Below are 70539 nucleotides of genomic sequence, written 5' to 3'. Positions count from 1 at the left end.
CTTTGATGAGAGCGGTTTTATTTAACAGTGTTTCCAGGACGAGCTCCATCTCAGTGAGCCTTGCCTCCAGTCCAGATAATAGTATACTTGTATTTGTCGCTTTAATTTGTGCCTCCATCAATGGCGGTGTCACGGCCGGAGCTGACGTGATAAATACCAGAAAAATGAAGTTAAGGCCTTTTCTTTTCATTTATCGGGCTGGCTCTATTTATACTGCCGCCGACAAAGTTTCATGTTAGCCTGAAAAGGCTCATTAAAGAGCTTAGCTCTTCTTCTTCAGTATGTCGAAATGAGCGAACCACACCAAGTATACACCATGTGGCGGGCTAAGCTCCAAACTTAACATCTAGTTTACATGAAATATTTGACAATTTAAAGACGGATCAATCTTTTGCATCCATGAATTACTTTTTCGTCAAAGTATCACGCATCTTGAGACCTTTTTGTGCTAAATTTCTGCAGGTCTCGAATCTCACTTTCTTGCTCTTACTCATAAGACCAATTCCCTGCTATTATTTCAAAAGCTTACCTAAACCAAGCATCCTAACTGAGCCTATGAAACAGTCCTTATGAGACTCACCTTGTTCTGTAACGTTCTGGAACTTAACGGCTGCATCCTGGATGGCGGGAAACTGTTCATAGATTTGATTCCATATATTTACAGAATTTATGAACGTTAAGTTTGCCTCGTGAATCGTCCTTTCCAAATCTAAGAAGGGGAATAAGATCCTGTTCAGTATGTTTCTGTTCAGATTCTATTCTGAATGTTCAGTTAATTGCCGCGCGTGACAGAAGTCAATAAGTATGATGTTTATACCTAATCGTACCTTTTTGGTAAGCTTCGGCGGCATATCAGGTGAGTTTAGTTGAGCCATGGTTCGTATTTTAGCGAGACGTAGTCGAGCCAAAATACCCATGATGGCGAGTCCAAACGAGCTTGATATGCCGCCGAAACGTCCCAAAAAGGTACGATTAGATATTTACCGTGCCCAACTTTGGCCAAGTGACCGTGATATCGTAGCCATATCAGGTCAGTCACTTGATATCGCAAGATATCAGGACAATAGACACGACTTCTGATTGGAAAATTGCGAATATGGGTACGGTATGTGTGCAATGAGCTTCTGGTTTTCTTTTCCAAAACGTTTGTTTTGAAGTGCCTTTTTATGGAGAACCGTGTTGTAATACTCACTCTGTGCAGTAATGTTTCTTTCTAGTGTGCCGTTGTAAAGGTCGTAGAATTCTTGCCACGTGATTTCTGCACTGATTTGTAAGTCATCTAAAGAAAATACGCTGAGCTGTGGAGGATGAGGTGGTAAATTAGTTCTGGAGACAGAACACTTTTTAAGAGCTCAACAACAGCATTTTACACGAAAATGATGTCAACATGGACCGGGATAAACAAGGAAACACAAAATCGTAACATTTTCATTAACACTTTTAGCGATGTATCTATGAGCACCAACTGAATGGCTTCATCACAATTACATGAAGGCACTAGCCGAAACATGCAGAAAGAGGCCTTGACTCACAACTTAATTCTAAAAGTTGACCAATAGAAAATTGTGAGGAAACAGTAAAGCGAATTTTAACATCAATCTTAAACTACATTGACACTCACTTGTTGGTAGATCATGTTAATCGTGTTGTTTGCCTGTTCCACAAGATCCAGAGATCTGTTCACAAGCTCACTTATCTCAGAATATCTCTCGATGGCTGACAGAGCTGGTGTACCGTGGGAACGACTGCTATTAAACGTTCTTCAAATAAACAACAAGAGGAACACATCAGTAGATGAATCAAAGATTACACCAAAAGAATCGAAAAACTTGTCAATGTACTAACAGTTCTTGTGAAACTGAACGTTAGCCTCAGCTGGTTTTGTTGGGACACATCCAGTCTGAATATGTGGTTAATAAACAAAAACTAGACATTCTTTGCCTGGCGAAATCGAATGATTGTATTGAGCAGGCTGAATCGACATCCAGTTGTTTTTAATCCTCTCCTCCAAAAAAAAAAAAAGAATCAAATACTTGTGTTTTACTCACTGTTCCATTTGGTGAGCGAGTGACTCCAAATAAGAGGCTTGATTCTGAGCCTGTTGTAATTTAACGTCAGCCATTGCAAGCTTTTGCTTGATTTTGTCGACTTCTGTTTCCAGTAGGTTCGATACATCTGTAAGTCCAAGTCCACTGGATGGAACAAAATTGCCGCTGGCTATATCGGAGGGGTCCTAACACATAACAAAATAATAATTGTTTATGTCATATCTCTCACTATTACTGAAAAATTCCATTCGCAGATATTCAAACTATGCACAAGGTCCTAGGTCAAATGCAGGTGGAATGAATTTCTTACTACGCTATAGAAATCCTGCGTTTTTCATCATACAAATATGGATCTCATGCGAACAATAATGTAACATTATGTCATATATATAGATTGAGATTTAGATTCATTTGTACAGAAGTGAAAACCGAGAAGTTGAAAGTCTTACAGGCAGTAGCAAAGGCATTGTACTGGCTTCTGTCGTCTTCTATAATGTTAACTATTGCTTCGTCGAAGCCATAAAAATTACTATTGTTTTGTAAAGCAAGAAAATGTAAATAGCTGATCAAGTCGTGTTCAGCTAAGTTTTTTTAAGCACGATGTATCGATTTTCTCAGTGGTGTTTATCTACCGCAAGTTATTTACCTGTGGTATAAGTGAATACCATTCAGTGATAATGTTATCGAAGAAGTTTCCCACTTTAGATAAATCAATAAATGCAACGCCCATGAAATCATCTTCGTCATCAGGGTCGTCATCATACACGGCCAGCCTCACTTGAGTGAAATTTAACTGCTCCATGGTAATTTTGAAGCGAAATACATCGCCAAACGGGAAATCTGGGTTGAGGTCACCTGGAAGTGATAACAGGAGTAAACTAAGATAAGAAATTTTCGCTGATGCGTTAAGCTTTGTCGAGAAAGACTTCACTTTAGATCCCTTGTTTCTGACGAGTCAGGAACTTCTCCAATAGAGGCTAACTGACTAGAACAATGGGTCCGAAAGTGCGTTGATTTAAAGGACAAATATCGCCCCAACCCGAATTTTGAGGCGATTACTAGATTTAGTAGGCAGCCACCACGAAGGATATGGAGGTGATCTTCTCAGTGTGGCCGCTTTAAAATTGTACAAGAGTTGACGTAGATTTTAAATAATTCTATTATCAATATGCTTGGACTTCACTTGAAATCTTTCAAGATGTTATCGTTACATGAATATGTAAACTATTACCATCAGAAAATTTACAATGTAAAATGACGTGAAGCTGTTCGATTCGTTGGGAAACCCGTTCGTCCGGGAAAACACAAATTTCAAAGCGGTTTATTCTTGAAACGAAGACAGGGAACAACTTTCAAATATTTTCACACCTTCACATTTTTTAAATGTCAAAGAGTCTAAAAGATTAAGTGTTTAGATTTTTGAGTTTTGATGACGTCAGATGAACATCACTTATTCAGCTAATTTGTCCAGACATGCAAGAGGCTATGATCTTAGAAACTTGAAATGACGAAATTCTTCTTTTGTCAAAGCGCAAAGAAATTTGCATTCACATATTGAGCCACAACAGAGTAAAACACGTGGTAGGTAAAACAGGTGGAGGTGAGATTAATTGTTGAGCAAGCGATAACTAGCGACAGGCACTCTCCAACAAGCCCAGCCCTAGGGCATTCCAGCAACGAAAGCAAAGAAAATTGACAATAAAGTCGACAGTTACTTGTGATAATACATTGTTCGTGGCTAGTCTAACGCAGCTCGTTTCGTCCCGGCCAAGGGACTCATCAGAGACCTTTCTGCTTGGCAAACTCGTTGGGCATCGCGCCCAAAGTCCCGTTCGCTAACAAAATGATGACAGCAATCTCGCCTTGTATCGCATAAGGATTCCCGACCGCACAAATTCACGAGTGAAAATTGACAATAAAATTGACAATAAAGTTGACAGAAAGAAAGAAAGAAAGAAAGAAAGCAAAGAACTCGTGAATTGAAAAAAAACTTAAAGAAGCGTCATAGAATTAACCCAGCCTTTCCACCGTCTCATAATAGAGTTTGATTGTTGCACTCATAATTGTAGATGAGCATTACCGTTGACTGTGGAGGACTTTTGAGTTCCCTCGTTATTCCAGTCAGGGATAGTTGATACCAAAACGTACGGGTCTGAGGTTTGACTGGAAAGATCTTTCGGTGGTAGATTACGGCCCCTTTCTATGCGTATAACAAATTGTGTTTGTTCTTGTTCGTATTGCAGCATGGATACCTCCAGTTCCCCATTGACAGGCGATAATGTGCTGCGGTATTGCTGTTGTAGAGAGAATATTTTGAAACAATCAATTAGATTTTCTTCTCCATTCGGTCTTGGAGACTTAGTGTTAGCTTCAGTTATATTTGGATGAAAACAATTGTACGAAGTTCACTGTTTCAGCAACTAGTTTTCCGATTTTGTCAAACTGTTAGGAGGTATTCTCTTTAAATTCCAGGTGAATTGTCGTAAGCATTCAAGCAACTGTTTCCGTGCTTTGTTCTGATGTTAAGCGGAATTGAGGTTAACTTGTGATCAAGAATTTGATTGCAACTTTGGCTCTGCCAAAGCTTCTTTGTACCATTGGGTTTTATGCTACGTTTATTTAGATTTGTTGAAAATTTGGGAATCTCTGAACACAGGTACACTGATTGGAGCCACAAGAACAATTACTCTTGGGGTTGAAACTGAATCCCAAATCAATTTAGATACAACACAGGTAATTAGGAGTTACGGGAGAATATTTTCTGAAAAAAGTTGTACATTACGTGAAGGTAAAAGGGGTATCATTACCTCAAATATGGAGGTCCCTGTCAACAAAACATTTCTTGTATCATTTAATGTCGCATTTGTGTTTGATAACGAAGCACTGGTATTATTCAAAGCTATCAATTCTTGTTCAAGTAGATTCTGCAAAGAAAAGTAAGCAGAGGATGAAATGACAGTGACGTCAACGGCAACGGTTAAGACAGGTACTACTTATTCATTCATTTATTTATTTTTGGTAAAGGTATATAAATTTTAGGGAGTTTAAATTTTTATTTAAGATATTTTTATATACTGCAGTTTATCAAGTTTCGATATTTGCCATGATGAACTTTTACTGTTTTCACTTACTGTGCCTTTCAATAACATGCGGAATCTAAAATTCAAAGCTTAACGAGCGCTCGGTAATCAAATCGTTGAGCACATAGTTCAGACAAAACAGTGCTCGGCGGTAGTTGGAAGCTGGGAGGAGCTGCCGGAGGCGCCGAACATTTGATTGACGGTAGCGAAAAGCGCATTTGTCGGTTGAGCTTTGAATTTTAGAGTCCGCATGTTATTGAATGGCGCAGTAAAAAGAAAAAAAAAGACTTAAGTTAACTAAAAACTCTAAAACGTTCCTACCTTTGTGTCCATCAAGATCGCTTGTATTTCCCTGGAATAGTTATAAACTTGCTCAACTGAATCCATGAAGAGTGCATGTGACTGATTCCAGCTCTCCTGAATCTGATTAAAATTGGCTGCTTTTTGCTGTATGGAGACATCAAGTTCTCTCGCACGAAATAGCTGAGAAACGACCTGTGAAATAACAAATGAATATCCAATAAGCAGACTCATTTGACACAAAATAAAATCAACAAGTTATCATTTATTTATTTATTGTTTATTTATTCATTTATTTATTTATACACTCATTACCAGTTTCTGCAAGAATCGAATTAAACAATAACAACAATACAGTTTTGTGGGGATTTCAAGGAAGCTTGTTGTTAGAATAGCTTCCCTTTTAATAGCTCATCATGCTAATTACGTGAATCTCTACACAGCTCAATATCGCTATTTTGGAAAACTTCACCAAAGAAAGAACTTTATATACTTTTTACAATGGCATTTTGGATAAGCCTGTCAAGGTTAGCTTAGCTAAGCTTTCCAGTTTCGATTCTATAAGTGGCACCAGAACATATTTACAGTTAAGTTATATACCCGCGTTAAAGTTTCCTCGACATGAGCAGACATGTTTTCAGCCATTCTTGTATGTTCAGTAATGTTCCAGGAATATTGAGTAAAGTTTCTTTCCATTGTATTGCGCCAGGCCTCGGTTGAGTGCGTCAAGGCCTGCGATGCAGTAGTACTGTATTCCTCAAGTGCCTGGCGTACATCTCCGATGATAACATCCACAGCTGATGAAGAATACATTGTTTATTTTGCATTGAATTAAAAGTGTGATGAGTCCAGTGAATGCAGCTCCTCAGCAGACTTTGCTATGAGCTTCTTAAGGACACAGTTCCTAAATCACTAAGTAACGCAAGGTCTGTTATCTTTTCCATTGGGATAATCTAAATTATTGCCAGAATTAGCTAGAACTTGATTACGATTTCGCATTTGTGCCCTTGTTGAGCTTTTAACTGAAGCAAACATAAACAGTCCACACCAGTCTTTAGAACAACGAGTTTCTTATGAAGAAGTTGTTCGATGAAAACGGTCAATGAAAAGAGTGAAATTCAATGCGGTAATCAACATACTTATTGTTCCATAAGAAGATGAAAGAGGCTTTTAAATTGTTCGAAGGACTTACAAGTAACATATTGCCTGGCAGATAATGTCGCCTCCTTTTCGTATGTGATATCCTGTAGAATCTTCGTGGTGTTAGTGGCAGCTTCGTTTGCAAAATTGCTGAGGTCCCTTGCCTAAAAATATAAAAATACAAACAGAAAAGAAATCAGCACACAAAACCATTGAAAAGGTATTTACGGTGAAGGACAGGGCCAACTCGAATCAGGGGTAGCGATTTTGGTCTCTCCCCGCGGAACAATTTCTGGTACTCGAAAATTCTTGTCTATAAGGACGTGTTTCTAGGGTGTCTAGAACCACCAAATTACTTGTCTGCATCTACTAGAATGTAGAAGATGGCTTAAATGTTTTGTTTGCCCAGCTAAATCTTATTTTTCATTTGTTAATTGTTATAAATTGGAAGACTTACACGTCTCATTTCTTACCCTGACGGAGAGTTCTTTTAGGCTGTTGTTGGTTTCAGGCACATGTGAGGTTATGAGGCCTTGGTAGAGCTGATTTCCTGCAGAAATCCTTGAATAGAACTGTTCTCTTTCAGCCTGAAATAGCAGAACAACAGTGCCACTAAAAACAGACATTTGAAATGAGGGAAGGTTGGTAACTGACGTAGAAATTTACAAACCTTGGCTTGCCTTAACGAACTCGACACTGCTACCATTGGTTCATTGAAGTCTGTCAACTCTTTCAGCGAGTGAACCTTTACATCTGTCTCATTTACATTATATGAATTGTTGACAATCATCCCCCTCAGATTCTGTACACACATGGAACATGCTGTGTAGAAAAGAATAAACGATAGGTAAATCTAGTTTTATCAAGTTCTTTTCCAACACTTTCCAGTAGAAGTGTATCCAAACATCTGAACAAATGTGTTCCTTAACATGATATTTCAAAATCGACCAATTAATGATGGGTTCTGCACGTCAAGGGTTTCCTTGATTGCGGTCAGCTCTTGTGAAATCTGCGTAGCTGGAGTATTGTGGAGGGAAAAAGGGGTGCGGGGAGACGAGACTAGCCCTAGCCGTGCCTTTTTCCCCATTTACTCCCATTACACAGGCTACCTCTGAGACTCTTGTACCGTTCTAACCCCGTATTTATGCTTAGTTTGTCAGGCGGACAATTGATTTCATTATGAAAGATACTGCTTATCCTAAGCGTCAGCAGAAATTTTCATTCTTACAAGAGTGACGTGAACCACTACCAATTTTTGTGGATCGAATGTTGCGCTGTTTTAAACCTTATGTAGTGATTATCTTATCTTGTCTTCACTACCACTGTTTATTGTATACCTCTCAAATTGGCAAGTGTTACTTTGTTTTGTTTTGCATGCAGCTAGGAATAAAGATTTTGCAAAGAACGCAGTTATGAACACAACTTAAGCAGCTGCGAAAATAAAGCTTGAAAGATTTTATTGGCAAGCTGTTCTATATGTATGACTAAAAATCACCTTCACATCCCGCATCCGATAGGTCGGTAAAGAATTTCATACATTGGTCACATGACCTTCCAGTGACTCCTGGCTTGCACTGACACTGTCCAATTGTATCATTTGTACATACACTGTCGGGAATTGTGCCTGTTGCGTTGCACTCACAGTCTAAAAGGTGAAATAAAATAGAGAAAGTTGGTTTATTGGAGTAATAGCTGTCATGCCATTATCAAGTAAGGCAGTCTGAACATGTATGAATGAATGACTGAATGAACATTTAGTTTATATAATATGAAATAAATATTTATGGTACGTATTCTCACTGAATGTACGGCTACCTGTTTAACCAGGTCTGTAGTAAATTTCAAAGTATGAACTATTGGTCCCTGATTTTAAGGAGCATTCGTTTATTTCCTTCTATAGTCCATTTTCAGTTGGGGAAAAACCATGATGGCTTTACAAAAGGCGAATGACAATAGAGGTTCCAAACACGCGGTGACTTACTGTTTCTTTTAGCTTTAAAGTCAATAAATTTGAACTTAATCATTTGATGATAATTGATGCTAGTTTTACCAAACTGCCTATGATATACGGCAGTTCGAGGTGAGATTATAAGATAGAAAATTCCTTTATTGATGCAAGTATGTGGACTCTTTTTAAAACGAACTCGAAAAACGCGTGGAGTGAATCAAAAGTCACATTTGTGAGCGATCATTCTTAAATCGAAAGTTGAAAACATAAATTTAATGTTATTCTTCACTTCTCGTTCACAGAACCACTCCTCAGTTTGTTCACTCTTCACCTCTGCAGGGCTCGACCGGAAGTCCGTAGAATCCGGAAGTACACTGTGCGCATTTTAATCCCGTTGCATTAGGCTTGCATGGGCATTGTCCGCTGACAGAACATTGCAGATTTGCCGAGCCAAACGTGTTGCATCCACAGTCCTCGCATCCCGCGGGACCAAAGTTAAAAGTGTTGGCCTATCAAGATATTAAAAAATATTCAATTGTAGTGTTAGAAACAAACCAGTGTTGCTACACAATTGTATCAACAAGAAACACGAGAGAAAATGATTACCTCGCACAAAGTGCAGTTCCTTCCAGTGACTTTTGTTTTACAGTTACATTGGCCGCTAACTCTGTCACATGCGTGATCCAACGAGCCAATTTCACTGCACGCACAAGCTGGGGGGACATTGGTAACACCAAGTAAAGGATAGTTGAGAATTAAATTATAGGTACTTTGACACAAAAATCAGGTGCATGGTTAAAGCTTAAGTCAGCGAGTGAAACTGGCATTTTCCTCGTGCCATTTCTCTTAAAGGAAAGAAAACGGTATTAAAAGCAGTTAATACAATTCGAAATACACCTGTTTGAACAGTCAAATATCTCACTTGAGAAATCTTATAGAGGGGGTTCAAAACGTTAATGTTGTCTGTTCGAATCACATTTGAACGTCTTATGATGATCCTGCAGAATTAATGAACTTGATTATTACTGTTTCCATCGGCATACATGGAGCGACTAGGGGAATTGTTACTCTTAATTAATTGCCCCGACAAATAGTTAAGAACTGTTAAGCGGACAGAAGTGCAATGGCAGTACCGAACAACACAACGTTAAAACATTGACAGGGTTGAACCTGAAGTGTAGCACATAGGTTACATGTACAAACCGTAACTTGAGATCACAGGTTCTTTGTTTTCCCTTCTGGCGCCAAAAAACGAACCCCTGATATCTCGTTACCTACAAACTCACTTTCCCTTGTCGAAATATCCCTTAACGTGTCTAAATCGCCCACAGGGTTTTTGCAGTTTTTGAATGTTTGTTACGCACAAATATTTGTATGCTCCTTTCGAAGTGACGTCATTAGACAATAATCTTCAAAGCGCTCGTCAACTTGGACGGGCGTGGCTCTACCCGGAATGTTATTGCTCGATTTTAGGGAGAAAGAGGGTCGGAAGTACCTTTACCTTGACACTGTTGATGAACTGCATCTCCGAATGTTCCTTTATCACAATGCTGACAGTAGAAGCCAGTCGTGTTAAACTGACATTCAAGACACTCCTCAGTTCTAAGACACTTGTCCGTGTTGTTATTACATTGACACGGCAGACATGTTCGTCCCACGGTGTTGTCAGGACATTCACACTCACCAGTTGTCACGTCACATACTTGGTTTGGTCCATTACAACCACAAGCTGAAAACAAGAAGAACTGAAGTAATTATCATCGAAATGGCAATTTATTCGCTAAAATTCACCCTAAAATTCTTAACTTGGTGGTTGGAAATCTGTCAAATTTTCCTCATTGTTAACAGTGATATGTTTATTTTCCTTTGATTTGAAGGTAACATGTTCACCGCAGAAATGACAATAAAAGAAATGATGAAAGAAGAAGCCAGAAGTTAGCCGCAAGTGCCTTATCCTATTTAAAAGCCGGTGAGAATAATGCCTGTTTTACAAACACCGCTACAATTAAACATCAATTCTGACGCCACACAACTTCATTTAGAGACATCCTGCCCATGCAGTTAATTTATTATCCAGTCTATTCGATTGGCACAAGAAGAAATTCTCTGCCTCCAGTAACTGAAGACACTCACCACGTCAAGATTTCTCCTAACATCGTCATATCTCGTTCTGACTTCGTCAATTCATCAACGTCAACTTACCGCATTTTAATCAACCAACTTCTGTAATTGAGCAAACGTTGACCTGCAGTCAATTTACTTAAGATACTCACGTGTACATCCGCTGACCGTGAGATTGTAGAAGCCTGGTTTGCATCTACCGCAATCACGTCCTTCAACACCAGGCTTACATGAACACTGGCCCCCATACTCCTCACATATCGCACTGTTAGATCCCTGGGCATCACACGCACAAGCTAGGATGTGAAAAATGGCACTTTATAATGACTGGTATTATAAGTTAAACAAAAGTGTTCTCTAGATAAAAAAAAGATAGATGTCTTTTCTTTATGAAGCTTAAGATTCCTCGCGGCCAGCCGAGGAGCTGTAGTGAGTTAGTGAAGCTGACGTTGTAGTGTTGGCCTTTCGTCAGGGCAAAGTGAGGACTGCGGGTTGTATGCTTGCAGTTAAACACATTTAACCCATCCTCCCCCAGGGCTTTGCTCTGACGAAAGGTTAACGCACTCAGGCAATACCGAGAACTCAATGAACACAGTCTTTATTCCTCAGTCGACCACGAGGGTTTTGTTACAACAACAACTGCTGCGAGATCCAGGTAGCCCGAATGTAGTTTCCCTAAGAGAGGGCCTAAGTACAAGTGACGGGCCAACACTCAGCTTCACTAACTCTCTGCAGCGGCTAATTTACCTTTATCAACTTCAAGATGATAAATAGCAGCGTGCTTCACTTGCCCGCCTTAGTAGATCAACAGTTTTCTTAAAAACAACTAAATATTCGGCAGAAATTTATCAAACACGATAGAGGTCAAAATGTAATCATCGGTTCCGGTTCTATAATTTGGTAACTTGTCGAGCTTGTTACACTCTCTCATGCAAGTATTTTTTCAGAAACCCTGGTAAAACGAAATTAACCTTTATCACACACTTAAATCCAGTAAATTAACTGAGGATACTAGACACTTAAGAACGATGGCTATGCAGATGATAATGGTAGAAATTGCCTTCTTGAGTCGATGAAAAATCAGATCGTTATTTATGTTTTGTTTTGTTGTTTTTTTTCTCAGAAAGCGTTAAGGTTAACTTACGCAATGCTCCGTCTAGAAAGTCCATAGTAATACTGAATAACCAGGACAAGCATCTGGAATCAGAACTGAAAGAAAGAAATAAACATGATCGATGAACGTTTTTAGCAGGGTTGACTAAGCAGTAACGTTTATGGAAAAGGTAACTTCTGATTACAAAATTTGACAGACATATGAGTTGGTTCATAAGTCTTTGTGCTGAATCCCTGTCTAAGCTGGCATTGTTTTTCTTTTGGGCGGGGGGGGGGGGGGGGTATGGGTGGGTGGCTCAGTTACCATGGCGATGTTACTTGAATCCTAAACTCATCAGCCAGTGAGAAAAAAAGTAATGACAAAAGTAAATCAAGTTTATACTCTAGGAAATATCGTTTCTTTTTTTTTTAAACTCGAGTTCCAGTAGAGTGTCCCGTCGGAGACAAGTCTTGGAACTCTGTGATTAGTTAGCTGAGAACCACGAGACTATGATGTATTGTTAAGAACTGCTTAAATGAAATGAAGATATCGAATAAAACGCAAAAAGTTAAGGAAACCCCCAGTGAGTGACAAAATTTGCTGAGATGTAGAAAATCCGTTTAAATGGTGTGTAACAAAGTGTTTACTATAATTACTATAATAAAAAATAAGATTGTCTTACCTCATATCATTTGCAACGACGCTGCAGTGGAACACGAATTGCGTGCTCAGTTCGGGGTCCAGTATTGCCGCTTCTATAAATTTCCTTGGTATTGCGATCACACCGTCCTTGAAAATAAAACAATGAAAACGACCATTTCACTATGGAAAGTACAATTGAAAATAATGTTTTGTAAGGCTGTACTTTTTAACAACTAAACACCCAGAGTATGGCCCTGGAGCGGGGTGTGAAGGAGTGTGACAACAGTCAGCCGGTCGGTCGGTCGGTCGGTCGGTCAGTCAGTCAATCAGGATAGCAGGCAGTAGGTACTTGTGGGACCCTGCACTCGCTAAGAGAAAAAAAAAAACATTCGGGGTAGTGGGGCTTCAAATTAAAGGGATTGGCATATTTTCCCTGAAATATTAATCAGTACAATAAAACAATGGCTAATTTTTTGTCTTGGCACGTGAAGGTGATTACATTCGAATAGCCAAAAACTGTGGATTATTAATGCAACATTGAAGCGTTCATATACAGTTGGAACAAACACAGTTCACGTAGTCTCCAGTGCAGCACTCGGGTACTAAGTATTACTTCAATTCATTTAATTATTGTTTTTGTCTGAAATCAACGTCGGTACATTTTTTAGTCATCACAGTTCGTGATAGGGGGGGGGGGGGGGGTGAAATTTGGTTTAGTTCATTCTCTACCGAGTTCAAGCGAGAGCGGATATTTAGATATTGAATGACTACGACCAAATCCAAGCGAAATGACTTTTTGTTAGAGACAAGAGATAGCAGGGTCCAACTGTATGTCTGACCTTAAAGTTTTTTCACGAAGAGCGCTTACATGGCACTCCCTATAAGACTTACTGTGGTAGTGTTATCAAGTCTAATTTTAGGAGAATTGTAAAAATCACCTAGAAACGCCTGTTTACCAGTTTTAGTTGATCACTTTGCTGTAGAGTTGTAATGTTGAGCATCCACAATCCTTTCTTCAGTCGCAAGTATTGACCGTTTACGGTAGCCGGGCTGTTACCTTCTTGTAGCGTAGCTGAAAAGTTGAATAACTCTCCGGCCTCGGAAGTGTTTTTGAATTGTACCGTGACTTGCGTATGAACAGCCTCAAGGTCTTCATAGATGTATTTAACCAGTAGACGATAGTCTCCAGTCTTAGGGATGTCCAATGAAACATAAAGCTTGTCCTGTTGGAAAATATATGGCAGAGAAAATTTTACTTAGTTCTAGTTACTTATTAATCTATGTACAACTCAATTTTAAAATTGAGTTGCACATTGAATTTGTTAATTAATTAAATTTTTTTAATAGTTCTATCTTTATTCCTAAAAGCCGTTTTGGGACGAATAAAGCATGTATGTATGTGAGTGTGTACATCATCAACTACAACAAAATGCATTTTTATCATAGCAGTTTACTGGGACAAGAAAATTATCTTAAAAGGGAAATTTTCTGATATACAGAGCCTATGCAAAACATTGGGTCAGGAGAATTTATAGGAAGTAACTGATTGTTATTCTCGACCGAACATAGAGTCTTTTGTGCCATTTTTGATTGTTTATTTTACTTTCAACTTATCGACTTTCATTTTTTCTTTGTCATGAATATAAATTAAATTATTGGTTGGTCGGTTGAGGGGTTTCCAGTTCTTGAGTTCAGTTTTGACCAATGAAAAATACGCAGGAGCAGTGGCAGGTACTCGACGGTGACCTGTCGTCACATCAGCTTGTCGTCATACATACTCGTCAACCTCTGTGTTAAAAGCTGCGTACTCTTTCGAGAAAAAAAAAAATCTTTCAAACTAAAATCTGCCCTAAGTACAGTGAAACAACTCCATGGCTTCATTGAAAGAAATGACTTTATGATATGATCTAAGCTTATTCAGTTTGTTGTACTAACCGTGGATGGTTTGTAGGGACTTCTCGTTGCTTGTATGAAGTGAGTATTCGGATAATAGTACCCTATTGCAGTACTTCAGGAGAAACAACAAATAATTAAAATAATAAGTTTATACATAGTTAGTATCGACAACTCGCTTTGATAGCTTAATTCATTTATTTTTTTATACTTTTAATTCTACTCAACATTTGATCGCTTACCAAACAAACTCCGCGAAACCTAATAATTTTATATCGAGATGGAATGGAACATAAAACCGATAAGCATTTTTGTATTCTTCTTTTGATTGGTTTGGGATACTTATCAAAAACGAAAATAAAAAGCCCCATTCGAAACTGTTGCAGAGCTGTTTTAAATGTTTAACACTCTGATATACATAGGATAATCTTACCTGTTGCAAGACTTTCCAGTAACGTTCGGTCTACAATGACAGAAACCTGTCATCTTATCACAGTTTTGGCCACTCGATGAACCACCGACATCACAATCACACGCTACAAGTAAAAACGTACTGTTACATCATTCAGGTGTATACGTAGACACCACACATTGTCAATTTGTTTAACCAAGGGACCGGTCAAAAAGCATTGGTGCGAGGAGGTGGACCGGAGGGGAGAGGGGCTGGGTCATCAGTTTTTGAGCTCTTGGTAATGGGTGGACCGTTCAATTTTCAGTTTTAGCTACCCATGGGGGGTGGGTCATCCTATTTTATAACAGGAATTGGCACACATTCAAAAAATAATTGTCTTTTATAATTTAAGTCTTGATACTACAGGAACAGTTGGTCACACATTTGAATTTTGTACGTATCGAGCCAAAATTATTATTGTTTATAATATAGATAGGACCCTGCACGCGTTCTGATTTGTCAAAAACCCATGTTTTATCGGAGTATAAAACATAGAAAAAGCGTGTTTTCTACGTTTCCCTCGTGTTCTCAAATGCCCGTCGTGTGTTATCACAGTGTAATACACGGCTTAGGCTTCTTTATTTGTTAAATAAAAACAAAAAATTTTCAGTCCTCTTTTGTGTCTTGGCATCAAACATAACTTATAATATGTGAATCTGTACGAAAGCTAAAATTGAGAAGTCTAACGGAATGAACAAGGAGTCCCAGATCTAGAGCAGAAATATTTCAACTAATTACGCTCTTTCGACATGTTGGTCTCCAAGAACACCAAATGGTCAACTTGTGTTCATGGGTCTTGGACTCACACCCTTGAACCTGGGTCTCCTAGTTTGCTGGTTGTGTGAGTGCCAGGACTCACTACAACCTTTTTCTAGATGGATAGCTGTTTCACGCGAGACCGAGTGTGCAAGGTTTATGGTCAAGTTTTTTTTGTAGAGTTTACGGATATGACATGAAAGTTGAAAGAGTAAAGTTAACAGTATTATTTTTTAGAAGCTTTTGGACCTCATGTTGATATACAACGTGATTTTGTTGGATTATGCAACCAAAAATGTCAGTTTTACAGGGGGTGGGTCATGTGATTTTCAAACTTCATTTAGGTGTGGGTCACTCAGTTTTGTGCCAAATGGAAGGGGTGGGTGATGTGTTTTCTAACCACCGCATTTTCAAATACTACGGCCCACCCCCCTTATACTTTTTTACTAGTCCCTAATTAATGTATTATTAAGAACTTATTAATAAATTTTTAATAAATTGCGCTAATTTTTGAAATGTTTGAAACTGAATAAGAATAATGAAGTGTGCGCTCGAGCCTACTGGCGGATATAAACGGCGCTTATCTCCGGTTTCCGCCGCATTAAGTTTTAAGTAATGTTTCTATTCCTCCGTGGCTAGGATGCTAGTCCATCGCAGGGTTACCCGCAAAGTCAAATTCGCCGGTACCCATTAATACACCTGGGTGGAGAAAGGGACTGTAAGAGTGAAGTGTCTTCCGCAAGAACACAACACAAGGACTCCAGCCAGGACTCGAACCAGGCCCGCTCTTCCCAAATCCAGCACACTGATCGTTAGGTCACCGCGCCTCAAGAATAGGAAAGCAAAATGTTCAACAATAGAAATCGTGAAATCCTTGTCAGGTCATCGCGTTTTAATTTTGAATATTCGAGAAGTTTTCGAACAGTGGAGAGGAGAAGGTTAAAGTAAGAGATGTTAAGTTTGATTTGTTATGGATCAATAACAGAGGGATAGTAGGAGCTAGAAAGCACAAAAAACTCTAAGCCATGAGACAAGGGCAATGAGATAGTCATCACCTGAGTGCAGATTACAAAGAAAATATGTTTCAGTCTTCTTGGGCTTATCAACAAAGCGTATCAAACAACAGAAGGTGAGATTTTCCAGCAATATTAAAGGTTAACTAAATTTTGGAATAACTTTACAAAACAGAATGTTCAAGGTTATTACAAAAAATTAGACGTGGTTAAAAAGTCAAAAACGTTGTTATTGCTGCCATAAATTCCACTATTGAAATAGTTTAAAAGATACCAAAAGGACAATAAACAATTATTGGATGAGGTTTTTGTGATATCCAGAATAATCAAGGTCGAGGTAGGGGTTATCAGCCGAAGCCGAAGGCAGAGGCTGATAACCCTTACCGAGACCTTGATTATTCTGAATATCGCAAAACCTCATCCAATAATTGTTTTATTATACATTGAACGGAAAAAAATGGAAGTCATGTTTATGCTTCTTCACAGACGGCAAGCAACACAAAACGCGCGAACTTGACATGATTACCCTTAGAAATCATGCACCGCGGTCATACATGACATGATTACCAGTGACCTTGAGTGCCCTTGACATGATTATTGTATAATCTGCAGTTATGACGTCACAGGTGCTGATTTCGAAAATTCACCGTACGCTTTCGGCCAATCAGAAAAGAGATAGTGAGTTCAATGTATAATAACAGTAATTATCAGTGTATAATTATCAATTATCAATGTATAATAACAGTAATTATTGTCAGTGTACTGTTATTCCGTTACTTGTGCTCCTTTTTTCTTAGATACTCACGAAAAGCCCTACTTACGTTTACAACCGTTGATATCAGAATCCTGTAAGTCGTAGTAACCATCTTTACACTGACTGCAGTCTCGAAAATCCACATTCGTCTTACAGTTACATTGGCCATGATAATCCTAAGGTGGAAAAACACACCAAGCTCTTTGTCATACCAGAAGCTCAGCTTATTAACCCTTCGGGCTGATAAGCGTCTGGTCAAACCGTCATAGCTACATGACAATCCTCGAGAGTCGTTCACACGAACGCAATAGCAAGATAAAATTTTAAAGATGTACTACTAAGTACTGAATGCCACTGAACCTTGAATCCTCATACAAAACGTGTTTTGCTATTTAAGAGTTACATCTTTGAAGCTCATATCTTTTCGCGGAATTTTATACCGCGTAAGGGTGAAAAGGCTTTGCGAGATAGATAGTGGAACAAAACGCCTTGAAGCCTATTGCCAGAACACATTGAACGGTTAATCAAGCCAATGTGCCATAAGGAAGAAGTGAATATTTGTCTTTGGAAATACTTACCCCTTGGCATACATCAGACCGTCTTATTGAACCATTCAGATGACAATTGCAGGCTAAAAGAAAAAAGTAGTGTCTTGCATATGTTATTTTACATTACCAGGTCAGACTATGAAAGGAAAGAATTTGATAACAGTGTAATGCATGCATGTTTGGTTAATCTTCTCCTGACTTTATAAATTAAATCACTCATCCATGCAAAAGGCCGTGTATGGGTTCAAAAGTTTGGAATAATCGCTGTAATTCCTTCTTCCTAAGAAATTAAAAAAAAAAAAACGCACGAAAAGTGCTGTTACTTCAGGAACTAAACAAATTTACAGTGAAAATCACCGATGCAAGTTAAAACGTTTTTGAAGAATTTTTGACCACCTGGTCAATTGAGACGTACGTTTTAAAGCCATCAGAAAGTTGTCAAAAAACATCAAAGAAATAAACTTACTAAATTTCAGTAAATTAGTAAATCTTAGTAAATTTTTTAGAAAACGTCGTCGTTACGCCACAAATAGTGTCACGCGCATACACGTGTCTGCATATTGCATCAAGACACATTAAACTATAGTGCCATACACGCTGATTACTGAGTTGTTTTCATTGGTCTCACCCAAACACCCGGCAGGGTTCCCCTTAGTAAGCCTGTAATAACCGGCCTGGCACGTGTCACATTGTCGGCCTTGTACAAACGCCTTACAGTAACAGTCCCCTGGTTGCTAGGAGATAAATAATAACGATACTTAATGTATTTTAGTGTCGAAATATCGAGTTAGAAGTCTCTGGGATCTCACTAGAACTAACACTATCTCGTAATACAAGTAAAAAGAGTAGAAGTGCAAAAAAAACAAAAAAACAAAAAACAAAAAAAAATCACCCCTGAGTTAGAAACTACATACTCGATGTAATAATGCGTATTTAGTTTTCCAAATCTTTGTGAGAGGTCAGGGGTCTGACACAGGACAGAATTCCACCTGTTCTGACAAGATTCCGGAAATTAAGAAATCATTTAAGCACCCAGAAAGTGAAAGATCGAGAAAAAAGAGCAATGTCAGTGATTTTTTAGAAGGGGAAGAAGTTTGATTGGGGCAAATATACCGTTGCCATTGGAAAACCACCACTGTCAAAAATTATTAGGTAGTTCAGTCTCTAAGAACAATCTTCCCAGACATTCAGCATGATCGAAAATAGTGTTTTGTTTTCTAGTGAAATGCAATGTTCCTGTAATAAGGGTTCCTTAACTCCGTTTAAGCCTTTTAGAAGGTGATACCTAGAATAGTCATTAAGCACTTAATGACTGGTTCCAAGGGAAACAGTGAGTTTTGTTTCGCCGAGACCCTCAATATAAAGGTCTCGGGGAAACAAAACTCACTGTTTCCCTTGGGGCCAGTCATTAAGTGTTTTGTTATACCTCCCAACTCAAAAATAGAAAAAAAAAAAACTGCGAAAAATCGTTTGCTTGACGCCGGCTGACACACAAATTTGCCGCGGTTTCAAAGAGCACGACCTGATCACGTGCGAGTCGAAAGTTCAAGTTGTTGCTTCCCTAGGGAGTTAGTGAGTTTTGTTCGCCCTAGGGAGTTAGTGAGTTTTGACCAACGGCACGTGACACGTTCTCCTCCAATCGGAAAACGTATTTGAGTTGGGAGGTATAACAAAAATCATTATATAATAATCCTGTATAGTTTGCTACGCTTAGTAACCTTACCTTCCCGGGATGAATAGACAATTCATTTTCATCTCTTACGCAGTCACCAAACGATATGTTCGAGACGTGTGCTGTTCCATTTGTGTTACAGTTGCAGGCTAACGGATGAAAAGGGTAAAGTAGTATAGCAGTTCGGTCTTGATAAGTGGGAAACAAATTACTGAGCAGTTAGAGTGGCAATAGAATGGAATTAAGTTCCCCCCTGTCACTATCCTGCCATCTTTGCGTTTTTGTATATGTGGCAAAGTATTATTAAACTATAAAAGTTACCACGTAACGTACTTGCGCGTTTTTTTCTTCGGAGTTAAAAATAAAGATTAAAAAAGTACACGAGTTTTTAAGGACAAATAGAGGAAATATGCTTCTAGAGATGGAGTTAGCGAGTTGACAGTATAAATGTAGAATAATGTCAAAAAAAAGTTGAATGATACAAACCGAATCATAATTTGTAAGGTTGTGTACATATGCACCAGTTAGGCATGTCAACCCTGATTCAAAGGCATTTGAAATTTCAGACCTTCCAGCTCTCACGATTTCGGGACTCATCTCACGGTCTCACGATTTAACCTCGAAATCTCACGGTTTTTCACGAATTACAACCTCAATTTTCATGAATTACAAACTCAATCAAATCCGGTCCAAAATCAACCCGATTTAAAGTAATAGTTGCGAATACAAATATACTCGATTAAAAAGGATTCAATATTGTAATGTTTACGTTTCTTCTCACTGGGGAATCTGGACCGAGCTATTTTTAAACCTCGTTCTAATGTCCAATCACAGCGCGAAGTCCCCTGGGAAAGGCTTTGTTTCATGTGTTCAAGATGGCGGAACGACTCTCCTGTTGGTGTTTCAAGTCTTACTTAAGGTGTTAATTAATGCTAAAAAGGCACTAATTATGGCATTTTGAACACTGCTAGGTATTGTTAGCGTTGAGCTTCCTTTGTTTGAAAGCAATTTTGTAATTCTCACTATTTGGAACCCAAATCTCACGACTTTTTGGGGTAAATTTTTGAGACCTCAAGATTTGGGAGTTTTAGATGTTAGAAGGTCTGTGAAATTGCGGGAGGACTGATGTTGATTGACATCCGTGTGGAGGCCATATTGTGATAGTAGTCGACGTTGTCAGAAGTTGGTGCAAACAAAAGACAAAATGCATGTCCGACATCTTTGGCTACTTTCAAAAGCTGTGTAAAGAGCATTTCATTACTCTCCTACCTTTGCAAGCGTCAGGATCTGATTGATTCTTGCCCACCGGTCGGTAGAAATGATCTTTACATTTCTCACAGTTTATTCCCTGCGTATTGTGCTGAAAAACGAAGAAAATCAAGTCAACACTTTAATTAAGAATACCTTTATTACACGTGAGTTTCTTAGCTTCACAGGCCTCTGTGCATCAATTATGAGTGAAGAAAATGCCAGTGACTCGTTAGTCAGTAACCATGTCAAAAAGACCCGGTGACAGGTGTGAGGGTGGGCCATGACGTATTTGTCTTTATGGAATCAAAATGCTGGCAGTGCTCCTAAATGAAGAGGAGTGAAATTCCGAATATACTCTTTACTCTTACCTTAATCTCATTTTCCTTTGAAGTTGCATTTTAGCTTATTTTCATTTTTTTGTGTGTGTGTACAGTTTTCATCCTGAATTAAACTGTTATATATGGCTTCTCCGAAGCCGGTAGGTAAAGGAAATTGGAAACGATGATAATTTGCAAAGAAAAAAAAAATGGCAAATTAATAGTTCTGATTTATTTGAGATGACCTCGCAGAATCTCTGGCGGGTGGACATAGCTGAACTTGAAATACTTATGAGAACTGTTACTTAGTTCAAGGTTTGGTTGTGTATGATAAACTCTGCGTCTTTCCCAGAGACTCACAACCGGAAACTGTTTCGCGTGAAAAGTTTTCACTCACAACGTGACCGTACAGCTCCCAGTTCAAGGCTTGATAGCTCAAAGCTCAGTTCAGTGGCAGGAGAAAGCTCGGCGCATCGCAAAGGCCATGGGATGGAATCCCGTTCAAGCGTGGATTGTTTTCAGGTTATCGCACCTGCATGAAATGCTTATGGAAGTGCCATAATCTCCATTGACTTTGAATTTTCACCCCGCAAGTTTTAATATATTATTCTTCATATACTCAGTTGCAAATGAAGAGCTAAATGAAAGGTTTTGTGGGACAGCGACATAACCTCAATATTGTGAAAAACCACTAGGTTGTGTAGGGTCGTGTAGCTGTCAAGATTTCGTTCGCGACGTCAGAAATTACAGTGTTTGTATGCAAATCCGATGGCAAACAATTCCCTTAAAAAATTCAATTCTGAACAATTTATGAATAGCAAAGTTAAGATACTTGACATAGGATTGCATCGACCAAACTTGAGGGATGTAGCTGTGGAAAAATAAAAACGCGACTGAATGCTCTCTAGCAGAGCTACACCCCTCAAATTTAGTCAAAGAAATCCTTGTTTTAGTATCTCACTTTTGCTAAGTCGAGCTAGTTGTAGGCAACACAATTCAGATAAAGTTCTCCAATTTGTATTGAACACAACAGGATGCAAGTTCACAACGCCGTTCACAAGACTGACTGCAATATAACCTAGCCTCCGAAGTGTATGGGCTTAACGCATAATTTATGCAAGCTCACAAGACCTATCGTTACGACTTTGCTATTCATAAATTATTCAGAATTCGACTCCAGAAAATTACTTCGAATTATTTCCCATCGGATTCGTATAGAAACACTGTAGTGCCTACCAGTCAAGGAACTTCAAGATCGCTTCCAAAACCGTGAAGTAATTAGTTACTTAGAAACCATTGTGCAATTAGTTACTTAGTTTCTCGTCGTCTTGGAGGCGGCGATTGGTGAATATCATAATCATACAGAATAAATATCAATTAAATTGCTCATATAATGCTAAAACGTCTTGGCTCGCATCTCATTTTCGGTTGTTCTGACTGACTTATACTCTTTTTGAATAAATAGCGGCAAGGTGGAAACTAGTATTGAAGGCTGGCCTTTCTTTTTCTACATCAGTGACATTTCTTGTTGGTGAGGTGTGGTATTTCCGTGCTGATTATATTCCAGTTTCCATGACAACACTGAGACATAATTCTTTCACGTCATTAAATTTGTTCTTTGAATTCCAGCTTGTCGAGACTTCAGTTGCCTCAAGCTAAACCACAATGACCAGGGTTAAAACTTCGATTATCGTTGGTCGATTTGTATTCTTCGCTTTGATGGTTACGCAGTGCTTTTTCTTGGCGTCATATCCAGCGTATTACGAAGACGAAGACGCGTGGTATGCAGTCAGTTTACTGTTCTTTCCTGCGGTGACGATGTGGTGGTGTCTCATTAGCATTGATGCAACGCTCTATCAAGTTTATATTTTCTGGATGTTGTATATTTGGCTTGGGATAGTTCCTATGATTGGCATCGTATTTGGCAAAACTGGCAACAAAGTGGAAAATCAAGGATTTTGGAATGCGAACACTTTGAAAATGACTCTCTGTATAACACCGCTTCTTCACTTCCTGATACGTCACACCGGTATAGCAACAACTGACAGTCACGTTCATGTCACAGAACTCAGCGAGTGGTCTGCGAAAGCCATAATGAATTTGTTCGATGGAATCGAACTAATAGCAGTCGTCTTAGATGAAAACGAGTGCAGCTATGGAATTTCCAGACATTTCATGAATACGCTCATTGCTTTTACTTGTATAAGCTTCCTGTGGTGGCCATTTGATATGCTAATATATGGGTCTTGTGATGACTCTGTGGTTCGTGTTCTTGATTTTGTTCAAGTATCTTTTGACACGATTTTCCTTGGTCTCCGGTTGGGATTATGCCTGGGCTATGGCAAAAATACATCTATTTTCATCAACAAAAATATCATTATCGTATTTGTCTATTCGCGTCGTACTTTCAACTTCTTCTTTGAGTCGCAAGACTCGAACAATGGTTCTACAGCAAATCAACAACAGGGCGAATCCCGTTCGTCTTCGGCATCCTCTACAGCACCTGTTGTTCCTGCAAATACCTCTAGGAGTGGTCATGCTCGTGTATCCAGGTCGTCTATAGCTCCCCTTCCCACTGCATCAGCACCCTCATATGAAGACACACCACTTCCTCCGTATGACGTTGATTCACCACCCCCGTACACTACTGCTCCACCACCCCCGTATAGTACAGTATAGTACTGCACCGTTACCCCCGTGAAATTCGGAAGGCATACATGATGATCATGTAAGTTGTCAATGTAAGTTGTCAAACAAGACATGTATCTGCCTTGCTGTGGGCATGTTTGCAAGATTCCACTGATGTCCCTCGGATTAAAATGTGAACACTTTTACATGTCATTAGCTAATGAGAAAAAAGATTTCCGTATAGTAATGTTATGTCAGTTTTCTTGAAAGCAACGATACGGCATTTATTATCTCATTCCATGATCGGTTTTATATAAAGAAAGATAGCTCAAAAGCGGATTCTAACAGCTTGCATGATCACAAGCGGTTTGATAGGTGACAAGTTCAGCTTTTAAATTAAGTATTTTGTTTTTACACAAGGGGAGTAGACTGAGTGTGTTATTGTTAATGTCATCCATTTGTAAATAACGAGACTTGCTACAACTGTAGATAAGAACCTTTTTGTAAACGGCTGCCAATATACTAAATTCCTTTGTAAGAATTAAAATTAGCCTTACTAACCTCGTTTTTAAGTTGATAATTCAAAAGGATTTTTAATCTCTACGAGCGAGGTTAGTGATGCTAATTTAAATGCCCACAAAAGAATTTTAAATTGGCAAGCATTCATGTCTTATTTCAGTGATAAGGTGTTTCTTATTTTGGCGGGCTTGTACCTAGAGAAATTTAGCTATATATTGCATACTGGTTTTTGTAACTTTTAATTTACTATGACTAGTAGAGCGACTAATTTTATTGGAACTTTGTAGAAGTGACTGTGTTCATGACTATCTATTGTAGCTAAGAGTTCTTACCCAGTTCAAAACTTCACTAACTAAAAAAACAACCCTTTCCCCAAATTGCCCAGTCCAGTGGGCAGACGTGAAATTTCCATTGGCCATGAATGTGTGCCTTTCTAACAACACAGACATTTCCGAAGTACAATGGTATTCCTGAGGTTTACAAACGGATTGTTTGTTATTCACTTACATGCAAGCATTTCGTCGACACGTAAACGACACAAGCGTATGTATTTTCCTAAACGTACAGCAAAAACGGATACATTAGTGAAGGCTGACATCACGTCAAGTAACATACACATGCTCAATATCGGTCTCGTACCCAGACATCTCGGATTTATGTGGACGAAAATAATTGTCTAGGTTTACAGGCGTAAACCGATACTGCTGGACACAGCCTGTGTTATCATTTTGATTGGACGTAATAGTAATCGGACCGAGCGGAGCACAGTTCAGGCAGTTGCGTGGGAGAAATTTCAAAATCGACCGAGCGCGCAGGGCAGGCCGCTGATTCAAAATTATGGACGCGACTATTCTGTAAATTGTGCGAAATGAGGTCAGTTTCTAATTTGTTGTATCGAATAGTACTGTAGTAATCAAAGATAAGAGCAATAAGTTCAGCAGGGCATAGGGTATTTTCTGGGAAGACTGTTTGTTGAAGGGAGAGTATAAAAACTAATGAGAGATGGATGGGAAGCTAGTGGAAATTTCCAGTCTCTAAGCAACATGAGCCTGTTAAAATCATTCATAACACAAGTTTTATTTTATGACAACGTAATAATTGTGAAAAACTGTAAAAGCAGAAAACCTTGAATTTTAATGAACACCCAAACTGAAGTCTCACGAGAGTGTTTAGTGTATCGATGGCGAGGGACTGAGGTCGAGAGGGAAAAATATTACTTACCATTCTCCTCACGGCTACACCGCTGGAACAAAGCACTTGCGCGCGAAACCCAGCTACACAAGCCAGAGAAATCATGGCGTATTTTCGTCTTTCCGGAAAACTGTTCCTATGAAGGTTTCTCACCCACAACATGACCAGCTCCCAGGTGGCCTGATAACTTGGTTGGTAGAGTGGTCATGAGATCGATTTTTTTTTCAAAATCTATTTTCGCAACTGCGGTCAGGTTGATACGGAACTGCCAATAATCTCTGTTGTCTTGAAACCTTTATCCCGCTGATCAAATATAGCTAAACATATGATGTTTTATATATTTACTTGCATATGAAAGGTTGTAAGGAACAGTGACATAACCACAATATTTTGAGAAATATTTGACTCTTCGTGGAAAACGTGGGTTACATCTACTTAAAGTTTAGGCTAGTAACCAGGGGATTTATAATTTTGCTTATTATGACTTGCTCTTTACAGATGCAAAAGTATTTACCCAGTTTCTCATGGTCTTAGAGGTAACAATTAGTAAACGTCATAAAGTACGGAATGAATAGCTGGTTTTCACATGACGTCACTAAAATTCAAACTACAAAACTATTGATCTTCCTGAGATTTTACTTTTAAAAATGATGTATAAGAGCAGCTGAGAACTAATATTCATACAAATTTTCGCTCCGAATGGGTTCTTGGTGTTGTGATACACAACGCTTGAATTTCTAAGCTTTTGCGTGACGCAGCATTTACATGACGGCCTAGAGAGCTGTCATGATGGTTAAAAAAGTGACTTATTTCGGGGAACTTGGCTATCTGAACAGTTCATGTCTTAGAAAAAGTATTATTTTAATGTTTTAGAGTTCCTCGAGGGATAAATTCACGCTTTTGTAGCAAAACTCAGTGACAGATGTTTCTGTTGGTTTTCGGTCGCCATGTTGGTGCCCATACGGATGGGCACCAGCATGGCGTCGCCATACAAATCTCTATAAATTTGAGCAAAAACTTTCTCCGCATATCTCGCATAAAAAAAATTTCTGTGACCAGAATTTTGGCGAGAGTCTTTGCATATTTACCTTCTTTCATTTGCCAGATTCTGGACTTCATCTATTGACCGGTTTTGATTTTTATTTTGATCTATTTTGAATTGCGTGACACTGAAAACCAGCAATAGTTTCCTCAGGTTCTCTCCGAAACGTCAATCAGGAGTCAACTGATCAGTATGCTATAAAGTTTGCGAGGTTCAGGGTAAATTGGTCAGGGTGAAGGTTTCTATTTCAGTTTCCATGACGACACTCTCAGACATAATTCCTTCAGGGTCATCAAATTGATCCTGTGATTCCCAGCTTGTTGAAACTAAAACGCTATGGCCAGAGTTAAAACATCGATTGCCTTTGGTCGATTTGTCTTCTTAGCTTTGATGACTATGCAGTGCTTTTTCTTGGCATCATTTCTAGCACATTATGAAGATGAAGGTGACTGGTATGCAGTTAGTCTGCTCTTTGTCCCTGCGGCAGTGATGTGGTGGTGGATTAACAGCAGTACTGCAGACCAATCTGAAGTTGTTATTTTCTGGCTGGTGTACAGTTGGCTTGGGGCAGTTCCTTTGATTGGCATCGTTTTTGGTCGACTTGACGACAAAATTGAAAGCGAAGGATTTTGGAATGCGAGTACTTTGAAACTGACACTTTGCATAACTCCGCTGCTTCTCCTCCTGTTATGTCACACAAGAATAGCAACTAAGAGCCATGACGTTCGTTTCAGTGAGTGGTCTGCCAAAGCCTTGATCAATTTGTTCGATGGAATCGAGCTGATAGCGGTAATTTTAGACGAAAACGAGTGCAGCCACGGAATTTCCAGGCATTTTAAGAATACGCTCATTGCTTTTACCTGTATGAGCTTACTGTGGAGTCCAGTTGATATAAGTGTGGCATTACAACCCGAGGCCGCCGCTGGAAGTGATTACGAAGTCCTTTCTTTACTCAGTTATTTCATTCAAGTGCTTTTGGACACGATTTTCCTTGGTCTTCGTTTGGGGTTATGCCTGGCCTATGGAAGAAATGCATCTATTTTCATCAGCAAGAATATCATATCCATAGCTTTTCACTGGCGGCGTATTTGTAACATCCTCTGTTGCTTGGCTGACGATTCGAATGTAAGTCGCCAACAGGCCGAACCCAGTGAGCATTCGACGCCAGCAATGTCACGACCTGCCCTTCTACCGAATCCCACGAGAATTATTAATGTTCTTGGATTCAGCAGCCCTTCAGTATCTCCCCGTGAACCTACAGCTCCACCACCACCTTACAACCCTGCCACGAATTATGAAGTGTGAGATAGATGATGACATGGCAGTCGTTTTCAGCCTATTTTCATTCCATGCGATCGATTCGTTCTAAGTAATAGAGGGTGGCTCGACAAAGTTCTTAGTTGCAGATCATTCTATCATGTAAAGCTTTACAAATAGTGACAGTGTCTTGGTATGTAAACAAGTTCAGTTTGTAACTTATGTACATGTCTGATGACATTCACTTGTTTGCCTATATTCACTAGTGAAGGCCATTCACGTGGGGCTAAAGGTAACGCTTTAAAACCAGTTGATAAATTTTACTTATGAAGATTAGTGCTGCTGAAGTAGCCAACTTATCTACAGTTATAAAACTTAGTCATAACCTTCACACATTTCGGTGTGGTTCGTACACGGCACTTTCTGTAGACCTATTTTTTGTATACTTGTGCCGATTAAGTTTTTGTCATCTTAGCATATTTCCTAAAAACATTAACTCCGTACTCAGTGTTTCGAGGAGACAGAGAATAGAAAGGAGATGTCATATCTCCTAGAAACAAAGGTAGTAAGCATTCCAATTGCGGAAAACATCCTAGACAGCCTTAGTCTAAACGATTGACTCAGTTGATTAAGTTTAGAAAAATTGAATATTAGCAGTGGATACGATCTAGGAGAGGCACCCTTACTGGAGAAATAAACGCCCAACTTTACCTCAGGCCTTTCTTTTCTTGATCAAGCAAGGATTCAGTTTTACTTTAAATCCTCTCTTTGAACACCTCTAGATCCACCATCGATAGGTGCTAGAAATAGTGCTAAAAAGAGTCTATCGTAAAGAGAGTTAAGATAAAGCATCTATTGTGGTTTTTTCATGGAAATGTTATAAGTTGAGATAATAAAACTCAGTCAACTCAAAGTTGTAGAAGTAGGTTTTTGGACACTAACACTGCACACTTCTGGCTTGTTACTTGGTGAAAATGTAGCTGATCGTAAGCTTCACAAATGTAGTGAACTGGGATGATACGGATAAGGATCAACGATCACTCGGACCATGTGCATCAGAGGAACAGATAAATCCCTCTGGGGAAGGATTCATTGTTGCCTTTGAGGCACATTGATCTGACTGACCTTGGAACATTGATCCTGATCCAGATTGTTCCACAGGAACCAACCTCACGGTAACTACTGAAATTTCTTTAAAACGTGATGGAGCACAAAGAAGGAATGCAATGAAAACACACCTGACAATTAATGCACACTCCACCACCAATCATTGATCCGTTGACACTCATGCTGAGGCCCAGATCACTCACGGTTTGGTTGTACACGCAAGTGTCAGTGTGGTTATGGCAGTTGCAGGCTTGAATGATGAATGATAACAGGACAAAAATAAGCAAACACGCTCATTGAATTAAAGATGATTACTTACCCGAGTAAAGAAAATATGTTTGTTTCAGAAACAAATTAAGATATAATTTACAAAGAGAAAACTATCATTTTCTCAAACCTAATCATTTTACAAAATGGGGCTCCACGCCACTCAGGATAAAATGATTCAGTTTGCGTTCCATTGAAGGAGACTTATAAATAGAAAATTTTAAAAAGCATTATTCGTGAACAATCAATTAAACTCAGTTATTTTTTGCAAATGAATATATGAAAGATCATATATTTGAACTGTTCCATCCTCATGTTGCAAGACAGTAAGACTAAATACTATTTAAAAAATCAATTGTGATCCCTGCAGCTAGACTCTCCACCAGAACGTGAAACGATGCAAGATTTTCCTTGACTGTAGGTTTAAAGATAAGTGACAAAGGATGTCCAGGATGGACGCTCTATCGATCTGTATCTAACTTATTTATCTCTTCAGAGCTTATCCAGGCTTACTTACGTTCACAGCTCGCAGCAGGGTCATTAATCCACGGAGCGCCATTGCCTATCTTCCATGGAATTTGGTTATAAAGTGGACAGCACTGGTCACATTGAAGTCCACAAGTGTTCCCCTCACACTGACAAGTACGCAAGCCTGTTGTTTGGTTAAGCGGACAGTGTGTTCCATTTGCATGTCCTTTACAGTCACACCGACCGGTCACCTGTATCTCTCGCACTGTGTAGTGGTGCTATGAGATTGAAAAAAAAAAAATGGCAATCACGACACAAAAGTTTTAACCGTAACTCCGGGGATTTCTTTCAGGTTACCCGCTAAATCTATAGTAGTTGGCAAAGAAGGGTAAATGAAGTTCCTGAAGCTCCTAGCTGCGCAATGTGGCTCTCAGAGGTCGCGAGCCTTTTGGTCAGCACTAGAATCGGAACCTCTGAACAAAACCAAATGGTAAGTCAACATTAATCACAGCGGTTGCTCTCTATAAATGTTCAGTAAGGATGCTTGCATGGATAGTTTAGTATTGCTCTCTATACACAGATAAATTTCACTGTCCTTGGTATATTGTGGCAATTTATGAGTCAATCCAAAAAGAACAACAGAACGGACTTGATGCCCAGCTAATCCTGGCAAATAGCAAGGCCTGACTTCTGTAGAAACGCGGTAGCGTGGCCTGCCGTTTCCGGTTACGACTGTTCAAACAGGTCTTGTTAATCAGCAAATTATTAAACAAATACGACTGCAACAAAACTGGAACATAGCCACAAAAATAAGGCAGATATATGTTCACTCACCCATAATTTTGACATCCTGTCAAATTTTCTAAATAATCCTGTGAAGGTGAATCTTACTCCGGTGGCGTTCATCCAGGCCTGGAAAACGTGCGACAGAGAAACTAAAATCACAAAAGCTGAAATAAACGCAAGGTATGCAGACAGAATAACCCGGTGAGATATCTCACTATGAAGTAAAGATCTAGCAAACTGTTGCTCAACCCAGTTAAGGGGTGGATTACCTGTAAACCAGGCGTGTAAGGATCCGGTGTGCCATCACCTCTCTGTTGATGATTAAGCTGGATAAATATCTAAACCAAAATAAGGGAATATTTCAGTGTTATGATATGTTCAACTTAGTTGCATCTCAGAACAGCTTGACTGTACACTTATTTCTTGTGGTGTTTACCTTCCATTTTATAAACACTGAAAGGAGGCTACCTTCCTCCACAAAATCTGAACTACAATAACAGCAGAAATGTGCTGCTCTTGCGAACCTTGCCTCACCGAGTTGTAACTCAAGAATGAATTGCCAAACCAAACTGTTCTTTACATTATATCAAATATAGGTGGTGAGACACATCTATGCTTGTCAATACATCTTGATGTATCTCTTATTTCTCATTACCGACATAAAAACACATGTAAAGGAATCTCTTCGGAGAATTTCATTTTATTTGGTTCTGAAGCCAACGTATTGTGCTGAATCAAGAAAGTATGAGGGGGAGAGAGTTTATCCCCCATATAAGGCTTATTCCAAAGTTATTTTTAGAACATCCACGTTTTCGAAAATCCCGGGAAGCTCTAGATGACGCAGTACTTGTCTGCTCACGTGCACAGCCCAAGCGACTTTATGTGCATTTTCATCCTCCATGGAAACTGATCCATGGAAGGCGCGTGGTATCATCATCCGCGGAAGAACTGAGTACCAGGCTAAAATTAACTTGACAGGAATTATCTTAGGGGTATGGCCGAAATGGGAAATTAATTATCTTACTCTTCATCTTCTTTCGGCTGAATCTGATAATAACTACTCTCCGTGCCTGTTACTTACTGTTTCATTGAATTCTAGAGGAACATATTTGGTGTACTCTGTACATAAGACTTGGTCCACGCGCGAGATCACGCTTTGAGCCTCTACACCAAACTGCCGAATGCATTGAATACTGGCACGCGGGGTTACCAAGTAGTGCCATGGGGTGAATGTGGCGCCAAAATCCGTCGATTTCTCCACCTTGATTTGTCCAGGTCTTCGATAGTTACCGAATGTAATACTGATGTCCTGAGCAAAGAAGGCCTTGAATGGAAAGAAAGAAAGAAAACCGTAGCCCATAATGAAACGTTCAAGAGCACGAGCCTGGAAAAAAATGAAACCCTTGAGACATGCAGAGCTCCACGAATACCAGAGAAGTCAGGGGAAGCAATAGAACTCGAATTGTTAAAACAGACTGATTATCATGGGTAAGTAGTACACACGCATTGTTCGTTTTGTTGGTACCTGTATTATCAGTAGCAGATACAAAAGGCCCGTACCAACATGTACATGTACATACAAACATTGAACAAAACAGCTATAAACCGGCGGCATACAGGTCACTGGGTTAGGGTTACATAGCTTTACGCGACTGAGTAGCGATTTAAGGCTGATTTATGTCATTCAGAGATCAAATATAACTGAACAAACAAAAGACGATACTGGGCTCTTGGTTCTTCTACTTCCAAAACGTTCATGTACGTCAGTGTAACAAGACTTGTAACACACTGCAATACTAGCAGTCACTAAAACACAGCTGCTAACATTTATATAAAAAGCTCTTTTCACTGTGGAAGCAATTTAGCCATGATTTTGTGATAAAAAGGTAGCATCAACATATGTAAACTCGCGTTCAAACTCAGAAGCTTTCCTTCTATAAACAGTAATCAACACACGATTCGGCACTTAGAGATTTAATTTAATCCACTTCTATAACTAAAAGCACCGCTCTTGCTTTCATGGCTCATTTACACCAATAATGAGAATGTTTCCAAGTTCTTACAAAAGGTTTTAATGTCACGGAACCATGCAGTGAAAATTTATGCAAATTAGCCTTAAGCTAACTTAAGCTCATGACTATTTCAGGTACCTGTTCAAAGCTGATTGTAATAACAGCGAGGTCTTCTCCTTTTCTGGATTGCCAGTGTGTTTCAAGTAGCCCATCGACCATGTTCTCTGGAGGAAACGCTTTTTCTGGGTCGCTGGCATTACATGTGTACGGTACCCTGTCTTCAGGATCGAGAAGTCCTTGTTGTGTTTCATAGAAGTCCTCCGGAGGATTTCCACACGTAAAGTTTGCCTCTGTTCGCTTCAAATACACGGCGTTAAATCCCGACTCTACCACCTCAAAGGCAAAGACAAAGAAAACTGTAAAAAATAAAAGCTTCTGCAAGACGAAATCCATGCTAGTTTCGAATGCTGATGAAGAAAGAAAATCCGGCCGTCTTCTTCATTCCTACATTTAATTGTAGATGTTTTATTTACTTGTCTAATTAATATTTCATATCTTCTTTAGTAACAGACGCGTCACTTGTTGGGACGCGAGTCTCTTCTCTTGCGGTGCGGTAAGCCGCTGACTTGGCCAGAAATTAGATGGATTACGTATAGATTAGTCTCGCGTTCAAATTTTGCAACCGTCCCGTAATACTGATAACACAATTCAGAAAGACTGATCTACACTCTTTGCATTCCTAAGCACACCCTCCAGGAATGAGCTCAGAAATTTAGCCTGAACATCGATCAATAGCGCAGAACGCGAATCTGTGAAATTTATAACAAGAGACGAATAGAAACTTAAACATAAAAGGTTGAGGCAAATTAAACTATTCAACGTCTGCAGATCCGCGTAACAGCTGAAGAAGGGATACAAAACGCACCATGTAGTTGAATGGCTACACATGGACCGAGATGGAACTCTTGGCCAGGGACAGAGGGGATTGGAAACGATTCGTCAGTGGCCTATGCTCCGAAATGGAGTGAAAAGGCTTCAGATCAGATCAGAATGACTGGAGCGCGCTGATATATTATTTCTTTTAAAAAAAAAGAACTGCGATCGCGGACGTTCTTTGGTGGAGGCAGAAAATAACTGCGACCCTGACCCACTCTTGCAGTGTGCTCACAAGCTTAACAATATTTTGACCAACTGAAATGAATGTCTTTCATTGGCTCTTTCAACGTCGAATAACTGAACGGAGCTACATTAGCTCTCAACCTTGGATAATATACATTTCTAGCTTTCTACTTGGCTCACTGAATCTTCGTTATCAGACGTTATTCTTAAGGACGGTGCCTACTAAATACAAAGGTTTTTGGGCCAGGCAAGGACCACGCGGAAAAAGAAGATCTTTGCAAGGCCTATTGGAATCCTTAAAGAAAGATTGTGGTAGCCACGCATTTTTTCAAGATAATTAGCCTTGAATCTCGACAAAAATACCGACGTCAGCATTTTCTGAAAAAAGAAGGAAAGGATATTTCTTCACAGATTTCCTTCGAATACGCCTTTGCAAACAGAAAAGCAAACACATTATAAAGATCTTAAAACTGCATGGTAATTGGTAACATAAAAACCATTTTTGGTATGTCTTTTGTAACAAAATCGTTGCAATAGCGCTTTTAGCGTCTCTGACAGCCTTCCTCTGGTACCTTTTGCTCACAACCAGAAACTAATCAGGTGTTGAATAGGCTTGCCACTTCCATTTCATAACATAAAATGTGGGGGTAACCACGCGTTTTTTAAAGTTATTGATCTTTTTTGAAAACTTTTACGATGCCTGTTACATTTTTTCCTGTCACCTCCCCAGTAAGTGAAACATTTGCGTATTTCGCACTCGTTTTGCGCGCGCACTACGCCATCTGCAGGTATATGTTTACAGTTGGATTTCAACATAATTTTCGACAGATAACAGCTAGTTTTTCAGCTGGGAAACATTAAGAGTTAGTGGTTAGCGATATGCTGCTATTTTGGTGTTCCTGGTTTTAGTGCGGGTTCATTAAACTTGATTTGGTCACAGTAGGAAAATTTTGCTTTCTTTTAGTCGTGTACTTAATAGCGTAGTTGATTGCGTCAATGTTAACCCCAACGCGCGCGTGGCGCTTAAAACATGCCTTGCGTGATGCGCAGAAAGTATGCGCACTAACAAAAGTAGGCACCGTTCTTGTTTGACCTTATAGAGAAAACGAGTGCCAAAATGTCACTTAACGAAACTTTTTCGGAGGTAATCAAATATTTTGTCCCAAAATATGGCTCAAAATAGCAGCTTTGGTCAGCTTCCTATCACAGAAATACAAGAAATGATGAGCAATGCCATCCCGGTACACAATATTTCATGACTTAACTTAGTGAAACTCGTTGAAACATTCCATTGAAAAGACTTGTCAATGTTCAGCAAAGGCGACTGAATGAAGACACCCAGCAAGAAATTCACCATTCTAGCTGGTGCTTATTTTCTGTTTCCGTTACACGAAGCGACTAGGGTTATTTCTACCTCCGCTGGACGCGATGCTCAGGGTCTATCGCATGGTTACTTCCAGTATTAATATGGGCCATACCGTCTATGGGACGGGCTCGAACCCGTACCGCTCGATCTGGATTCGAGCGCACTTTCTATATGGCAACCTGGTCCAAGATGGAAAATAGAATTGTGATCAGTTTCCACAGTCCATTCATTAATTTGCAGAGTTTTAAAAGAGCTCTTACAATAAGCACTGTTTTGAACCAGCTTGTTTATTCCGTATTAGGAAATATTGATCCCGTTTTTTTTTTTATAAAGTTTTTGTTTCAGCAAAATTTCCGACATGTTTTATCGAAATTTGTCCGAAATGAGATAAAAAGTGTCCGAAAATTAATCCTCCGAAATTAAATGTCCGAAATTTTTGCAAATATAATGTATGTAAAGATGTAAAGGAATTTAACTGGCAAAAGCAAAATTCTGCCCGGAAGTCAGTGACATTCATATATTTCCGGTTATGGAGGACGTTGCTGATAATTCTCGCCGTAAGCTGACGGTCTGAAGGTGCCGGATTCGAACGGTTTTAGTTTTTCTGGGCAGAAATCAACTAGTGGATATTTTTGGAAGGGAAACCATGGTTGAACTGAATTAATGAAAATCTTTGTTCAATAATGTAGCCAATCAAATCATGTGTCGCATGCAGAGTCACCTTTTCCTTGTGCCAAGGCCTCACCGCCTGAGAGGAACAGAGGGCTCTGGAGACGAAAACGGCACTGGCTCCCTGGAGTTGAAACTGAACTCCACCGAGTTAAGCAGACTGCGATCTCCTGTTTAAATAACATTTTCATCGCTGGTTATATCGAAAGATCTATTCGCGATAGCGACTTCTCTTGGGGCTAGTTAAAGATGCAGCCGATACGCATTCTACCCTGGCGGCCACCAGTGTAAATACTAATATAAACTGAACGTGACTGAAGACCGGAAGTTGATGTTGCGTCGGGTTATAAGGAGTGATATAAGGGCTTTCTTAGAGAGAAAGAGAAGTACAGTATAAAATATTGACCGAAACTCCTTAGTGCACATTTAATTTGAGAAAGATTTACAAAATGCAAGTAAAAAACCCAATGTAATATGTGTTAGATAAAGGGCAATTAGGGACGTGACGGCATCGGGATCTGAGCTGGTGTTCCCTTCCTTGACGTGGCGGTCAGAACGCTTTGACGGGGTTGTCGCGCGTGTTACTTAAGAACGCTTTCAAAAGAGAAAATACAACTTCCGGTTGGCGTCCTTTGCCCCTTTCGCGAGATGGACTCGCGCGACGTCTCGCTAGCGGGTACTTCGCGATGGATCTTGGAACCAAGTGACTTGTAAGTAAGAAAACTTTTGTAAAAACGGAGATATACTTAGAGCACATTCGCTTCTGGTGAAAAGTTAAAAACGCTTAATTAAAAAGAGGTTTTCCTGTTCACCATTAATCAAAGGTGGCAACCTGCGCTCGCTCGGGTCTTTGGGTGCGAAATGGGAGTGAGGGCTTAGTTCTCGCCCCAATCCTCTCGCTGGTTTGTCGCTTGCAATCTTTAAGCAGCTTTTTTTGTGAATCGATAAAAAACAGAAATTAGATTTTTAAGTACACCGAAAATGCTCTCTTTTGTTTGATTATTGGGCCTCACAGTTTAGCACATGATCAACTTTAAAGGAGCTCACTCACGGTTTGCGCATATTGAAAAGTTAAGCCTCAATTTTTCAAATTCATCGTTTGCAATCCGTGTTAATCTTCTCCATCCTTGGCCATCTTTGTTCCTTTATGGTTTATTATTATCTCTTTGGTGTTTTTCTATCTTATTAAACTGTTATTTTCAGGTTTTCTACCATTTAAGGATAATTTTGTATGTGGCCAAAATAACTCAAAATACCGTGACTGAACCCCTTTAAAATATGACTTAACAGTGCCCGTGGCACAAATAAACTGGACATTAAAAACAAGATAACGGAATCAAGTTTTACTTTAGAATATGTACATGTAATCACTTGCATGCCTAAAATCGCTGCTTATAATTTTAGATAAGTTCATTTGCAACCCACTGATCGTAATTACATTCATAAGGTTTTGAAATTTAAAGTAGACTTTGGCCAGGGTAACCTTTCTCTGACGAAAATATCTGAAAAGACAATGAAAGAATAATTAATTTAAAACTGTTAAGTCAATTCTACCCCTACATTAAAACCAGCTTGGTGGAAACTAATTTTTATGTAAATCAGGAACACATTGCTTGGAATTTTCTTCTAATTAAATAACCCAGCGTTGTTGTGACATTAACCGCATGGAACATTAAAAAAAATGAACGAAGCCATTATTCGAAAATATTTTTTTGTTTTCGCCCTTTCTGTCACATTAACGCATCATTACAGACCCGCTAGCAGGGTTTGTTTTTCCAAAACTCTCAGTTAAAAAGTGTCAAGTACTTATGGTGCTATTGTCTGCATCAAAACTAACCGTATACGAGGGAGGTACTTAACGACGAATCGCTGCGAAACGATACATTTTCTTATGTTAAATTGCAAATAAATTTAAATACGTTGAGTAAATAAATACCAGAAATTAAATAGTCTCAGGTTATGGGTTTTGTTTTAATTTCAGGATGCCCATATTAATATGATATTCGGCTTTGAAATGGTATTGAATTTGTTTACCATCGCAGTTATCGCCGCTGTTCTCTTGATTGGGTTGGCTGCCAGGGAAAGAATAATTTTATAGTGTTTTCTATATTTTGTTTTCTTAAATTATACGGCTAGACAACTGATAAATGTCTTAAAAATCACTCACTTTTGATTTATAATATTCTGTTGTATTAGCTGGCTAGGAAACTGGATAACGAGAATTGACATAAAAACGTAAAGAAAGCGCGTGATGCATTCTACATTTGGCAGAAATGACAAAGCCCACAGTTGGCTACATGAAAAATTAATGCCAATTAAACTTACAACCTGCAGCCTTTTGCAAACGGGACGCGAAATATTTAAAGAAAAGAATTATTTACCGGTTTTGTTCTTCGCTGCGACCAAACAGCTTGAGCGAAAAATAGCTATGGAAAATGTTCTTTTCTAGTAAAAATTGGTTTTAAGACAAAGCGCTGTTTTATTTGGGGGAACTGACAGTTATTTGTTACTGTTTGAAATGTAAACAACCTCGCGTGATAACCCGCCAACGCGGAGCGCGGACGCCGTGCTTATTGCGCAGATTGTTTTGCGCATGTTTTAGTCGCGCAGAGTAAGCGAAGCAAAGATGTCGGACGAGGACCTCAGAGGTTTTTAGTTAGATTTCTTTCGTATTTTTCTATCCGATCGCTATAATTTTGTAGTGAAACCCACTTAGGATATTTGTAGTTAATATGGCTGTGTCTTGCTTGCAATTTTCTGCTCGTAGATGCAAATTCAGGCAAGAAGAAGGGATTGTTCGCGAGCCTCAAGCGTTCGAAATCGAAATCAGGACGTGGTAGGAAAGCCGCCAAATCGAGATCCATGCCACAACTTCCTCAATGTCAAATGAATGGCAATGCTACTAAACCTACTGACAAATTTAATATTTCTCAACCAGCTAAAGGTGCCGAAGAAGAAGGGGCTGCACCCCTGCCTTCACCTACTGAGGCTGGAGGTTTAACGGAATGTCCCGCACAGGATGTTTCTCCCGGCGCACTGGTATGTTGTCTTTAGTCCTTTAAATCGTAGAAATAGCTAAATGGAGAGTAAATTAGCCCGAACGTGAAAATGCCGTTTTAATGACTCGCGTTGGTAATGCGTTCGCGGAATTTGATTGTTGTTTTTATTTCATTTGAGCTTGTGTTTATTTCCCCGTTCAATTTTCAAGGGTTTCCCCTTTAATTAACGTGAACAAAATAATAATGGCGAATATGGCTCGATTTTTCGTAGGCTGGTGATGTAGCCAGAGCGGGGAAATGCTCATTCTTTGCTCTTGAGGTAGAGTTGAAGGATGGGAAAGATTTGGCAGCCCGGGACAAAACAGGTACCAGTATTATTATAACATCCATTGCATGCACGCGTGCCAGAAGAACATACATTCCTTATATTGAACCATAAGAACGTTCCATCAGCTCTGTTTTGTTTCGAAAATCTGCTAATGGTTTTTAAACATAAAGATAGACTAACTTTTTCGCCCGGAAGAAGGTAGAGTTTTTAAATCTAGAAAATGAAACCTTTAAACCTGACAATAATATTCACTAAACAGAATAATGTTTATAAACAACTGACTTACGGAATGTTTTAAATTAGGGTAAAGTTAAGCCCATTTAAACTGAAAGACTGAGCTAAGAGATCTAAAAATGTTACACACTGTAATTAAAGTGTTAAACAGAACGTGCCAATAGATAGTTTGGTCTATGAACTAAATATGAATTTTAAGTTACATGTTTACTGACAGTAATTTGCATGAGAGTAGCTATAATAACAGTTGGGGAATGATCGTTCTGCTTTTGAAGTTGCCTATTGTTTGAATGGCCAGGCCAGAATAAACGCCTTTGCTTACAGGCTTTACATTTATTGTGCTTTTTGGGTTTTAATGGTGGGGAGTGGAATTTTAGAATAATTATTGATGGCCATGTAATGAACAAGTGCTTAGAGCTGACAGCATTACCTGGTGATAGCAAACAAATTAGCTTCTTTCACTGAGAGCTATCCATTAACCATTTTAGGTTGCTAAGAACTTGTTTTTGGGAATTACAGAAATATCAGGAAGTTCATGCTGTCGTTCATTTCTCTAGGTTAACACCCTGTTTGACAATCAATTATTTATCAACTGATTAATTATAGATATGTGCTGTGTAACAGCTCAACACAAGTAATTTTGACAACTTCCATATTATAAACACTTAAACCCAGCAACAGGCGGCTAATAACAATATTCTAATATTCTATTGGCCAGTAATTGACACATTGCTTTCAAAATCCTCAAGTTTCCCCTTGCATGGGTGTCTGCAGGTGGTTGGTTTGTCTTCAAAAATTCTCCAATTTTTATGCAAAACATTTTTCAGAGGAGCATGTTATGTATATTAAAACTGTGCATTAAGAACTATTATTTTTTCACAATGTTAACAAGCCTTCAAGTGAAATATCAGCGTGTGACTGGTCTGTTTCAAAACCAGTTGGAACAAGTTATTTTAAGGTTCAACTTTTCCATATATTACAAAAGTAACAGTTGTGAAGACAGCCTCTGGTTATTGGAATAACATCAATTTAGTTTCCTGTAGCAGAAACAATAAACCAGTTGATTCTTGCCACACTGGACAAATAATTGAATATATTTGCAAATTGATTTGCAAATTTATTGCATAACTGAAACAGATTGTTCTTCACTGGAATTTTTCAGATACTATAAGTTCAAGGCTCTCTTTTTATTATCTAACTTTAATTTTTAACGTAGCTAAATGAATATCACATTTAACATAAACTATTTTATAAATACCTTTTTAAATTTCCTTACACTAACCTTTCTTGGAAGTTGAGTTCTCTTTGACAGGAGATTTCTGTTGTGGTAAGGTCCTCAGTTACTGGGGAATCTTTATTAAACATAAGTACCGTATACTGTAAGAGTTAAACTTAAGCTCATGGCTGCAAGTAAAAATCCGGTAACTCACCACTTTGGTTAAACAAGTCAAAAATCATACTTTTGTAGTGCACAGGGTAAAAAGGGCCATGGATAAAAACAGTACCTGGTCATTATGTTACACTACAGATGGATTTTGCAGAGAACTTACTGTTATTTGTAGCTCTGAAGTTTGAATTTTAGACCCGCACATGAAGTTTACTGGCTGGTATACACTTTACACAAGATGATTTGTACACATACATGTCATAAGATTAAAATTCTGTATGGGATAGAAAGTAAATTCACATATATAGTAACTTCACTTCCTGTAAACCAAGCTGATGAAGTAAAAGAATTGACTGTCATTGAATTTAACCTCTTAGGTATACAGTGCATTAAAAGTGAAACTTAATTGTAAGAGTTTTTAACTGTTTATTTGTGATCATTTTGCTAGATTCTTTTAGCGTGGAATTCCTTCATGAAAAGCCAGTTACTAAACCTATCACCAGGGCACCAGGTTTGATTTAACAGCTAAACAAACTAAACTTAAAAAGATCTTGAAACGCTCTTATTAAATGAAATAACTTAAATCTGTAATAAATAGTGTATAAAGGATAATTACAATTTTAGTTTAATTCTCAAAGCCACCAAACACTCACTCAGGGCAAAACACTTCAATCTGTGACTTACATGACCACAATGCCACCTCAAAGAATTGCTTCCAAGAGAATGAGTGAAAGTGACAATGATGAATGTGTCCCAGAATGTTCACTGCTTGAATTTTGGAAAATCAAAAGCTCTGAAAATAAAAAGAAAGGTTCTCTGGCCATGAGGAAAAGCAAAGTAATGGGAGAAATATTATTGTATTTCCTTCTCTGTTTGTGGCTATGAGGATTTAAAGAAATTTTAAACAAAAATAATGATCTAGTTAGAAAGTAAACAACAGAGAAAACATAAAAACTAAAAACTAAAAGTAAATACATTATAAAATCTACTGATAATATAACCAGTGAAGCCTAAACTTTAATTGACCATGATAAACTAATTAAAAGTCATTCTGAAGTTAATTTCTAAATGCTAAATGAATTGAATGTGACATTGTCCATTAGAAGCTTAAAAAAAAATTAAACTAATTATAAATATAAACAATACGAGAAGTATGCCTTTACTTGTGCATACATGTACATACCAGTATAGTGATACAAATAAAAATTAAAAAAACCTCTTTATTGAAATCTTTTGGGCTGTTGCCTATGATAATTTCCTGTTATTGTTGTGATTAGTACACTGTACCTGCATCTTTGTGAGGAGTCATCTGATTTTGAAAGGCATACTTTGACTTCCCCTCTTGGAAAATGTATTTCTGTACATTCAAGTGAATTACTACTAATGATTTTAACATTGTATTAATTATTTCAGGCACCAGTGATCCATATGTAAAATTTAAATCTGATGGAAAGCAGATATACAAAAGTAAAACTGTGCAAAAGAATTTGAACCCGCAGTGGAATGAGAAGTTCTGTGTACCTATTGAAGACATTACTGTTCCACTCATCTTGAAAGTTCTTGACTTTGATCGAGTTGGAAATGACGATCCAATGGGACGAGCTGTTGTTGACCTAGCGGCAATTGAAATTGACAAGTAAGCTTCAAACTTCTTGAATAATTGTTTTTGGAATGTTGCATTTCCACCAAGATGGGGAAATTCAAATGAGTGAAATGAGTAATTAATTTGAACACAATCGAACCTGTCATAAGTGCCATCCAAAATGTCAAGCCTAGGTGGTTGCTTATGGGAGGTGGTTGCTTACAAGAACTTAATTAGGTCATATTGGGTCAAAAGTGTCCCACATTAGCATATGGTAACTACAGAGACTTCATGTGAAAAGTCAATTTCATGTGAAAAGTCAATTTTGAGAAAAAATCTGGTACTTGCCATTGAGAAATTTCTGTCTCTCGTGCTACTCAGCAATGCGATAATGTTACAACACCTTTTTGTCCAATTTCCGCTCAGTTATTTGTCAAGTGGTTACTTAGGGGAGGTTAAAAGCAAAAGAAAATTTCAAACTGTTAGCTCCAAAAGTAGTTGCGGTCGCTTTTTAGGGGTGGTCGCGCTTACAAGAGGTTCCAAATATTGATTTGACATGGAAAAGTTTGGTACCTCCCATAAGCGACCACCTCTCCTCAGCGACTAGTTTTTCTAAATATTTGGAAAACTGGTTGCTGATGAGAGGTGGTCATTTATGAGAGATGGTCGCAACTGTATATAGTATTAATATCCATTTTCATTTTTTTTAAATAAAATTCTGTCAACTCAAATGTGAAAACTTTGAAACATGAATTAAAGAATAACATCTTCAATATTTCCATTATACATGTAGCTCACATTGTACAATTTTGGATTTATTTTGAACGCCTATTAGGAGCAGTCCCTACATGTACAAGTACTTACTTACAATGTACATGTAGGAAAAATGACTTAAAACTGGGTTGATACCTGGCTCAATAGGACTGGATTGAACAGTGAGCTACTACATGTAAAGGAAAATTTTGAGAGTCAAGGAACATACATACAATGTACTTCATGTGAATCATAACTCTTAAGCATTTGCTTATAAATATTGAAATGTACACGTAGAGGGGCGTGTTCTATTTCCAAGTGTTGCCAAACCCTGTGGTTAGCAAGCGGTCCTGTGGAGTCATGCCACTTCTCACATGTACCTAGCTCATCTAGTACTAATACCAGTAAAAATATCTTTTATGGTATTTTTTTTGAGGGGGGGGGGGGTGGGGGGGGACAGGTTGCCTGACTCTGTTAGTTTTACTTAAAGTTATCTTTGACTTTGCAGACCCACGGAAATGATTCTTGATCTTGAAAACCCAGATGGTGGACAGGAAAAGTTGGGTCAAATCTGTGCAGTCTTCACTGTCCAGCCCAAGAACTATGAGGACAGGCAAGAGGTAGTACTATTAAAATGCATTATTTAGTAATTCAGTAAAAGCAATCCAGATGTTACTACATGTATTAATAACAATCTGTACATGTGCACTGTGCAGTGTTTAGCACAAATGGAGCGTGGGAACCCTAAACCAAATCCTCAAGGGTGGTACTGAAACGTGACTCCAGAGTAAAGGTCTGTCCTGATTACAGTGGAACGTCCATTTAACGAACCTCTTTTTCACAAAGACCTCGGTTCATCCCAGTAATAGTAAAATATATGGAAAAGAACTTCAATATACATGTAACTAAACCTTGTTATTGTGAGCATATTTTTCAATTTCCTTCATTAAATTGAGGTTCCATTGTACATTCAAAATGTACATTCACACCACACACCTCACAAATAAACCAGGGGTCTACAAATCCAGAATACCAGAATTATCAAACCAGAATTCATTCTACCGAGGTAGCTGATCAGGCAGTTTCTTGGACACTATCTATGAATGACTCCCCTCCAGAGAAGGCTGACCTCCATTGGTTAGTGTAATTTTCTGTACTCTGGTAGTGAGTAAAATGGCAGTCAAGTATAGTTTTGTAACGGTCGCAAATTTTACTCTCCAACAGGTTTCCAGAAAAGCCGCAGCAGGAAAAAAAGGTCAAGCTCCTAAAGAACCTGGGAAAGGACAGCTATGGGATGGTATTGTTTCCATCATACTTGTAGAAGGAAAAAAGATGATTCCCATGGATGATTCAGGTGGGTGTGTCAGAGGTCTGTTTGTCCTTCTGTGTGGGTTTGTTGCACACCAGCCCTTGTAAACAATTGGGAATTGAAAAAGAAATGCATATGCACTTTTGTGGACTTATCAAGTGGTTTGGATGCAGTTTAAAATCAATTTTAGGTCAAAATAATTTCATAGGTAGGTAGTTTTGTAGCGGAGCTCCGGCGGCCCAAAGGGCTGCCAAGCGGAACCCCATACTCATATAGGAAAGAAAAAGAAACCCATGAGTTGATTTTCTCACGGTTATCATGGCTAGCAGTATTGCTCGTGGGGGCGTACGCATGACGGCAACGATGGCGACAACGACGGCAACAGAGTTTCCCAACATGGTGGCCCTACTCTAAATAATAGGTTAACAGACATGCAGCCTTGGTTTACCATGTACTTCCTTGATATTGGACATCCATGCTATGATCAATTGACACCTTTCAAAACAAGGTATCCACTGACCAGTATCACGTGACCATATCGCAGGCTCAAGTTTACAGCTCCTCGAGGTCACATGTTTTTTGAAGTTGACCGCTGACCAAGTGCTGGTTATTGATTGGATCGCAGGCTCATATTAGGTTAACTTGTTGGAAACAGGGCAGGATTGCTCGGAAGCCAGTTAACGTTAACCCAGGATTGAAAGCTAACCAAATTATAACTTTTTCTTCTATACAAATGTTTTTTGTTGTTTTGTTTTGTGTATAGGGTGATTATTAAAACTCAAAACAGAAGGCCAAACAATATACAGAAAACCTCACTGCAAAGTTACAAAACCTAAATCAAAATTCTACCTTTTTCTGGGTTAGCTGATTTGGGCTTTGAACAACCCGACCCAGGAGCTACGCTTTTAGGCTGGCCTAAATCTATATATTATTTTTTGTCTTAGGATTATGTTAATATATCTGGAACAAAGGAAGCTGGAGGTCATTAAACTAGACAGTTTGAAATCATTTGACTTACAATTCCCTTTAAACTATAAAAGTGGATTGGATTAATGGACCCCTTGGTACATCAAAGAGTATCCTCCCCCCCCCCCCCCCCCAAATACCAGTTACATGTATAAGTGTGATAAAGGCACACACTGCTAGGACAATGAACAGGACTGAAGCTGGTTTTGACAAGCTACAGTAATGAACCATTTTGAAACTGAATTTCATGCAGTAATGTGAAACTGAAATTTGATTTCAAATCTAACAACCAAAACAAAAAAGTGTTAGTTACAGTTGTTAGTTTTAAAATGTTAGTTTATTTCCCATAAGGTGATCTAATTTTCAGAACATTGGTCTTTCATTGGACTTTCAAAGTACATTTAATGATCAAGAATTCTAAATATATACATGTACATGTATGTGTTCATTTTATTTTAAAGGACTTAGTGACCCATACTGTCGTTTCCGATTGGGGAATGAGAAGTACAAAACCAAAGCCTGTAAGGAGACATTGAGTCCACAGTGGAAAGAGCAGTTTGACTTGAAAATATTTCCTGACTCACCCATGATGCTGGAGGTAACAGTCTGGGACAGAGACATCAGGAAAGATGAATTCATGGGCAGGTGAGGTTGAAATGTGCAATGAATAAGCATGTTGTTGTAGGTTTACTTGTACTGCTACATTATTCCAAAATAGATTGGTTCATTTTTACAGTGTTTTTTCTTTGTGGCACTTACATTCTTTTTTTGTTTGATTGACAGGTGTCAAATTGACTTGTCCACACTTGAGCGGGAAAAGTCACATAAGATTGAGGCAGCACTTGAAGACAATGCTGGCATCATTGTCATGCACCTGTCAATCACAGGACTTGATGCACCCGGCTGTGAATCAGATTTAAATGCATACACAGAGAAACCAGGAAGAAGAACAGAGATCACTAAACAGTATGCGTTGAAGGCCACACCAAAGAAGATTAAAGAAATTGGATGGCTACAGGTATAGTGAGATCATCTAAGACATGCAAAGTACATGACTAGTCATTGTGCATGTTATTGTGCTTGAATTCAAATATATAAGCTTATAAAGGTTATTACATGTAAGTCACTAGCTGATCAGAACATTATTTTAGTTTCAAATGTCTGTGGTCTAAACAAAGCAGTCAACAGTTAGTCAGTTTAATATTTGCAGTAACACCCAGCTCTACAGTGACTGCATATAACAAAAGGATGACTGTTAGGAAATGACACCTTGATTAAGCGCACTTCTAAAGAGCATCTGTAAGCCACATTGGCCAAACCCTGACTTGCTGCTTCAGAAATCATATGATCTATTATTGTCACGCCCTACAGTTCTAATAAGTTAAAAATTTAAGTCTTGCGTGACTAATCATAGGGGCGTCGCATCAAATTACAGGATGAATAAAAGATAATCTTACCTGTTTTGTGGACACCATTTTGAATTTGAAATACGCGGTAATCTGTGGCGAGACCTGGAACCGAATTTTCACGACCGTCCTAGACCCCAGACCCCCGCTCTACATACTCTCCACTTTTCTCTATATCCTCTACACTAATGTAGCTCTCTCTTCCCTAGAACCGCCTGTTCCTCTTAGCTGACGAGGCCTTCGTGCGAGGAAAAAGGTGGTTCTGGAGATACACGATGTGCTAGTTTTTCGGACTAAAATTTCACAAATTCATCGCCGGTTTCCTTCCCGAAACTGTCACGAAACAAAATACGTGTTGTTAATAATTTTGCTTTATTCGCGAGTCCTGTAATTGATGCGATGACCTCCTTTGGTCCAATCACTGATTTGTTCCGTGACTGTAATTGTAATTTTAAAAGGTGCTCTGTTTAGTCCTTCATGTAAGTGTATTCTAACAGGTGAAACTTCACCGTGCTGTCGGATTGGCATCAGCAGACATTGGAGGAACCAGTGATCCGTTTGCTGTGATTGAGTTAAATAATCAGCGTCTAGTAACACACACAATGTACAAGACTCTTAACCCTGCTTGGGAGAAGATCTATGAAATGTAAGTGACACTACATTGATCACGCAATATAAAACAAGAACGAGAAATTCTGCGGTGGAAAAATCTCAGCGCCCTTTCCTTAATCGCAGTGACCAATTCTTAAAAACGTCGTAATTTTTTTCGCTTTTCTCACGGCATGTCATAAACTCTTGGCAACCACGTACGTAAAAGAGAAAACGAAAATTCAAACTTAATGGTACTATAAAAACTATGGATAGAATTTTATAAAATAACTGAGCTACTACGCGCGCTCTCATTGGTCGATAGGTGTGTTTAGATGAGAGTATGTCAACACGGTTGTGACGTTTCAGATTCGCGCGTATTTTTGAGAATTATTTTATAAAAGCAATAGAGCACTTTTTCCGTGTTTACATAGCCTCATCTAAACACTTGGGGGCTGGTAGAATTCTCGTAAGTTATGCAAACCCGAGACGTAGTTGAGGGTTTGCATAACTGTCTCGAATTCTCCCAACCCTCCTCGTGTTTAGATGAGGCTATGTAAACACGGAAAAAGTGCTCTATTGCTTAAATAATACACACCTTTGTTTTGCCTCTTTATAGGACTGTGTTTGATATACACGACGTTCTTGACATCACTGTGTTTGACGAGGATAAGAGAGGAGCACCAGAGTTTCTTGGTCGAGTGGTGATTCCATTGTTACAGGTAACCATGGAAATACAGTTATTACAACTGTCTGCTAGCTGGTATGGTTTGATTTGGTGACTTATCAGAAGAGTGAAGTGCCACTTCTCACAATGTTCGTGTTTAACTGCATCGTTGACATCACGGGCGGCGAAGATACTCTCTAAAATCATGTGATTGCTTTCTTACGACAGAGTATCATTCCTCCCCAGGTCACCTCGGGTGAGAAGCGTCTGTACCAGTTAAAGAACAAGAGTCTGGAAAGCAGAGCCAAAGGGCACCTTATTCTGACCCTTGATGTGGAATTCAACCCCATACGGGCCGCTGTTAGGACCGTCAACCCAAGGGATCCCAAGATCATGTTTGAAGCGCCCAAGTTTAAGAGAGCGGTAAGGATTGCTAAGTAAATCTGTGACGTCATACGTCTCACTGACGTCATGATCTTTCGGGAATGGAACGTACATACATACATACATACATAATTTATTTGATAAAGCAGGTTGGAGATCAAAATTGGCAAGACGCTAAGTCCTGATGTGGACCTGCACAGATGCGTGCAATACTAGCCTTAGTGAGAAGAACATTCCAGGAGGTCATATAACAATTGATTCCTCAAACCCGCTTTTTACGTTTAGGAGAAATTTTACTGGGTAGCTTCTCCTTTCAAATACTGATAATGATGTGTTTTTGTTTTACTTTCATATGAAGTTGTTGCAGCGTAACATTGACCGCGTCAACAAGCTCGTTGCGAGCCTGGTATCGACTGGAGCGTTCGTCCAATCACTGTTTACCTGGCAGTACAAGTTTAGAAGCGCTTTCGCTTTTGCAGTAAGTGTCTGCAGATCTCTTTCTAAATGAGTAGTATTCTAACTCCTGCTACTACCGACTGCTACAAAACCCAAACCAGATAGTCACATCTGGCCAGTCAAAGAAATATAAACAACGCTGTGAAACGTAATGGGCGCCAAGCGCGGGAAAACGGGAACGAGATAAGCCACAATTTGGTTTTGCAACCTGATTGATTGAAGGAAAAGCGTGTTTGTTCAGATTGGTCAATCATCTAGAATGGCGTTTTATTCTACCCCGCATTCTTGTTGTGTTAACCGGTTTAAACGATAGTAGTATACTTGCGATGTCTATCCCAGACTGCAATTTCAGCACGTTGTTTAAAGACAATTACGTGCAATGTGTTGAAAGGGAACTGTCACAAGACGTGTACAATGTTTTGGCTGGAACGAGCTCTTTCAAACATCGCGAAACTGTGAATATTACTAAGGTTAAGTGATTTTGATAGAAATCCGAGCCGAACGTGAAGACGCGATATCCATGAGTGGAAGGCTGTTTGTACGTGCACTCTAATGATCCATCTCTGTTGGTTTTCAGATCTACATCATGCTGTGTCTGAACTTTGACTTCTACATCATACCGCTGACCCTTCTGCTCACGTTTCTCAAGCAATACGTCATGTGTATGTTACTTGCCGAGAGAAACGTGAATCCAGAAGAACAGGTACGCTCAGTCTCCTTCTTAAATTACCTTGTCTAAATTAGTTACGTGACATTTCGTTGTTTAATTCTTGTTTGGTACAGGAAGGTGCGCCAGTGGACGAAGATGAAGACGATGATGATGAAGAGGAAGAGAAAGGAAAGAAAGGGGTCAGTAGATTACAAAATGAGTATATATGTAACTTTTCCAAGAGACACTCATTGAAAAACTCTTTCATATTGGGACGTTTTCTGTAGGACAAGGGAAAGAGTTTTAAGGAGAAGATAGCTGCATTAACATCCATCTGTCAGACAGTACAAAATGCCTTGGATATGGTGGCCTCAAATGGAGAACGAGTTAAGAAGTAAGTACAATCACTAGTACCCTGTCATTTTAAATCAACCATCTCCTTCACAATGTTTTTATTTTACATTAGGGAAATATCTTCTTCAGCTCTTGTTCCATTAATGTGGCTTTGAGGATAAAACTATCTTAAGTTACTATTTACATGAGAACCTTCATGTTGTGATGTCTATGACATGCTGCTAAGGTTTTAGGACAAGGTGGTTTTAAACCCTTGAGAGCTAGGCAAATGGCAGCACCTCTTTTTCCTTCGCTTTTACTTCCCCTCCTGCGCCCAGCCCTTTTTCCTCTCACGTTTTCTGTGTGCACGCTCAGTGGACTAAGAAATTAAAGAAGGGTTGCTCATTGAGCATCGTGCGTGACCGCTTAGATATGACGATATTAAACAATTTGCTCCCATATCACTAATTTGGAACTGTAATGTTATCCTGTAAACTCTCGAGAATAGACATTAACTTTTAAGCCTGCCTCTCGCACTAGAATACGATTCAAATACTATCGTATACATTCCAAGGCAAACATTTGCATGTAAGCTTATTAGTTAGCTCTAATAACCAGGATATCTTTATGGCTCTGTACTATTTTTTTTGTTACCAGGTTTTACTCTATGCTCGTTCGGGACAGAATTACCTGAAGTGAACTGAGTTATTAAACGTTTTGTTTGCCTTGCAGCACATTTAACTGGACCGTACCGTTTTGTTCGTATTTGATGTGTGTCATCTTCACGTTAGGAACAGTTGTACTTTACCTTGTACCTCTCAAGTTCTTACTTCTTGCCTGGGGTAAGATCTCGTCAAAAACTCTCCCTAAACCTTTGATACTTTTTACTTAATTTCCCTGTGGGGAATTTGTTATAAAAATCAAGCGTTTTTCTCCTGATAAGTTGGATTCTCCAGGACACTACAGATCAAATGTTTGATCAAATCGTTCAGTGCTTTTCACCTGCTCTATAATCTCTACTTTTTTTAACTTAAAAGTCGTTGATAGAAGTAAACCCATTACATAATATTTAGCGAGGAATTCGAAAGGCGCCGATATTTATGCGTTGCATTAAAACTAACTTTACAGCACCTCTTTGCTTTGGCTCTTTAAGTCCAGAGGTTTAGGATCTGTGTTTAAGTTGAGTTTCGCCAATTTATTCAACTTCTTTGCCGTCTCAACAGGAATAAACAAGTTTACAAAGAAGATCCGTAAACCAAATGCTGTTGACAACAACGAACTTGCGGACTTCCTATCGCGTATTCCTTCAGATGTGGAAATTGTAAGTTTAATATATGCACACTCAGTGGCGTTCTTTCTTTTTGTTCCAGGCTCCGCGCTTCTCTGAAGCATTGTCGAGATGTCGTTACTTTACTGTTAACACTGACCAAACGTGTTCAATCAGGTTAAAATATAACATCAGAGATAGAAAACTTGTAAGCTCACTAGAAAGAAGCCTTTATTCAACAAAGTTCAGAAATATTTCACACTTTCAAGCTAATATCGTTTATGCACGTAACAAATTTCATTCCGTTTGTTAGCTTCGTGGATTTTTAAGGCTTCCTTTTCTCTTGTCTACAGAAAGAGCAAAAGGTTCTCAAGACGGACCCGTCCCTCAGGTTGAAAAGAATCGATGGTTAGTGGAATGACCTGAAACGCGGAAATCCTGCGAAACAATTAAGCAACAACGTATCGGACAGAGGAATGGACCAGTTGTCCGGTCAAGGCGAATTTGGTTCTTAGTTGTTACTTGCGTTGCAATAAGTCCGAACGGAAACGACAATCAAAATACAAATCTTGTGGGAAATCTTTGTTTCCATTAACATGAGAATAGGCGCTGAGAACACTAGCAGTATAGAATATTGCGAATTTAATCCTATTTATTAAATTGTACAGTATTTATTATCCGTATTAAGGTTAGAATATTTGGCGAGCGACGATACATGTAAGTTAAATGGCAGCTTTGCAGCCTCCGCGTTGTAAGTTTTAGGGTAGTAATTAGAATGCGCCGCCTTTGAAGTATTTATATTGGGTGTAGTTGTGTAGATATTGACCGTACATGAAAAAATATGGTTAAATTTTAAGTTTTAACTTCATCGCACTGCACACTGAAAAAACTGCAAAACTAAATTTCCTTTTTGTTCTTCCTTGGTTTGAAGATTAGGCTTGAATAGGTTTATCAATTTTTATGAAGTTTACAGAGGGTACGAGAATAGATCTATGAAGAGATTTTATTGATTTCGTTTCCAGACACTATAGTGACACACTGTAGTGGCAGTTTTGAGCCTTTTACAGGCAATTTTTCTCTTTTTAAGGATATATTATTAGCTATAATAAAGAATGATTTTCTTTCATTAAACTTTTTATCTTGCAAGTGTTTCATCTCATTTTGTGAACTCTAATTATAAGAGAAACAGAAAGGGGGAAGAAATACCATGAGTTAAATGATTGGCTCATTGCCCTCCGATCAGCTTCTGGGTAACCTAAACAGCACTCAGGGTATCCTGATTGGCACACTGCTTAGCCAAAATAGCAATCTAGAAGCCTGAATAGCACTCGTCGCTCCAGCGACTCTCAATAACGCTCAGGTTAGCCTGAATAATGCCTAGGCAGGGTTCGTACTCTTTGCAGCTTCTAAAATTCTATGACCTTCCATGACCCTTCCGAGTTTTCCATGACCAAAGTTAAGCAGTTGTTCTCACAGTAATGTCAAAATCATTTATTTAACGTATTTTCCAACATCATAATGCATAAAATGTGTGCTCGTGTCTATTTCTACTGAAAGTAAAGTCCGTTTCTGACTGGTCTGTTATTATTTCAAATTTTAAAATATCTTTTTGCCAAGCATATTGCTTTTCCATGACTCTCCATGACCTTCACTTAAATTCCATGACATTCCAGGCCTGGAAATTGAAATACCAATTCCATGACTTTCCAGGTTTTCCATGACCTGTACGAACCCTGCTAGGTTAGCCTGTTTGCAGTAAGCTCTTGGAAAATATTAATTGTAAAAAGATTCTAACTTATGAAAGTGAAGAAAGGAGCGAAGAGTGAATTCTACCCTCAAACTTGTAACTCGGACAAGACAAACGTCATTTTCCGAGCTAAAAAGGGGGTCTCAATGAATGTTATCGAGACGTACCACATATAGTACTAAGTTCCATTCCTCTCGGTACATAATTGGAGCGTATCCCACATTTTAAAAAGTCCTAATGATTATCGTCGCAGGAGCTTTTGCTGGTGAGGCCAACGCAGGTTATTACTCAAAATGCATGTTTCTTAATTGTTCACTTTATTAATACTTTTGAGGAATTTTCACGATTCATGCACTTCACTCTAGCATAGAGGTTATGGGGCTTTCGCGACAACTTTCGGAAATTTAATTGCACTTTCATGGAACAGGAAGAGGAAACCCTGCTTTGATCACTTCGACTCTTAAGTAAGATATCAATTCCTAGTGGAACGGAAATTCTTGCTGCTTCATAGACTGCCTTTCTGTCCAAACTATAAATAAATACTCGCTCTGCGAGATAAACTTCTCTATTACAACTTTCATGGTTTGATACCATGGATCAGCTGAAAACACAGATCACGAACCGTACTACACATTATAACAGCTCGCACAGCCGAGCTATCAAACTTTGCATACGCAAGCTTGTATCATAAACGCTCATGGCGTGGACAAAGTTGACTTCGCGTCGCCAGAGAAAGTTATTTCCATTGGCGGTGTTATAAAATAATTGATTCATGCTTTTAGTTGAATATCATCGAGTTATGATGCACGCGGAAAGTTTGGGGAACACTCAAGAAGCTAGAATTGTCCTCAGATGCACCTCGAGCACTCTTACGCTTCTCTCGTGCTTTTCAAACTTTCCACGAGCATCATAATTCGATGATACAAACTAAACCAGGAATCGGCTTTTACGTTGCGTTTATATATGACTGACGTTGGTCGTGAATTCAAGCGGTAACTGTTCTCTGTCTTCTGTCCTGTCCTCTGTAGGTCTTTAACTTGTTGGTAGACATAATTCTGAACTCAAGGTTTCAATATTGATTACACTGTTCTGTTCTTGAACACCAATATCAAGATCCAAAAAAAGTTCATTCCGCACGCACGTGCAAAGCATAGCCCAAAGTTTCAAAGCCCGTTTCCCAATCCTGGAACGGAAGTCGTCGTGAAAGCGCCCCATAAATCAGTGGCGAGCTATGCATCTTCAGTGGCCCATAACTCGTGTAATTTGTTTGTTGTGTGGGACTGGCGATCAATCCTCAGGAGTTGTAGTAGGAGCAGCTCCTGACTGTGAGCCTTCTTTTCCGCTCGCCTTTTTCGTCCCAGAAACGATATCATCAATACGCAGCAAAAGCATGGCCGTCTAGACAAACAACATCAAACAACTGTTAATTCAGTGTGGCCAATACATGTACAAAATCTGGCTAATGGTCGTTTTCGTTTAAAGTCAATTCATGGGGAAAACAGAAAAGACATCTTACTTGTCAGTGAGGTCAAGAGGCATGGCTAAATTAATGTTCTATTAAATAAGTGTTGGAAATTTATCCTGGTATTCTTTAGAGTTCAATTACTATTTGGTCTCGTAATAGCCTGCGTGTAAAGGGGTCTTTGCCTTTGTTAATTGACTCTGCCGCGTGAAACAAAGGCACTAGTTGATGTCTGCCACGTAGGCTAGTCTTGTAACAATCCCTTCATTTTACCACAATATCGAATTCTATCGTCTTTCCTCGTCGTATAGAATAGGAGAACTTGGTTACAATTTACCCAGAGCGATTTCCATCATATTTGTCCAGCTGGAGGGACAGATCATTTTTCGATCAGATTGAGTGAGCCCGCGGTGTTCGATGAAAGCACTGCTGCTTAGCAACATACAGTATCCGAACAACGTTTGAAACGCCCAAGAAAAATCTGATTTTCCAGCTTCGTCAGAATAATACTAAGTTGCCTTATTTAGTTTGTGGATGTCTAGAGATGACATAAGTTAATAACTACCTCAATAGCAGTCTTGAGAGTCTGTGCTTTAACCGAGTAAGTGTCCCACACACCCAGTTCATTCATGTCTGTAATCTCACCAGTCTCGCCATTAACGCCCCAGGTTGTGTTACCTTCTACAGCATGTTTTGCCTGTTAATCATGTCGCAAACAATCAGCAAGTGTTATACCGGCAGCCCCATGAAAAGTGTAACAGTATTTCGTATTCATAGAAGTGATTTTACACGTACACGTAGTTGATCAAGTTGTAGACTTCTTTCCTTTTCCTAACCCACCGAGCACGATTTGCCCGTCTTCCTTGCTACCTGTCAGCGGTTGTACTAGTCAGAGGTGACGGAATTTCAGGAATTTTCCGAGGGCATAAAGATAACATTTCCAGGATTGAGAAATTTCTTGATGTAAATGATAAACGAATTCTCCTTTTTGAGAAACTGACTTTTTAAAGCGTTTGTGGGAAAAGTTTAGACAGCAATATTTTATTTCCTTTTTGATACAACTATGAAAAATTCAGCAGTTTTCCACAAGTAGAAGATAAAAAGAGAATTCTTAAGAGTTTTGCGTGACATCCGTTGATGAAAACTCTAACAGGAATCCTGCCGAGCTTGTAACTGAACATGTATGCTTACTCTTAGGGCAGTAAGAGTCCTGATGGTGTTAGCTCCACAGTTCTGAATCAGAGTACGTGGGATCACTTCCAGTGCCTTGGCAACCGCTTTGTAAGGCCACTGTTGAACACCTGCCACTGACTTGGCTTTCTCTGTTAGCACCTGCAATATGACAACATCACAACTTAAAAAAAAAAAACAAAACAAGCAGGAATACTGACAGACTTAAACATAAATCCTTTTGTCTAACAATAAAGATAGGGAGCTTTATTTTACACAAAACCATTTTACTAGCATATGTCATTAAGGGGACAATGACACATTTCTTACCAACCCTTGTTGCACCAACAAAACAGTGTAACTCATTGTGACATGAGTTTATTGAGGAAAAAAGGCATAACTACAGTAGGCAAGGAAACCATTGAGAATCAAGCCAAAGATTGACAACATTGCATGCTCCTAACATATTTGGTCAAGCTTTATTAGAGCCTTTTCAATGCAGCTTAATTCTTACTGGGTACTGCCACCTTGGCAATGGGTAATATGGGGCTACACTGTACACTCCCACATGTATATTGCAGGTTGAAAAGAAAAAAAAAAAGAGCGATGTCCCTGTCACATGATTTCAGCGACAGCAGTTTTTCATCAGGAAAAGTACTCACATGAGCAAGAGCCATCTCCGCTGCACCACCCCCTGGTACAAGCCTGGGATCTAACATCACATTCCGTGCCACATTCATAGCATCATGAAGGTTGCGTTCAACCTAAACAAAACAAACATCATTATAATTCTGATTGCAGAGAAATTTAATTTATGACTGTTGGAAAGATAAGGGAAGGCATAAGGAAGGGAATCCCTCAGGTAACAAGGAAACGAGTGCTAATTTTTTTTTTTTTACAAAGATAGAGGCAAACTACAAACAAATTAATGAGGATAAGAGCTCTGATCTAGAAATTAGTATAAATCTATTCTCCTGCTGTTTGATGGAGTTTAAGAGCCCTACTTTTAACTCTTTTGAAACATGTTCCAAGATATTAAATTTTTTCCTGTCTCTAATTACTGCTCTCTTACCATTACATTTGATACTTGAACAATTTAAACTTCAATAAATAGACCAAATGAGAGACCATGTGCCTAGGGATAGACTGGGCACTAGAAGTAAGAAGGTTTACTGGTAATGAAGTTTTTCTCAAAATCTACAGGTTGTATGAGCCCAACTCACAATTTCAGGAATTAGAAATTGGCTTTGATTAAGCATTCATGAAAGGTAAAATAAAAATCTATAAGACATCTCACAGTCAATTTTTTGCAAACAAAGAAATGTGAAATAAATAGCTAATAAACTCTTCTCCAACTCATTAAGAATTCATCAAGTTTAGACGAAAGAAATCATGACCATGACTGTGTTTGGATATCTGATCTTAATTAGCATAGACTTTTATTACTTTATTTCTCTGTTTTCTCCTTAGTTTTACTGTAGTTTTGATCAAGAAGAAAAATCAAGTACTCGAGACCGTGTTTGAACACATTTCCAAACACCTCGCAGTTTGTCAAAAATACTCTGTTGCGTGTCGTATTGTCAATTCAGACTCTTCTCTGTGTTTGGAAATGTGGTCAAACACGGTCTTTCATGTTTAATAGAATTTTATTACATCACACTGTACTTTAAGATGTATGGATATACTAAGGTAAAATAATGAAGCTTTCATAGAGTTTGTTTGTTTGCTGATTTGTTCATTCTCGAAAATTAATGCTCTTGATAGGAAATTGAAAATACCTCATTTAAGATGTCTTTACTTGGTCCACGTAGTAAGATTGTACATGCCTTGGGATTCTTGCATTCAGTCACAAAACAGAAGTACCTTTCAACAAACAACTCCCATGTTACAAGGCTTCATGAACTAGCTTCATGTATTGCATTTATCTGAGTGACTTGTGTCATTTGTTTGACTGTGACAGCTTGTCTACATTTTGCATGGTTACAACCTAATCTTTGCTACATCTGAGCAGCAATACATGTACAGTATAACCGACAAAATATAAACTATTTGCAAGCTTATTATGATAAGGTACATGCAGTTTAATTTAAAAAGCAATAATTCATGATTTGTACCAAACTTACTCATCTCCAAATTTACTAATTTCAAATAATCCAGCCCCAGTGCCAACATCTTCTTCTTTCAGTTCTTCTGTTCTGTTAACGATGGTTGCACCACATGCACGAGCAATACGATTGTTGTCAGTTTTCCTGATACGGCGTATCGCTGTGATTCCATTCTTTACCAGGAAATGCTGTGCAAGGTCTGGAACATTAAAGTAACAATACTGTTACCAAAGTAATAACAATCTCTGTGGTGGCCATTTCTGAGTTGCCTTGGCCTCTGTTCCAAAATTAGTCCTTGTGGAAAACTTTTGATATGAAATGAGTCTGATTCGCATGAAATAAAAGTGATAAGAACTGTTTCACACAGACTAGTTTTAATACGGAGGCAACTGAGAAATGGCCCATGAAATAGGGTAGCTTTAGGTTCTATCTTGGCAGACAACACTGCAGTTATGAAAATAGCCCAAAGAAAATACATGTATGCACTGACTGGTTTAAAATTGTGTTTCTATAACTTAAAAACTTACAGTGCTAGCACAAACTGTTGACCCAATGTTAGCACAAGCAAAGAGAATGAGGATCAAAGAGAAAAGTTGTTTTCTTTTTTTATTGCGGAACGTTCTAAAAGAAATATAAAACATGTTCTCTGTGTTTCTTTCATGTCAAAAACACTTGTGGAAGTTTAATTTGGGAGAACTCAAGAAAATTGTGGAAACACTCCCCTGTTGGCTTGCGTTCCCACAGCATTTCTCCTTCTGCCAAACTTCCACTTGTGTTTCTATAGCTCGAGAGCAATATGGAACATGTTTTCATTTTCTTAAAGATAAGGGTAGAGGGGACAGTTCTAGTGTCAAATGTGGTGCATTGTTTTAATGCAAGTGGTGAGAGGTTTAAAGAACTTGGTCCCTCAAGCAATAGCTGATAATCGTTTAGATTATCGTCCATAGTACTATAATTATACATTTTGTAAGAAATTCAAAGACCATTGCATAGAACGTGCGTGTCCACTGACACCATCTCAACAACATAATGTACACCATACATTCAAAAGAAAAAAAAATGCTTACTTTACATATAATATCAACAACTGTTTCACCTGATACTCCCTTTTCTGTGAACACAACATCAGGCTTTAAAGCTATAATGTCACTACAGACTCTTTGAATAAATTCCTCTTCTAGCTGAAGAATACGACTGAAAAAGAAAAACAAAATTATGATGAAGGTTGACAAAGTGTTTTGTGGAAAAAAGGTGGAAATGTCCTTTTTAAAAAATATGTTCATTATCCTAGGGAATCTGGTTTGCTTCAGAGTCAGAACCTTGCATACAGTTAAACACTGACACTATTTAAAGTGCAACTGTCTCCCATTTTTTCCGTTTAAACAACAACAGGAAAAAAGATTGATAAATTACATGGTTAGAAAGGTCTTAGAGGGTGAAAACGAAATTGATAAACTGGATGTTAGACAGAGTCAACTTACCTGAAGTCTGCTTCTTGGGTAATTTCTAAGCTGGTCTGAGAAAGAAATGAATTACATTGTAAGAAATCAAATGACAAATAACTGTTGTACTGAATACTGCAATTTTTTAAAGCACCCTTAATTAATGACGCTGACAACATCTAAAATATGACAACACTGTACTATGAAAAGAACTAATAGTCAAAATATCAAGTGCTTATTCCCTTTAGTTTAAGCTGAAAATATTAATTCTCTTTAAAGGGGCACTGTCACGATATATTTGCTTAAAACTGTTAGAAATTTGCAAAATGGTCCCTAAATTTATGTAATAAGAGCTTTCCAATTAGCTCTAACTAAATGATTAAAAGCAATTTCTTGTAGAAAGTCCACACTGCAGCAACATTTTTGCTAAATTTCAACAATTTTCAAGCCAAACTTGAACCGTAAAAAAAACCTGACAATCTGTCACTTTTCTAAAAATCCATATCACAATCCGTTTCCATCCTCGCCATTGTTAGCCATCCTCACTTCCTAATGAGTTTCAATCATTTGTTGAGTACTGCTCTACAAAATAAAACCATTATTGTTCAACTTCCAATGATTGAGATATGTTTTTGAGATTTCCAAAATCATGCTAAAAATGGTGACAGTGTCCCTTTAATGCTTGTTATACATTTCATTAACATTAGTTCTGAGAATTAACATGTATTGATTACACATTATGTACAAGTAAGCTAATTTATGATTTCAGACTCCTCATACTGCAAAATGATTATTGGAAAATCTATTTAAAGTTAATAACAAAAACCCAGCAGTTACCATGTCAGGAGGGAGCAGGCTGTTTAACCTGAGATATTGCACTGAAACCATGCAGAACCAACATTTCACATGAACACAAATGCTACTCCAGACTAGGGCACTGTACCTGACTCTCTCCTTTCTTGTACTCCAGAGAACAATCCAGAAGAACTATCCTGGGGTTTTCTATTCTCCTACAAATGCAAACCAGATTACAGATCGACACACTTCCTGTGACAATCCTACATGTATGTAATATGTAATATTATATACTGCATGTGAGTAAGCAATTAGCTGACCTGATTATTTCAAGCTAACATACATGTAAGTGTCAGAAAAGAGCCATACCTTCTCATCCTGGAATGAGTGACATCTTTGTTAACCATAACACCAGATAAAACACGCGACTCTTCAAGTTCACCTCCAGGAACCTACAACAGCACATGTTATAAAATAGTCTTCAGACTTCAGACATGTATGTGTAAAGTATGTATCAGTATATGTCAGTATCAGTATATATCTACAGACTACAACTTTGTCACTAAATGTTCTGCAAAACTGCCGATTTTAAAAACAGAAGCAGACATTTGCTTGAATTTTACTGTTGTTCGCAAGTATTCATGTTATCATTTGAAAATTGCCACTTCTGCACTGGGAACATCATAAAATACATGTAACAGTTTTATCATGATGACCAATATACCCACAAAGCCTCTATTTCAGTGATTTCAGTAAACAACTGCCCTACAAAAAAATAGATTGTCCTAAATTTACGTGTACATTTACCGGTATACACAGCCAACCAAGTAAATTTTAATAGAATGGCAAAGCTACCATATCATTGTGAATGAAACCAGACAAAATCCATAAAAATGTGTCAAATAATATGATACCTTTTCTACTTTAGCATAATTTTTAATGTCAATCTCTTTTCTGTCGCCTTGATCTCTTACAACAGTACGTACAGCATCTAAAGCTATGTTACAAGCCAAGTCTCCCCTAAAAAAAAGAGAAAGTGTTCAATAATTATTAGCACATTGAAGTTCTAGTGGAGGCAGCGTGACTGAGTGGTTTAGGGTGCTGGTGTTGTAATCCGCAGGTCCCAGGTTCAAGGACTCCACCCTGCCACTACTGGGATTTGTTTCCCAGTAGTCCCAGGTTCAAATCCTCAGCCATGCTTTGTAACTACATGTAGCCAACTGGTTGGCCTCCTGCCATTTGGGATTTTTAACTATGTTACATTTATTTGAAATATTTGTTTCCTTTCTTTCAGTGGCATACCTATAAACTAGCTAAGATTAGTGCTTGTATAGCCAAGTACATGTCCACTATAAATAACATTTACTTTTTTTTTAATTTGACAAATATTTTAACTTAATACTGCATTTTATGTAAAAAGGAAAGATGCTTAACTCTGCCAAATACATGTAGAATGCCATTGGGTAGAGCAGATTTTGCATTACTTCCCCATCCAACCAAACAAGCATCTGGATTTTATCAATTCTTCTTACACAAAAAGTGTAAAAATCAGCATATAAAATTACCCTAAAGCTTGAAAGTTCCCTACAGGGTTTTTCTTCTTTCCCGCTCCCTGGAGCACTTCTGGGGGCAGGGAAGAGGAGAGACCCTGGGAACGAGGTTGGAGAGGCTGTAGTACAAACATTTATGGCCATAAAAAATGAAAAACAACAACAAAAATAACTAACCAATGATGCACAAATTTTGTCCCAACAGAGCTCCTGACAATCTTCAACATTTCCTCTCTGTTGTCAACATCAACTGGAACACTGATTTGATCTCTGAGGATTTCCAAAATGTCATCCATGGCTTGTCTGTAAGCTCCAATAATAACTGTAGGATGCATCTGATCATCAAGGAACTGTTCAGCAACTGACATCATTTCACCAGCTGCAGCATCACCACACAATCAGTAAGTTGTGCAGCCATGCAAAATAATATACTTTATTACATAAAAGTCAGTGGTCTACTGAGCAGTAACAAATTGATAAAAACTTAACACAGGCATAGTATTTTAAAAGCCATCCCAGGGCTCGAAATTGCGACCAATACAGTCACCAATGTAACTAACATTTCATCCTTGGTGACCAAAATTCGGCAAAAATTCTGGTTTAGTCACCATAATGGCAACTACATTTCTCTGTATTCACGATCAATCCAGTTATTTTGTCACACATTATGTCCTTCTAGACAATCATATTGAAAGATCTTTGCTTCTAAAACATTCAACATAAGAAAAGAAGTCAATCCATCCTTTTGCTCTGCTGTATTGACTATCTCACAGTGGAAAACTTTCAAGTTTGAAATTGCCCTACAATGCATTGCAAACCCTTGATCATTGACTATGTCATGTATGCCTAAGGACGGATCATACTAGTATCTGATTCAAAAGAAATTTATTGAGTAGAAACACTTCAAAAAGCACTTACTATTAAATTTTATTCTAGATCTTAATAAACTGGTTTATTTTCCTTGGTACCCTGACGCATTTTTCCTTCTGTAGCTTTCAATTTATTGGCACCTTTCCTAAAAAATTGGCCCCTAAAAATGGTCTTCAGGGGCCACTTTGGCCCTCAAGATAAATTTTCTGGCTGAAACACTGCTTAAATTTGTTGGTGTATGATCGAAACATCTTCGGATCTTCTTTGGCCATCTTCAGCGATCTTCGGTAATCTTCGGAAAACATTCGGAAATGTTTGGAAAATTCTTGGAAACGTTCGTCTGGCCTTTGGAACAATTTTGGAAAATCTTCGGAAATGTTCGGAAAGTGGTCGCAAATCTTTGGAAAATTGTCAAAAACAGCGTCATCAGCATGTCTATATAATAAAAAGGACATTACATGTTAGCTTGAAGATATGAATTTTATGTTCTCATGGCAAAAACAATATCTCACAAGTGAGTGCAGCAAACTTGTGAGATATAGTTCTTGCCACTCGAACATAAAATTCATATCTTCTCGCCACCGTGTAATATCCTCTATGTATCCATATGTTGGTAACAAAGCATAAATACATAACTTTACACTGTATACTTTTTGTCTCAGTTCTTCAGTAAAAGCAAACAAGTAACACTTGTAAATTCCTTCCAAGAGGAATATAATGCAATACCTGATTGGATTCCTGGAAGTATACTTTGACCTACTGCTGCAGAAAATCTACCTTAATTGTTACATGGCAATTCTCAATAGTATGTCTAACTGAGGGGCTTCTTGAGAGTTGTAGCGATATTTACAATGGCAAAATATATAAAGTTAAACAAGGTACTTCCTATATTTGAATTGGACTTAAAGCTGCAGACAGTAAATACCATTACCAAGAATAATGACAGAGGTAGTGCCATCACCGACTTCTTCATCTTGAGTTCTGCTGATCTCAATCATTGATTTGGCAGCTGGGTGCTGCACTTGAATCTAAAAGTTCATGTACAAGAAATATAGCAATCATTAAATAATATAAAAGCATATAAATTTGTACCTGTAGGAATAAAAACACTATGTAGAATCTCCTGTGGAGAACTCTCAAAAACAGGTACTGAGCTCAAATTTGGTTTATCCTAAACTAAAATGTTGGTCAGTTGCCAAACCTTGTTACCCCAATATTGTATTCAAGCTTTTAGCCAGATGGGTGTCCACCCATCCGCATGAGCTCAATATTAACCTAATCACTTTGATCTGGGTATCATTGCAAAGATCTTCTTACTGCAGAACTTGAGTACAAGTGGTGCCAAGTTTAGTCAAAGGTGACCTTATCAGATGTGGAACAAAGGCCAATGCTGGCAATGGATGGTTACTGTTGGGACATAAGCCAATGGGTTAAATTTACAAGAAAAAAGGAGTGATTCTTACCTCACGAAGTATTGCATTTCCATCATTTGTCATAACAATTCCTCCCATTGGGTCCATTAGCATCTGATTGAAGATATTTTATTTATATAAGACACATGATTTCTAACAATTCCCTTCACATATTTTATGATCTCAATAATGCAACTATAATAGTTCAGATTTCTAATTTGAAAACAAAAAATATTTCATCCTTATACATACCCTGACTTAATGCTGCCAACCAGAGAATAAATGACCAAACTTTGTATATGAAATCCCAGCCAAGGTCAAACAAAATACCCAGGATTTCGTTTTTACTTCAAATAAATACCTTAACCATGCATTTTACATTTTAGACACCTTTTGATTTACAAAAACAAAAGAGAAGTGTCCTATACACAAAAATGGTATGCTAAATGTCAATCAATCAGTGTCAAATACCAATCAAAATGTACTGTCTAGATGTACAAGTCCAACCAAACAATGAGTAACACAACAAGTTTTGACCCTCTTTGTATCTGGCTATATCCAAAAAAATATTCTGCCCAGATCTCTACAGTTTTAGGAATGTTTTGAGTCAATGGTGAAGCATGTACACAAGAAAGAATGTACATGTAGGTGAGATCAGACGAAGTCATTGGATATTACTGAAGACAATGAGAGCTGACTTTGAAATAGTGATTAAATATGACAGAAGAGAGTGGGCAAGACTCACCTTTAACATAGCCTTCGGTCCTAAACATGTTCGAATTATGTCCGCTATAGTCTGCAAGACAAAAACAATGTTAGTAACTGAACGTTGTCAGAGGCTTACTAGATGATCTAGTGAGGTAGACATGCAAATCTGCCATTCTGTCTTACGGAAACACCCAGAACAAATTGCTTTGATAAACTGGGAAATGTGTACATGTCATGTAACAATGTTAAGTTCACATTAAGCTTATATAGAGCACTGTGCGAGCATTGTATGCAGAATAAAGATGTGCAGGGCATAAGCTGGGAATGACACGATTCTTGAGATATTTTCTCTTTTTAATAACCCTAAGCTTAAGTTTCATACTGACCTTAGCTGCTTCTACATTTCCAAGTTGTACTTTGCGACCAGACTCTCGTCTTGTGTTTTGATCTGAAGAAACCGTCAAGACTTAGTATAAAATATTCAGATAAAATCAGAATGGGACAAGTATACTTACTTAGCACAATAAGAGGTGTTCCTGACATTTTTTCAACGCTCCGACAAGTCAAATTACTGTAAAACTATGAGCCAGTTTATAGCAAAATTTAAGATGGCGGATGCACGTGTTAGTAACGTCACATATTATCCAATCAGAGATTACGATACATCCCATGCCTAGCTGTTTGTTAAGACCAATCAATGAGACCGATAGATTTAAGCTAACCAACCTCGTCCCCAGGGTCTTCTCCACTTTTCAAAAATGGCTGGTCTCTGTGCAACAAGCGCGCGGTCTCTCCCGCGCAAATCTAAACAAAGAGAGGCTGAAAAGAAAAAGAAAAGGGAAAAACCCGGCTTTGAATAGACTATTTATTCTTGCAAATGAAAATGCTTTTTAGTATTTAGACTTTCAGAAAAGTCCTTCGGCTAGGTCAATGGTCCTCACAAGAAAGAACAGACAAGAACCATGAACTGCTGTGCAATTTTTATGTTTATGTTTTTAACCTCAACTGTAGCATAACGAGGGGTTGAGGAGGACAGATCTAGAAACTATCGTCTAAGAATAATACATGAGGATAAATGGGCTAGCTTAAGCTCCAACACACGAACATTAATTCGCCAATGCCCTGCATCTCCTAGTAGTTTGGAATCAAATTGAATATTAGTTTCGTCTGTTTATCTTAGTAACACTCAGGAATGGTCAAGCCTAGGTTAGCTTGATCGAATAACTCGTAGATCCGTTCAGCGGAGTGAAGGCACCTCCTTTCTTTGGAGTGGCACCAGGCTTATTGTTTTTCTTTTCTTTTGACTTTTGTCTTCTAAGAAAACGAAATTCTCGTAACTAGGTGTACAGAGTAAGTAATACTGAGTGGGGTTTTATGTCAATAAATCTTTACTACCGTCACTATGGAAGTTTGAACAAAGGAACAGATAAAATGCATGTCAGTCGACTATCAATTAACACTTGAAACATGTTAATAATGATTTTCTTCTTGTGAATTAGAACGGCACTCCCTAAACACTCCGCTCGCGAGAACATAAAGAAGGCGAAAGAAAGAAACTGGAGAAAGCCTTGTTCTAATTTTCGCTGAGGTATGCCCCTTAATCGTATTCTATTTGCTGTTTTATTGGTGGTGCAATATCGAATATTAGTGCTCATTCTTTTTAAGTTACGATTTCTTAACACAGTTAAATGGTGGAAATGATTACGAAGCTGCAAAGAAAGAATTGAATTGTGACAAGCAAATATGAAGGTATACTAAAAGATTTGACCTGTCAAGAACCTTTCGTACGTTTAATGCGGTTTCATTCCACAAAACGGTGCTGAAAGGGAGGGGCTTTCAGCATACCGAGAGCAGTTTCAAAACAGTCTGTAAAAACGCGGTATCATTTGGTGTTCCGTCAAGAGGGAATTCGTAATGCAAGCTCTTGGGTGCTTCAAGATTCATTACCTTTATTAATTGAATTTATTTTCTTCGTAACCATTGCATTCGAGATTTGGTTTTCGTAGTTCTTCAGTTTTAAAACGATCAGTTTTCGAAGAGAAAATATCGTCTATCTTTTTTCCTTAACAACGATTCAAAATTTACAATTACTACGCCGATATCGCGTTACCATGGAAGTAAAGATACTTTTTCCAGAAACTCTTTTAAGTACAAGCACATTACAAAGTGAGTCAATTTAAGGTTTAACTTTTACCCTATACAGTCAAAGCGATGAAACCCGCAAAGAGGAAAGCAATCAAGTTCTTTTATAGTGTCATGAATGGGGCTAATAAATCATTATTACAGGTTAAAGTGGTTTTGTATTGCCATACCTATTACATACGTTTTCTTTGTCATGTATAGCGTAATTGACGGCCACAACGTGACAAAAAAACGAGATCCAACATTTAAATGAGTGTTACATACAACGAGACAAAAAAGAGTTTTTTTAACTTGTAGACATAAATGTCCACGCTGTAAAATTCCCAGATATAAACAAGGTAAGGTATGTTTTCACGAAACACAGTTTGTTTACGATTAACTTTATTAGATTCACACGCGTTCAGTTTTTTTATTTTTTTTTTATTTTTTTTTTGCGCTAATTGACTTAAAAACGTCAATTTCGTTCACTTTGAGTTCTAGCTCGATAATCTCAAAGGGCATAAGTCTTTTCTCTTGCCGGCATAAAACAACAAAAACGTTTATTATTAGAACAAAAACTACAATCTAACGAGGGTTTTAACCTTCATAAGTAATTTACACCATAAGGCAGATTTTAACACTAATTGGGTATAGATAACTCAAGCGGAAGGATAGTGAATTACTATTATCTAAACAAAGGTATCTAAATACAAGGGCAACCTTTCTCATTTAATTATCATTTATCGAGGCTAGTATACTTCCAAGAGATGGTTGATTCTTTCCAGCTAAACTAATTGTAAATATCAGACGTCTTTCTGTGCAAATTTGAGCGTTTGTTTGAACATTTAAAAGCAGAAGTAGAACGATGCAGGCCTCCGTCATTGAATTAAATTGACTTGTTAGTTTTCGGAAGCAATCGTCACCTCTTTGGCACTCTTTGAAACAATTAAAAATGCCAATTTTTCAACAAATCAACGCATTTGACTATCATTTCAAGAACGTAATGATCATAGGAGATGGCGTGTTTACCAGCTGCTTTTAAGAGCTAATTTCCTTTTTGGGGGATAAAATGGTTCATTTAAGCCATACATAGCTGCTACAGTTTTCCTCGCCCAAAAACTTTATTGTTCAATTGAAGAAGGCTCCAACACTCAGCACGCGAGGCTAGCAACTCGACACCAAAAGAGCGTTACTAGAAGCCTGTATTGAAGTTAACGATACATATGACGCCACCGGTTCTGGTATGTGGTTTTGATTTTTTCAAGATTCAAAGAAACTTTAAATTTCTACAATAGAACCATGATATTAGCTTTTGCTTAAATCCTGTGGCCAATATTGTGTTTAACTTAAGTAACTATGTTGTTGTGCAATTAGACTGAACACAAACTGGGAAAAGTATGTATTAAATTTAAAGTAGAAAGCGTATAGTTTAGCCGAGAATCAGAGTTGCCCTAGATCTCGAGAAAGCTTGAGTGACCGTATCTAAATACATTGAGAACAGCAGTTGAAAGTTAGAAAATAAAAACTAATTGTTCTCTTACTTTCGAAGTCGAGAAATACAGTACAGAGGCGTTAATTATGGTGACATGAGTTCTTCTCTCTATGCAAGGACCCGGGTGCAAGGAAAACACTGTTTATATATAGAACCCCTCTTTACCGCGGACTGAACAGCATCGTTGATCCTGAGTAATACACGACTCTAACTAAATAATTTGCCTCCGGTTGTTATATCATTTCTCCGGCGTTCTCCCAAACCTCTTCTCGTTGTTTACGCAAGATAAACGAGAGCATCTTTTTGACTGAAAGCGCACTCGATAGAGACACGGAAAGTGTCTTATATATCTTAAATATTTATCAAGACCAAGTGTTTTACTTCCATGCAAAGAGTTCTCGTTTTTAAGAGCACCATTCTGTACGAAAGACTCATTGAAAAGAATCGCGGTCTTAATACCGTAGTACCCTGTTCAGTTTGGGACAAAAGGTAAGCAGTGAACACAAAGCTGCTAGAAAATGACTTTAGCACTACAAATTAAAGCCGAGTAACTTAAAAATGTGCACATAACCAGTTTTAATATCCAAAACTAATCCTTCGGTACGCTGAAGATTCTTTTTTGGCAGGATTTAATCTGGATTGAGCCACGTAACTCACAATCGTCAACAAGCTTTTGTTTCATTAAGGATTTACCTGCATTCCCGTAATTTCGAAACAAATTGGACAAGTTATCTCAAATTACCAATGGACTATTTTTATCCTTTCCTAACATGTCTCTCGTCACCCAAATAGAAATGTGGGTTTCAGTTATTTGATGGAGACGATGTCAATTGGAAAAACGACGATTTTATTTTCCAAACTTAATTTTTCGATTGTCACGACGGAAATTAAACCACTGTGGAGAACAAGCGTAAACATCTGAAATAAATTTCTTTGTTACCATAATTAGATGAATAAAATCCCTTGTCTTCAAATTAGCAAATACAGAAAAAATTCCTCTTAGCTTGTATATTTTTACTATCAAGGAAATAATAAGGCAAAATCAGGAAGTTTAAACCTTGGTAATCTAAAAAAAAAAACGTTAATAACAAAAAAAGTGAAAATAATCAGCATCGATTTTTCATTCGCGCTCTCAGGTCCCATATATGGTCACGTGAGAGGGTACATTTGGAACGCTCCATTCAAGCAGCGTGCATTCACGATACCTAGATAAAAAAGAACACCTCCGTGGACAGTCTTTGTTAAGGAAGACTGAAAAGACCGGCTGAGAACAAACTCGAGTTTGCAGTAAACCTTTTAGCACTTGAAGTATGAACTCAAAGGCTCTTGTTTTAGCCAAATCATTCCGTTTTTCGCAAACTCCGCGAACTAGCTGCACCTCGAAACAAGAATAATCTTGATTAAGAATGAGTACATTAATGTATGCTAACTCTGCGATCTTCAGTTTGTATTAAATAACAATTATGGCGAAATACAGGTTTCCAGGACTTTTATCTTAGGGAAAAGACTCTGGTACGAGGTTGCAAATATGGATGATAGCCAGCTCGGGCAAGTTTGAAACAGAATGTGAAAAGAGTAACTTGATGATTCTTGTCCGAGGGTGACAAAATATGAAGTTTAATTTTGTTACTGTCAAAAATAGGTGATGGGCTTCGGTCAAGGTATAACTGACGCGAGAGATTGATTAGAAAGAACATTTGCTCTGCGTGAATGTAAATTTTACTATAAGCAGTTTTTAACTATAGTTTACTCTTGTTCTAAATTCATGCGTTCGAATTAAAACATATAATTTTTCGAGGCGGTTTCGCTTGCCACCCACATTAAATGTCACTAAAATAATCGAAAATACTCAGAATCGAGACATTTGAAAACGGAACAACCATATCGTGTTTTCCAAACTTTAGGAGTTACTAATGATAAGAATGAAAAGCTAAAAAACGTACTTGTTTATCAGTCAGGTGGCGATCGCCACAACAATAATCAACATGACGAAGGGCAGGCTAAGCCAGAAACGTGTTTTATCAACTTTATTTGACACTAACAAAAAAAATATGTTCTTTTTTTCTAAAAATTTTCATCTGTGGTACTGAGTAAGTGTCAAGTTTGTTTTCGTTTTCTTCGTCATGCACAACACTAATGCAGCACGTTCCTTTCTAGTTCATTTAACACTGTCTTATGATTAGACCGCTGTAAGACGGCTATATTTCGTCAAGTGTTTGTGTACAACGAGAAAGAAGACTCTAAACCGCCTCAAGAGTGGCCTCACTGCCTCCACACATTGCCTGCTTTTTCAACCTGGTTTTCAGAGGTTTCCGTGTCTGTATATAGGGTTCAGAGCCACCTTGAATTTTCAAAAATTAAAGGTGGCTCTGAACCCTATGTACAAATTTTTTAAAAAACTTTGCCAAAAGTTGCGTCTTATGATGCTTATTACAATTTGAAAATATAAAAAAATTCACCGTGCCGTTTTTGAATTATAAGCCCCTAAAGCTGTAATTAAGGGTGTTTTTAGCAGGTCATACTGTTGCTATGGTAACCTATTGTGTCACGAAAATGATAACAATGTGTTCATCAATGATTGGGCAGTTTTGTGATACCATGATTGTAGTAGCATCAAGTGATAAAGAGTGGTTATAATGACCCATCTAAATCTAAGTGCTGGAAACTGTTTTGAGCCACCTTAAACAAGGGAGAACCAGCAGCTGAATATTAATGACACCCTTTTTCTTATGATTTTCCAAGGAAATTGCGCGAAAGTATCAATTATATCTACGTACTGAAGCGCTGGGTAGTTAGCACAGCAGGCTCAAGTGAGTTCCGAGTTTCAATGGCGTTGTCGAGCTTGTTCAAGTGGAGGTGACACGATTATGGCAGAAATCCATGCTATTTAAACTTGAGT

General features: G+C 38.3%; 5 protein-coding genes and 1 long non-coding RNA gene across 8 annotated transcripts in view; 4 read left to right on the top strand and 2 right to left on the bottom strand.

The window, feature by feature from the left end:
- LOC110063263 (uncharacterized) overlaps positions 1-32859 on the bottom strand; it is a 54609-nt gene extending 21750 nt beyond the window's left edge. The window contains exons 1-34 of the mRNA XM_089296354.1: positions 32443-32859; positions 31374-31616; positions 30562-30630; positions 30341-30418; positions 29556-29784; positions 28903-29021; positions 20729-20819; positions 19511-19608; positions 18416-18521; positions 17818-17870; positions 17307-17415; positions 14699-14801; positions 14308-14380; positions 13329-13595; positions 12413-12519; positions 11782-11846; positions 10790-10933; positions 10018-10245; positions 9123-9229; positions 8848-9025; positions 8064-8213; positions 7239-7390; positions 7042-7155; positions 6621-6732; positions 6029-6225; positions 5450-5623; positions 4856-4972; positions 4129-4342; positions 2695-2903; positions 2049-2233; positions 1622-1760; positions 1193-1298; positions 581-709; positions 1-141 (exon numbers count right to left, since the gene is read on the bottom strand). The exon at positions 1-141 is cut by the window's left edge and continues 48 nt beyond it. Coding sequence (XP_089152480.1) covers positions 1-141; positions 581-709; positions 1193-1298; positions 1622-1760; positions 2049-2233; positions 2695-2903; positions 4129-4342; positions 4856-4972; positions 5450-5623; positions 6029-6225; positions 6621-6732; positions 7042-7155; positions 7239-7390; positions 8064-8213; positions 8848-9025; positions 9123-9229; positions 10018-10245; positions 10790-10933; positions 11782-11846; positions 12413-12519; positions 13329-13595; positions 14308-14380; positions 14699-14801; positions 17307-17415; positions 17818-17870; positions 18416-18521; positions 19511-19608; positions 20729-20819; positions 28903-29021; positions 29556-29784; positions 30341-30418; positions 30562-30630; positions 31374-31616; positions 32443-32757 — 4921 coding nt within the window. The 5' untranslated portion in view covers positions 32758-32859. The remainder of the gene's footprint in view (positions 142-580; positions 710-1192; positions 1299-1621; positions 1761-2048; positions 2234-2694; positions 2904-4128; positions 4343-4855; positions 4973-5449; positions 5624-6028; positions 6226-6620; positions 6733-7041; positions 7156-7238; positions 7391-8063; positions 8214-8847; positions 9026-9122; positions 9230-10017; positions 10246-10789; positions 10934-11781; positions 11847-12412; positions 12520-13328; positions 13596-14307; positions 14381-14698; positions 14802-17306; positions 17416-17817; positions 17871-18415; positions 18522-19510; positions 19609-20728; positions 20820-28902; positions 29022-29555; positions 29785-30340; positions 30419-30561; positions 30631-31373; positions 31617-32442) is intronic.
- On the top strand, positions 22640-24658 carry LOC110063226 (uncharacterized). Its single transcript, XM_020770182.2, has one exon. It carries the CDS (start codon positions 22693-22695, stop codon positions 23704-23706), a length of 1014 nt encoding a protein of 337 aa, XP_020625841.2. The 5' UTR covers positions 22640-22692; the 3' UTR covers positions 23707-24658.
- On the top strand, positions 26672-28577 carry LOC149108213 (uncharacterized). Its single transcript, XM_089296348.1, has one exon. The coding sequence runs from the start codon at positions 26744-26746 to the stop codon at positions 27710-27712; it is 969 nt and encodes a 322-aa protein (XP_089152474.1). The 5' UTR covers positions 26672-26743; the 3' UTR covers positions 27713-28577.
- On the top strand, positions 31610-36440 carry LOC149108212 (uncharacterized). Its single transcript, XR_016209259.1, has 2 exons — positions 31610-31780; positions 32439-36440. It is a non-coding gene; the product is annotated as an uncharacterized LOC149108212 (long non-coding RNA).
- A 1583-nt stretch (positions 36441-38023) lies between these two features.
- Positions 38024-51912, top strand: LOC110063231 (multiple C2 and transmembrane domain-containing protein 1-like). Of its 3 annotated transcripts, XM_089296343.1 has the most exons (20): positions 38025-38106; positions 38226-38294; positions 38397-38497; positions 38729-38822; positions 40855-40917; positions 41820-42042; positions 43250-43361; positions 43966-44095; positions 45478-45661; positions 45800-46034; positions 46920-47068; positions 47630-47732; positions 47924-48100; positions 48420-48539; positions 49095-49220; positions 49301-49366; positions 49454-49560; positions 50232-50341; positions 50723-50820; positions 51120-51912. In XM_089296343.1, exons 1-20 carry the CDS (start codon positions 38085-38087, stop codon positions 51177-51179), a joined length of 2349 nt encoding a protein of 782 aa, XP_089152469.1. In that variant the 5' UTR covers positions 38025-38084; the 3' UTR covers positions 51180-51912. The 3 variants fall into 3 exon arrangements, with proteins under 3 accessions (XP_089152467.1, XP_089152468.1, XP_089152469.1); XM_089296341.1 differs by having other exon boundaries at positions 38024-38106; positions 38226-38497; XM_089296342.1 differs by lacking the exon at positions 40855-40917 and having other exon boundaries at positions 38024-38106; positions 38226-38497.
- A 901-nt stretch (positions 51913-52813) lies between these two features.
- LOC110063232 (T-complex protein 1 subunit gamma-like) lies at positions 52814-64673 on the bottom strand. The gene is made up of 17 exons (XM_020770191.2): positions 64543-64673; positions 64414-64475; positions 64065-64115; positions 63371-63433; positions 62839-62935; positions 61215-61416; positions 60402-60507; positions 59857-59939; positions 59636-59702; positions 58732-58766; positions 58347-58444; positions 57269-57449; positions 56924-57008; positions 55808-55909; positions 55167-55307; positions 54541-54672; positions 52814-53911 (listed from the first exon to the last, which is right to left on the bottom strand). The coding sequence occupies exons 1-17, from the start codon at positions 64568-64570 to the stop codon at positions 53801-53803; spliced, it is 1644 nt and encodes a 547-aa protein (XP_020625850.2). The 5' UTR covers positions 64571-64673; the 3' UTR covers positions 52814-53800.
- Positions 64674-70539: the final 5866 nt, after the last annotated feature.

The sequence above is a fragment of the Orbicella faveolata genome, unplaced genomic scaffold (genome assembly GCF_042242905.1).
Source record: "Orbicella faveolata isolate gen_17 unplaced genomic scaffold, um_ofav_v1 contig_26, whole genome shotgun sequence".
Classification (NCBI taxonomy): domain Eukaryota; kingdom Metazoa; phylum Cnidaria; class Anthozoa; order Scleractinia; family Merulinidae; genus Orbicella; species Orbicella faveolata.
The sequence above is the reverse complement of the archived record's forward strand: the minus strand, read 5'-3'. Positions and strand labels throughout refer to the sequence as shown.

What these genes read in the sequence shown, in the direction of transcription:
- LOC110063232 (XM_020770191.2), bottom strand. Translation starts at nt 64,570, where the DNA reads ATGTCAGGAACACCTCTTATTGTGCTAA. An exon ending in ACTCATTCCAGGATGAGAAG is followed by an intron (nt 59,703 to 59,856) that starts GTATGGCTCTTT and finishes TTGCATTTGTAG; the next exon opens with GAGAATAGAAAACCCCAGGA. An exon ending in CGGAGATGGCTCTTGCTCAT is followed by an intron (nt 55,308 to 55,807) that starts GTGAGTACTTTT and finishes GTCATATTGCAG; the next exon opens with GTGCTAACAGAGAAAGCCAA.
- LOC149108213 (XM_089296348.1), top strand. Translation starts at nt 26,744, where the DNA reads ATGGCCAGAGTTAAAACATCGATTGCCTTTGGTCGATTTGTCTTCTTA.
- LOC110063226 (XM_020770182.2), top strand. Translation starts at nt 22,693, where the DNA reads ATGACCAGGGTTAAAACTTCGATTATCGTTGGTCGATTTGTATTCTTC.
- LOC110063231 (XM_089296341.1), top strand. Translation starts at nt 38,085, where the DNA reads ATGTCGGACGAGGACCTCAGAG. An exon ending in TGGTGATTCCATTGTTACAG is followed by an intron (nt 47,733 to 47,923) that starts GTAACCATGGAA and finishes ATTCCTCCCCAG; the next exon opens with GTCACCTCGGGTGAGAAGCG. An exon ending in GTTCTTACTTCTTGCCTGGG is followed by an intron (nt 50,342 to 50,722) that starts GTAAGATCTCGT and finishes CCGTCTCAACAG; the next exon opens with GAATAAACAAGTTTACAAAG.